We start from the raw sequence: 72,089 nt of genomic DNA, 5'->3' as shown, positions 1-72,089 counted from the left end.
CGGCGGTTCGACCAAACATAGCAGAGGCAAGCCTAAGGCCTCCAAATCGGTTTTAAAGTTTCAGAAGGCCGGTCTCCAGTTCCCCGACGGCTGTATTGCATGTTTCCTCAAGGAAGGCAAGTACGCTGAGCGCGTCGGTGCTGGTGCGCCTGTCTATCTCTCGGCCATTTTGGAGTATCTTGCCACATAGGTTTATTTCTGACTCTGATTTGGTTTTTGATTTCCCGATTGTGTTTGTGATTCATTGCTTGGGGGGAAATTGGGTGAAAAAGGAAAATCTAGGGTTTCATTTATTGGGCGTTTCTCTTTCTCTCTCTTTGCGTTTGTTTATTTTGTTATTCATCGTATGAATTTTGTATGATTGCTTCAATGTTTGATCAGTGAAAAAGTAATCAAGGTATTAGGACTTTTTGAAGATTTCTAGTCATGATCTACGGAAATATTGGAGAGAACTGCAATTGACTTGAATTTCTTATTTGTTACTACGATGTAAAAGGATGATATTGAAACTTTGGCACAAAAATACTAGGTCTTGAGTTTGAATAATTTTCAATAAAATGTACATTGGAATTTGATGAGAAATACAATGTCAATTGACCGGTTTTGGAGCTTGCTGGGAACGCTACCAGAGACATCAAGAAGAACCGTATTGTTCCAAGGCATATAGACCTCAATGTCCCCTTGAGTTCGCCCTTCTGATCCCTGAGATGGTGATTTGATGCGACGAGTTCTGTGACCGCCATGTGGCGCAGTCGCCGGCAGGGAGAGGGATGGAGTCGCTGTCAAGGGAGAGGCAGTCAACGGTAGGGGGCGACCTCTGCAAATCACAATCCTAGATCTGTCGAGGAAGAGAGAGAGGTTTTTAGTTTTCAATTAATTTTCTATATTTTATTATGTTTTTTAAAATATTTATTATGTTTGAAAAAAGAAAACTCGTGATTTACGAAAATAACCCTTGTAATTGGGTCACGTGAAGGGTCATATGGGTTTTAACGTGGATAATTTGACAGATCTGGACGGAAATGACTTAATTGCATCAATTTAATAACTTTGGGGATCATTTTGCTAAAAAAAATAATAAGAACCAAACTATCACCTACTAAAAAGGTTAGAGACCATCGGTGCCAATTTAAATTTATTATTTATACAACTAAAAAGATTATGGTATCAAAAGCACGCTCGGCGAAAAATTCCAACATTTCTATTTAAATGTAACACAAATCTTTTAATTTCTCAAGTTTTAATCTCTTAAATCTATTTAAAAAAATTGAGAAAGTTATATAAAATAGGGTACATTACAACAATTTTATAAGTTTGGAAGTTGATTGTCAGAATAAAAAATTTAAGGGATAATTTGTTAAAACCACGAAATATTTAGGAGGCAATTATGCTAAAACCATTTATTTTTGAACTTTTTACAATAGGATATTAGAAAGGAAACAAGGGATGTTATTGTACAGTGTCTTTTTTTTTTTCAACGTTAAAATTGTTAAAATTAGTATTTACATATTAATTAAGCATACGTATTGAAGATGTTTGCTGCCGAGTCGAGAAAGGAGAAAAAAATAAATAAATAAAAGGCAATGATGGGCCAGCCAAGGCTCATGCGTCGTCGAGACCCTATGGAAATGAAGAAACTGAAGTGCTCTGTAAAGCACGGATAATCACTAAAACCTAGAGTAGTACCATCGACCAATAAAAACTACACAATGTTAAGACACTGGTAATCAACCAATAAGCTAGAGTAGTATTTTACGCTTGCGCTCAAACCGCGTCCTGGTGTTTTGTGCACAGAATATAATTAAAGATTAAAGATACATCAAGGTAAAAAATTCCCGTTTGTGAGTCCTGCTGAAATTATTGCTTTGGTCAGTAGAAATAAAAGAGTGTATTCATGATGACACCATGTTTAGTTGGGCAAAGTACCAGACAACAAAAGAGGGGGATTTGAACTATATGTTGTATAGTGATTTTAAGTGTGTAATTACCGTTAAAGGATGTAAATGGGTAAGATAGATAAGTATTTTCTTCTTCTTCTTTTTTTTTTTTTTTTTTTTCTGACTGGAATTGCCCCACTAAGTTTATTAAACGGGATGAGACGGTTCAAAATCTAACAGGGTAGGAGGGTTCTGCCCCACCCTTGACCCGTTTAAAATAACTAAAATTAATATTAAGTGAATAAAATAAAATAACTAGAGGAAACTAATGAAATGAAATAAAATGAAATAAAAATGTCTAGTGTTTCAATTTCACCTAATTATGTGATTAATTATCCATTAATCATAGGAGGAAAGAAGAATTTAAAGTTAAGAGAAATCACAAAGTCAAAGGTAAAGGGAATAGGAAAGAAAGGTGATTATAAGTATACAAGGAGAAAGAAAAGGACAGATATTGTTAAGTATTACTTTACTTCTGGTTATGAAATGCAGGTTCTAATTTTGTAATGTACAAGGATAAACTATATTAATATGTGCTAATATGGATTCAACAAGTCTTTGCAATTAACCCAACCCAAGGCCTGAAACAGAATACACAGTGTACAACACTGAACTATTATTCTGATATGAAAAATTACAAGGATAAGTTAAAATAAAAAGAGATTCTCTAGTACGCCTGGCGGATTGATAATCCATGTTTTCTTAACCATTAGATTTATGTACTTTTTAACTTTTACGTAATTTTATGTGTATCTGATGGACAGAAAACTTGACCTACTGGTATGTTGATGTACCAGAGAAGGTCCCTAAAACAAATTAATTGCGTAGATATTTGTGGTACAGATTATGTCCTACCAATGCAAGAAAATTTTTCTTGGCAATATGAACTATAACTCTCTGATGAACAGATTTTGGATCACGGAAAAGTGAAGACTGTTTATAGGAACGAAATGAAAGATGCCCTTATTTTTTTTTTTTTATTATAATAATAATAATAATTATTATTATTATTATTTTTGCTTTTTTTTTTTTTTATTGATAAAGAGCTTCATTGAATACCAGAAATAGTACAGATAAAAAAAAAAAAAAAACAAGGTGTCCTCATGAATCAAACACCAGACAAGTAACAAACAAAACTAACACAACAAGGTGACCATGAAAAGACGCAAATGTAGTTATCTTAAAAAATGTGGTTGCGAAATTGCAACAATATTGTAGCTTTCTATCTGCAACTCAAGGCACAAAGTTGGACCTAGAAGTTCACTGATCACAAGTAACTTCAAACATATCATGAAGCCATACCCGTGTCTTCATTTACACACATTTCAAGAGATTATACTACAGTATATCAACATAATTTACATATAGTGGAAGCTATCAATTAGAAAGTTGTTTTAGATAGTAGAACCAGAAGAGATATTATAACCGACCATCGCAAGTACTTCTCAACTCATTGCAGTGTCATGGAAGCTTTGGTTTCCTATCCAAGTTCAGAAGAATCCAGGTTTTTCACATTGTCGGCTAGTAATAAAATAGATATGAGATGAAATGCTTCAACCAAATCTTGTACAGAATCCAGGTTCTTCACATTGTGTTCTTTAATGTTCTTGTCTTCTTTAATGTTCCGGTTACGATGTTCATGATCCTTGAATGAGAATGTCATGACCGGAAAATTTATCGGAGAAATTATTATATAAGATGAAATTTTGTGAAATTCTTTGTATTATAAATATGAACATTTTTATGATAAGTATTTGTTGATATTACTATTATAATATTCATTACACTTAAAAGTGGCCTATGGAAGCACATTAAAAGCCACATTTGTTCTTCTTGCCTAAGTGTGGCCGACCAAGAAGAAAGAGAGAGAGAGAAAAGAGAAAATCAAGGGAAAATCAAGAAAACAACTGTTTTCGTTGAAATTTCTTCTGTTCAGTCTGGTACAAACATAACCCGAGGCATTCTAGCAGAGAATCTCAACTTCTCAAGGTAAGAATTCAGATTTTTCATGAGAAATTTCATGTTTTCATTTTTTGATGAATAGTAACTCATCTCGGGAAAAATCCGTAAAACAGAAAAATGAAACCGAGGTTTTGTCAAGGACTGTGATAGGACTCTCACATGTAAGTATTGAAACGATTGAACAAAATTTTTTGGATTTGCACTAAAAATCCGAAAAAACCCTAGAAATGGAGGAAATGTGTTTTTGTTTAATTTTATGTTAGAATCTGTGTTCAGGAATGTGAATCATGACTCCATGTACCAAAATCAGAATTAAAATGAGTTATTGAAAACTCGGGAAATGAGAAAAACAAAGTGAAACTCTGCTGCAATTTAGTTTAAACTGAATTTCAAGAGGAATATGGGATTAAAGTGTGAAAAGAAAGATGTTTCGATATTCGGTGGTGGTTAGAAAATCAAACACAACGAGAATTCACAGTTTTAGACCGAAACTGAGAATTAGGCCCATGACTGAGTAACTTGCACGGTTTTAGTGCAAATCCTTGAGATAGGAAATGGTTTGAGATTGAATACCAAACATAAGGATTGTAGACCTTTCCGAAGTAAATTTCAATGTAATTATTGATCTTAGATTTTGAATCCAATGATCGAAAACTTATGCAATAGGATCTATTAACGGTTGAAGTTGGAAAGCATCAAGGGAGACAAAGGACGCGTTGTTAGCAGAACTTTAGTAAGTACAATGGTTTTTCTATGGCTATTTCATGAACAAGCTTACTTTATTATGTTGCACAAAAATTGTGCATATAGCAGAATTTTGAATGTTAGATACAATGTGAATGTTAGATACTATGTTAGTCATTTATCTACAAGACTTATGTAATCGTAGAACTTTATTCTGCAAAAAGTACGTATCGATGTTAAGTCGAGATCAAACTAAGAGAAATGAAAAGTTAAAGTTTAACGAAAAGTTAATCTCATGATAAAATGCTCAATAATGCACAAATTCATAAGATTTAACTAAAGTTACCGTTTCAATGAGAAAATTGATAAACGGTAAGAGACTAAACGTCCTGTTTGTACTAGCCTTCGAAGGAAAGGTTATTATGAGACTGTGAAAGATATGAAACCGTGACTGAGTTGGATTGGTTAGCTACCCCACTCCTCACTGGTTATGCGTACTATGGTACAACGGGATAGAGCCCATAAGAAGTAAAAGACATGAAAATGAAAAATAGAAACCATTCCATATAAAGGTACGGTATCTGTAAAGAAGAATGAAAAGAATGAGAAACAGAAAATGAAAGTCGTTCAGAACGTGGAAATACGATGTGAATGACTAAAATGGGAAAGCAGAACAAAGAATGTAATGAAAGAAGAAGAACATAAGCCATACACATTTTAGTAGCACAAAATGTATTATGATATATGACATGAATGCATAATTATTGCATCTGTTTATGACCTATTGATACTTGCTGAGCGAAAAGTCATTAAGTTTGTTCGTGTTGTAGGAAGCTCGGGTAAGGCATCGGCTCCTTGAAACTTGTTGCTAGGCATGCAGAGAGGATGCAACAGTGGAATGTGGGCAAGTGGGTTGTGCATGTATCATGTGTTTTGAAAACGTTGTTGTACTTTATGTGTAAAATAGAGTAGTGTTTTATGTATTTTGATGACAAATGTAACAGAATGCTGTCAGAATGCTACAACATTTTACAAATGGTAGGAAATAGAATGCTAGCTAAATGCTACAGCATTTTGCGAAAGGATGAAAGCAGAATGCTAGCTAAATGCTACAACATTTTAACGTACATGGTAAGAACCTACAAGAAAAAAAATGGCTTGAGTTTTTAAGAGGTTATAACTAGTAAGTGTTAGAGGTTAAGTAATGTTAAGTATGAGTATATGATGACGATCAAAAGTTAGGGTCGTCACAGATTAGGAGACCGAGGATGTGTGGAAACTTCAAACGATGAAAATTCTCAATTTCAGACCAAAACCGAAAGCTAGGTTAATGACTGAAAATGTGTACCTGAGTATGCTTAGGCCAAAGAACCAAGATAGAAGCTTAGTTTTAAAAAGTAATCAACAACTAGTTGAAGGAAATTTCATTCCAAACAACTTTTTTGAAAATAGCATTTTTTTCAAAAATGACCCTCGACGCCAGTTTCGGACTAAAAATAGGTCCAAGATGGTGATTATAGGTCAAATATGCATGGATTTGTCTATGACACGAATGAACTTAATCCTTAATATTGCAGAAAATTGTGCATATTGCAAGATCAATGTATGTTAGAATGTGAATGTTGCTTCTTGAATATTATATGATGTAATGAATGTTCATATAGACTCAACAAAAAAGTCAAGGTCAAGGTCAACAAAAAAGTCAATCGTTTAAAAAAAGTCAATTTCATAGGAAATTGATGAAATACGTAAAGGCGCAAGACAAGATTAAAATTACTGTCATATAAGAAAAGATAACAGTAAGACAAAAAGATTAAAATTACTGTCATAATATGATATGATGACAGTATGATGAATAAATTAAGATGAAAAACGATAAGAAGTTAATAATACTGTTTGTATCGACCTTCGCAAGGAAAGGTTATTATGATTATGAATGAAATGAAACCGTGAGTGAGTTGGTTTTGGTTAGCTGCCCCACTCCTTACATGTTATGGTTACAACGGTATAACAGGACCATAAAAAGTAAAAGCTATGAAAATGCAATACAAAATTTGTTCAAAATGTTAGAAAATAATACGAACGAATAAGAACAAAAGTTGAATGAAGTATGAAATGAAAGAAAAGAAAGTACAATACGATAAACATTCTAAATAGAAGAACGAAAGTCATAAAAAAGTACGAAATGAAAGAAATGAAAGGGCAATATGATAAATGTTCAGAAAGTTTAGAAAAACGAACGACACAAGAACGAAAATTGTAAGGAAATATGAAATGAAAGACAAGAAAGCATAATACGATAAACATTCTAAATGTTTAGAAAGTATGTTAGGATGTATAACATGAATGCATATATGGGTATGCATTCTTGTTTGCAATTTTTGTGAATTATTGTTACTTGTTGAGCGAAAGCTCATCCCGTTTGCTCGTGTCGTAGGAAGCTTGGATAAGGCACCGGCTCCCTGAAACTTGTACGCTGCGTGTGCAAAAAAAGATACAGCAGTGGGATGTTGGCTAGTGGGTAATGGAGGCATTACGGATTTTGAAACCGCTGCTAAACACTTAATGTCATTAATATGTGTGGACATGAATGGATTATCTGAAGTGAGCAAAGATCGCATGACTATGAGGCTATGCTTAGCAACCTTAAGTCACAAAGTCTATTTATGTACTCATGATGCTATTATGCAAACTACATATGAATGACAATGGTATGTAAATAATAATTTAAATTTACGTCCACGCAAGAAAAAAAAAAAACTTAGTCTAAAATTTAGGAGTTTATAGTTTAAAAGTAGTAGAAGTTAGAAAATGATTTAAGTATGAACGTAATAATGATGACCAAAAGTAAGGGTTGTCACAAAGAAAAATCATTTTCCACATTTTCCACATTTGTAGGGTTTGGAGGAGACAACGGCTTCTTCTCTTTTTCATGTCGGACAAATTGCCCAACTTCATAGGAGTTTAAACCTTTTGTTTTTCCAACTTCAAGAGGGTTTAAACTTTCTGATCAAGTAAAACTTTTAAAACGTACTCCAATGTTCTCTAATCTAAGTTAGGAATATTTCATGAGGAGGCAACCTAAACTAAACAAACCAATTTCAGTTGTTTTTTTTTATAAAAAAAATCAAGTCATTCCTTCGCTTTCCGGCCAGCCCGTAGTGCCACAACCTACATTTAGAAGCAATTAGAACAAGATTAAGCAAAAATGTTACTACAACAAATTTACATTTAGTAACATTCAAGATATGGAGTTGAGGCTTTGACATGACTAGATTTTGAGGTTGTATGTGTTATGGTTTGTGGAATGGAAGGTCTCGGCTTAGTGCACAAACACATATGGTATTTTGGAAGATATGACTGAATAGATCTCATTAGCGCCTGTGATCTCTGACCAACGTTTGATTGAAAAGCTTAAGTAGTTCCACAAATTTCTATGAGGTACTCATCATCATGCCATTGTTCATTTTTTATGTCTCACGTTTCATTGCGCTTCAATTATTAGGAACTAGCAATGAGTTGGTTGGGGTTGTGATAAGGGCAAAAAAATGTATTTTCATTACTGCTAATTGACGAATAATGTGCTAAATTATTTAAGCTTTAAATAGACATTTTCATAATTTTTATTCTAAAAATATTTTAATTGAAATTTGTGTAGTTTTTTTTTTTACTTAAATATTTACAGATGAAAAAGCAGTACAAGGGCCACACAAGAAGAAACCAAAGCAAGCCACTTGTCGTTGCTTGGGTCACCGCATACATCAGCATCAACCTCTGCTTGCTAATAAGATCACACCACATGACAAATGTGATACAAGTTGTTTCTAGCTCTTTCTCTCGCTCTGGATTTACTTCCCAATTAGAGCTCAATCAACTGATTCCTTTCTCAATTAAATATTTGATTTCTACATTTTGTGTGTGATTTTTTGTTTCCATTTCCTTGTAATTTTCCCATTTTGTAGATTTATTTCCTTAATTATTAAGACAACTTCTGAACACTATAAATAGAGGAAGCAACATAGACTCACGTTCACAACTGGAAGCCATGAATCTAAAGCTATATTGGAATATGTTCATGCAGATTTATGGGCCTAAAGAGGATCCCAACTCATGGAGATAATACTCATTTTTTATATATTGTCAATGACTACTCTAGGAAAGTTTGGACATATCTAATCAAAATAAAAATGATGCCTTGAGTAAGTTTAAACAATGGAAGGTATTACAAGAAAATCGAACTGATAGGAAGGTAAAATCTCTTAGAATTGATAATGGCCTAAAATTCTGTAATGAACTCTTTGACCAATATTGTGCTGAAATAGGTATCCAGAGACACAGGACAGTTAGAAAGACTCTACAACAGAATGGAGTCACTAAGAGGATGAATAGAACACTTTTAAACAAATCTAGGTGTTTGATGTTTCATTCTGGAGGACCTAAAAGTTTCTGGGGGAAGCTGTCATGACATCATCTCATCTAGTTAACAGGTGTCCTAGTGCTAACAATTTCAAAACCCCCAAGGAAATTTAGAGAAATAAAGCACCAAACCTTTCACACCTTAGGTTTTTTGGGTGTGCTGCCTATGCGCGCCAAAGTGAAGAAAAGTTGGAACCTAGGTCTGTAGAATGTGCTTTTCTAGGGTACCCGGAAAAATTAAAGGCTATAGATTGTGGGTTAGAAGTGATAAGGGATTCAAAATTATAAATAATAGAGATTTTTAATTTAATGAATCTGATTTTCCCTGTCTATCTAAAACTAATGCTTCTGCAGAGAAAGGTGTTCTGTTTCTAACCATGTAGCAAGTACTATAGAAAGCCAAGTTCAGGTGGAGCCACCAATAGGAAGCACAGGTCAGGTGGAGCATAGACAATATCAGACTTCAGAGATTGATCATGGAAATGACTAAGATGAGTCTGAACCACAACCTCTAGACATGATGAAGTCCACCTCTGAGCAAAATGATCATATATCTCAATCAGATTACTATGTACTAGTTAGGGATAGGTTAAAGAGAGTCATTAAGCCACCTCAGAGGTACGGGTTCACAACAATTTTAGATTTAATAGCATAAGCCTTTATGACAACAGTAAGCCTAGATAAGGAAGAACCAAAAACTTATCAGGAGGCTGTTAACAGCAAAGATTTCAAGATGTGGATGGCAGCCATGAAGGAAAAAAAATGAAGTCACTTTTCAACAATAATACCTGGGAATTGGTGAAGAGACCAAAAGATAAATCAGTAGTTGTGACGACCCTAGAATTGATGTTTTTCAATTCTTTTTCATTTCTTAATCTTAATATTCATGTGTTTGCCCACTTGTGGGTTTAATATAGCCTTTTGTGCCTTTTTCTTAAATACAGTCTGAAAATCAGTAATTGCATCATACCTCAGAGATTTCTGATTCTTAACTTATAATTTGGTATTCAATATTATTATCAACAAATACTTATCATTGAAGTATGCATACTTATAATACAGAGAATTTCAGGAAATTTTCCCCGTCATACATAAATCTTTTTTTAAACCCAACGTATTCTTGCTTAATCGTATGGTGTGTCACACCACTAACCCCGTAGTGGTACGATGTCCATCTTATTCTCTACGTCGTATCTATACCTAATATTGATGTCCTCGTTATTAGTTCTAACCGGAAGGCCTTTATGTTGAAGTGCCCGACCGTGTTTCGGATAAGCGCCCTGATATCATCACCTTTGGTGGAAATTCTTTGAAGAAGACTTTTTCTTTCGTTCGTCGTGTATATTACTTGTGACTTTCTTCGTTATCGTGGCAGAGTGAGGGGCGTTATTCATTCACCAATATAATCGGCTCTGGTGAAGATCTACTCATATGTCATACTTTGATCATGGGTTAGCAATCACGTAGAAAAAGACTTGCGGCTTCTTTTCTTCCCGTAGTAGAGTTGCCTTGATCGTAGCTCTCAAATATTTAGAAAAATAAGGACGAAGGGTAAAAGGATGAAAGTCCTTATGTTAGCTCTCTTCCGAACCATTGAATGAAGCTCCATATATCCTCGTTCCGACTTGTATTCTGAGCACCGTTCATCTCGAAGTGTTAGTTCACACGATTACGCAATTTCTGGTGTTGTCTTGCTCGTCCAGCAATTCAACACCTAATTTGGCTTCTCGTGTTTTGATGCGTCATGAGGACTAGGCTTGACATTCTACCGTGAGGCGATGTCATGAACCGTGTTGGCATGTCGATCATCCAACCGTGTCATTACATACAAGGCATTACCCATTAGTTGCCCTAATCTACTTAACATAAACTTAATTCAACTTACTTGGACTGTGGCGAAGCAGATGCGCGACGATGTGGAGTAGGATGACAGGATACTGGCCAAATCTAGGAACCTATGAATCTCTGTCACGTTTCTTGGTGTGGGCCAGTTACTAGCTGCTTCAATCTTTGCTGGATCCACTGAGATACCGTCTTTTGAGACTACATGCCCTAAGAAATGGACTTTATTGAACCAAAATTCACACACTAAATTCTAAATCCAAAAGAAATAATGACTTACTTGGGCAGTGTAGAATCAGATGCTCAGCAGAATGTGGGTGGGTGGCAGAATCTTTGCTCTGATACCAATTGTGACGACCTTAAAATTGATGTTTTTCAATTCTTTTTCATTTCTCAATCTTAATATTCATGTGTTTGCCCACTTGTGGGTTTAACACAGCATTCTGTGCCTCTTTCTTAAATACAGTCCAAAAATCGGTAAGTACATCATACCTCAGAAATTTTTTATTTTAACTTATAATTTGGTATTCAATATTATTATCAACAAATACTTATTATTGAAGCATTCATACTTATAATACATAGAATTTCAGAAAACTTTCCCTGTCCGTAGTGGCCTACAAATGGATATTCAAGATAAAGGAGGGAACCATAGAAGCAAAACCAGTCAATTATAAGGTTAGACTGGTTGCAAAGGGCTTCACATAGAAGTAAGGAGTCGACTTCACTAAAATCTTCTCATCAGTAGTAAAGTACAAGACAATCAGAATAATGCTCTCCTTGGTGACTCAATTTGATCTAGAATTGGATCAAATGGATGTGAAAACAAATTTCCCACTTGGAGAACTAGAAGAGAAGATCTTTGTGGAGTAGCCTACTAAAAAGGTCATTATATGGCCTAAAACAATAATCTAGGCAATGGTATAAAAGATTTGATACTTTTATGACCAAGCAAGAAGCTGGTATGACACTAGCCTCTATTATAGAAAAAGGGATACATGGAAAATGTTCCCTGTTGTTGGGTCAGTTATGTACTCAACTGTGTGTACTAGGCCAGATTAAGCCTATGCTATAAGTACCTTGAGTAAGTTCATGGCAAATCCTGGGAAAACTCACTGGAATGCCTTGAAATCGCTATTACGGTACATAGGAGGAACTGTTCATTATGGCCTCAAATATATCAAACATGGAACTCATGTGTCGTTGGAGGGATTATTTGTAGACTCTAATTATGCAGGAGCTAAATATAGTAGAAAGTCTACAACCTCATATGTCTTTAAGGTGTGTGGAAACTATGTAAGTTGGAAATCTCATCTTCAGCCTGTAGTAGCGCTCTTAACTATTGAAGCATAGTATATGGTAGCAACAGAAGCAATCAAGGAAGGCATTTGGATCAAGGATTGCTAAAGGAATTGAAGTTGTTGGAAGAAGAGGGAACAATCTATTTAGATAGCCAAAGTGCTATACATTTGTGCAGGAATCCTGTATTTCATGACATGACAAAGCATATTTGAGGTTAAATATCACTTCATCCATGAAAAGATTTCTCAAGGAGAAATAAATATTGAGAAAATATCCACCGAGGAAAATTCAGAAGATATAGGCACAAAAGTGGTAACTCTTAGCAAGTTCAAGCACTGTGTTGAACGGCTAGGGATAGATAATGGATGACAGTGATCAATTTCGAGCAGGGATCCAGAGGTCAAATATGATTTGCAGTAATTCATTAAATGGGACTGATGTAGAGATTGTTGAATCAATTCCCATATAATGAAATTTGGTTTATGTATCAGATAAAGTTATTCAGCTCAATTGTCTTTAAGAATTGGTAATCAGAACGACAAGTCGTTTATAGCTATTATTAGGTTTTGTCGTATGAAGATCAAAAAATGACAGCGTTTGGTTAATGAAGCTTTGAGATGCTAACGTGGATAACAGACCGAGAGAAATGCACTGTTTGGTTAGTCTCCAACAGTAATCTTCTTCAGCAATGAAGACCTATAAATTGTCAGAAGAAGAATAAAATTGGGTAATTATCAGGAGAAGAGAGAAATTGAGCGAATCTTGTAATAGAAATAGCCTAGGTGAGAGAAAGGGGTAGAGTGAGAAACAAGAGAGAAAAGGCAATTGTGAGGAATGTCTCTAAGTTTATCTTTGCGCGGATAGAGGGGTGTGCGCTTTGGCACTGGTTTGGCAGCGCTTTGGTGCTGCGAGCTGCACGGAGTAGCGCCGCGGCGCTGGATGAGTGGCGCTGCGGCGCTGGTGCGAAATCAGCAAAACTGAAACTGCGAGTTTTTTGGCAGAAATATCCAACTTTGATTGGGAAACATACCAATCGACTAGGGCACATCTTGGAGGCTACATAAAGGGCTTTGGGGGTTATTTAAGGGTTAGGAAACATAGAGAAAGTCACTTGGTGGCTGTAATCAAGAGATAACAAGTGAGAGAGTGAGAGAGAATTGAGAAGGGTTCTTTGGAGAATACTCTTGGTATCATTCTTGTAATAATTTGTGATTGATAATAGTAGACGAAAGCACCATATTGCAGGACGTATGATCTTACATTGAGGTCTGAACTTGGGTCGTTATTCTTCTTCCTTGCTTTACGTGTTTTTCTGATTTCTTGTTTGATTCTTATTTCTCGCAAACCGTTAATTCGTTTGCTTGAATCCGTCGGTATTCTTAACAAATTGGTATTAGAGCAAGGTTTAGGGCTTGGATTATTTATGTGTGACGAAAGGTACGTGTCTGAAAGTGCTTGAATTTATTATTTTCTTAGCTGATTCATTGGTTGAAGGGATTCTCTTAAAGACTTATTGAGATGGCTTCAACTTCCAAGTTTGATATTGAGAAGTTTGACAGGACGAATGATTTCAGGTTATGGAAAATGAAGATGTTGGCGCATCTAGGCAACATGGGTCTCATGAAGGCACTCGAGGGAGTGTCAAAACTCCCGACGACTATGGATGATGAGAAAAAGCAAGAGGTGCTCAAAAGGGCATACAACACTTTGATTCTCAGCCTTAGTGATAAAGTGTTGTGAGAGATTGTGAAGATGAAGTCAGCGGCCGAAGTTTGGTTGAAGCTTGAATCTTTCTACATGACGAAGAGTCTTTTGAACCGATTGTATCTCAAGGTGAAGTTTTTCACCTTCAAGATGACAGAGAGCAAGGAAATTTAGGAACATATTGACGAGTTCAATAAGTTGATCATGGACTTGGAGAACATTGGGGTTGAATATGATGACGAGGATAAGGCTTTGGTTTTGCTACACTCTTTGCCAAAGTCTTATGAGAATTTCGTGGACATTTTGTAACATGGCAGGGAGACGATCTCTTTGGAAGATGTTGTAGGTGCTTTAAGGTTTAGAGAACAGAAATGCAAGAGTGAACTGGATGAGCATAGCGGAGATGGTTTAATGGTTCGAGGAAGATCAGACAAGAGGGAGCCAAAGAGTAAAAAGAATGGCAGGTCTAAGTCTCGGGATGGCAAGAAGGTTATCAAATGCTTTCATTGTCATGAGGAGGGGCATATCAAGAAAAACTGTCCAATGAAGAAGAAATGAGTAAACACACAAGGAAAAGATGTTGAAGCTGCAGTCGTACAACAAAATGAAGAGGGCTATGAGAGTGCGGATGTCCTGGTTGTTACAACGAAGCACTCAAACAAGCAACGGATCATGGATTCAGGTTGTTTGTTCCATATGACGCCAAACCTTGAGTGGTTTGAGAGGTACAAGGAGATTGTTGGCGGAGAAGTCTTATTAGGGAACAACAAACCATGCAAGGTGATCAAAATTGGCTCGATTGGGATTAAGACTCATAACAGGATGGAGAGAATCTTATCAGATGTAAGACATGTTCCCGATCTTCGAAGGAATCTTATTTCACTAGGGATGCTTAACGAACGTGGTTTTAGCTGGAAAGGTGAAAAGAACATCTTGAAGGTTTCAAAAGGGTCGCTTGTTGTGATGAAGGGGGTTAGAGACAAGAGTCTATATGTACTTCAAGGAAGCACCGTGATTGGTGATGCGGCGCTAGTAACGGAATCGAAAGGAAGGTCTTTGGCAAGCCTGTGGCATAAGCGACTGGGTCATTTTAGTGAAATAGGATTGCAAGAATTGGAGAAGCAACGGCTATTTGGTGGAGCGAAGCTAGGAGAATTAGAGTTTTGCGAGAATTGCGTCTATGGCAAGGCTACCCATGTGAAGTTTAAGAGGTCATCGTATGTTACGAGGGAGACACTCAGTTAGGTTCACTCTAATTTGTGGGGCACATCGTGAACGGAGACTCTAGGGGGTGGACGGTACTTCATTACGTTTATAGATGATTGTTCTCGGAAGGTTGGGGTTTACATTTTGAAAAATAAAAATGATGCTTTTGGGAAGTTCAAAGAGTGGAAGAAAATGGTAGAGGTTCAAACCGGGAAGAAGATCAAGAAGTTGAGAACTGACAACGGGTTGGAATTTCTTGGTGACGATTTCAATCAGTTTCTAAAGGATGAAGGTGTGGTTAGACATTAAACTGTCAGGAAAACTCCGCAACAGAATGGCCTAGCAAAGAGGATGAATCGAACACTTTTAGAAAGAGTGAGGTGCATGTTAATAGAAGCCAGTTTACCTAAGAGGTTTTGGGGAGAAGCTGTTAACACGGCGGCCTACCTTGTGAATAGGTGTCCTTCAGCGGCAATTGATTTCAAAACACCGGAAGAACTGTGGACCGGTCATCCACCAAATTTTGAAAACTTGAAGGTATTTGGGTGCACTGCTTATACACACCAAAAGGAAGGAAAACTTGATCCTAGAGCCAAGAAGTGTATGTTCGTGGGATACCCAGAAGGTGTTAAAGGTTATAAACTCTAGTGTAAAGACGGGAATATGTCAAAGAGTATTATTAGTCGGGATGTACTCTTTAGAGAAACTGAATACTACATGGCAACAGTGACTCAATGAGGGTCCAACGAGGTGGCATGGATAATTATGCTAAAGAATGGGCTGAGATTGAGTTGGAGCAGTTAGGAAGCAATAGTACGGAACGGGATGATAAAGCTGTGACTAATGAGGAGGATCACTTGCAGGTGGAGGAGGATCACTTGCAGGTGGAGGAGGAAGGCAGTAATCCGGATGATAGTCTTGACTCTTACCAATTGGCAAGGGATCGGACGAGGAGATCTTATAAAGCACCTGTTCGTTATGGGTATGCGGATTTGGTATACTATGCCTTGGTTACTGCAGATGACATAGATGATTCGGAACCAAAGAGCTATCGAGAAGCAGTTGCAAGCAAGGATAACGAATGTTGGAAGCAAGCCACGCAAGAAGAGATAGAGTCACTTGACAAGAACAAGACATGGGAACTTGTGAAGAAACCAAATAATCAAAGGATTGTTGGTTGCAAATGGGTTTTTAAGAGAAAATAAGGCATTAAGGGATTGGAAAAGCCTAGATATAAAGCGAGATTGGTAGCTAAGGGGTTTACACAATGGGAAGGAGTGGACTATAATGAGATCTACTTGCCAGTGGTGAAGCACATTTCCATTAGACTATTGCTTGCTCTCACCAATCAGTTTGACTTAAAACTGGAGCAACTGGATGTGAAGACGGCATTTCCTTCATGGCAATCTTGAGGAAAGAATCCTTATGGCTCAACCGGAAGGGTTCGTCAAGAATGGAGATGAGGAAAAGGTATGCTTACTTAGAAAATCTCTCTATGGTTTAAAGCAATCTCCTAGACAATGGTATCTCAGGTTTGATGAATTCATGTTGAAGAACAAGTTCGTGTGGAGCAACTATGATAGTTATGTTTATGTCAAATGGGTTAGAGAAGGCATGGGGGTGTTCTTACTTTTGTATGTGGATGATACGTTGATAGCATCAAAAGATAAAGGAGAAATCCAAAAGCTCAAGTGGCAATTAAGGAGTGAATTTGGAATGAAGGACTTGGGGCCGGCTAAAAAGATACTGGGGATGGAGATCATTCAGGATTGGAAGCAAGGTACGTTGTTTGTGTCTCAATGTGATTATCTCCGAAGTATTAAAAAGGTTCGGCATGTCAGAGTCGAAGGTTGTTCAAACACCTTTGGCGGGTCATTTCAAGTTATCCACACAAATGTCTCCAATGACGATGAGGAGAAGGTAAGTGTGGAGAAAATCCCTTATGCAAGTGCCGCTGGTAGTCTTATGTATCGATGGTTTGCACAAGACTGGACTTAGCTTATTCGGCTAGTCTTGTGAGTCGTTTTATGTCCAATCCAGGTAAGGAGCATTGGGAAGCGGTGAAGTGGGTAATTCAGTATGTGAAGGGAGCTTCGAACGTTGGTTTGCTCTACAAGTGGATGAGGAATGATGGTCAGAAGCTTAGAGGATATGTGGATGCGAATTTTGCAGGAGACTTGGACAAACGGAGGTCTTTGTCTGGATATATTTTCACATTATTTGGGTGCACAGTGAGTTGGAAAGCACAACTACAACCGGTGGTTGCATTGTCTACAACAGAGGCCGAGTATATAGCCGCCACGAAAGGTATCAAAGAAGCTATGTGGTTGAAAGATTTGATTGGTGAGTTGGGAATTGTGCAAGATGAGGTGGAGGTTTTTTGCGACAATCAGAGTTCCATACATTTGACTAAAAATCAAGTGTTTCATGAGAGGACAAAACACATAGATATCAAGCTTCATTTCATTCGGGATATTATCTCACGAGGGACTGTGACGTTGGAGAAGATTCATACGGATGAGAATCCAGCAGATATGGTGACGAAGCCCGTGACAGGGATTAAGTTCAAACATTGTTTGGATTTGATCAATGTTGCGGCACATGACAACTAGAGCAGATAGTTGATGGAAGTCTACTATGTGATGTTTCTTGGTTTCCGATTCAACTTCGATCCAAGGTGGAGATTTGTGAGGAATGTCTCTAAGTTTATCTTTGCGTGGATAGAGGGGTGAGCGTTTTGGCGCTAGTTTGGCAGCGCTTTGGCGCTGCGGGCTGCATGGAGTAGCGCGACGGCGTTGGATGAGTGTCGCCGCAACGCTGGTGCGAAATCATAAAAACATAAACTGCGAGTTTTTTGGCCGAAATTTCTAACTTTGGTTGAGAAACATACCAATCGACTAGGGCACGTCTCGGAGGCTACACAAAGGGCTTTGGGGGTTATTTAAGGGTTAGGAAACATAGAGAATGGCTTGGTGGCTGTAATCAAGAGATAACAAGTGAGAGAGTGAGAGAGAATTGAGAAGGGTTCTTTGGAGAATACTCTTGGTATCATTCTTGTAATCATTTGTGATTGATCATAGTAGACGAAAACACCATATTGCAGGACGTAGGATCTTACATTGAGGTCCGAACCTGGGTAAATCTTGTGTGTCGTTATTCTTCTTCCTTGCTTTACGTATTTTTCCGCATTGATTTTGTTTTTCTGATTTCTTGTTTGATTCTTATTTCTCGCAAACCGTTGATTCGTGTGCTTGAATCCGTCGGTATTCTTAACAGCAATATTTTCTCGGTAGTTATTCTTGCTTAGTTTTCTCAGGAAAATTGGGTTCAGATTCTGTTGTAATTTCTCTTTGGATAATCTGGTTGTAATCATCTGATTGTTATTAGTGCAAATCGAATTCCTCTGTAGAGTTCGCGGAGATATAGGTATCAATTGGTTGAACTCCGAAATCAATTCTGGTGTTCTTGTTTTCATTCTTGTTCTTCATTAATCTCTGTTTGAAATCTGAGGTTGGTGTTGGGGTCATTTCCAACAATAACCTTTTACTGATTTTAGTTTAGAACAGTTTTTTTGTTTGGCTTTTTTTCACATGAATAGTAATATCTACAAGACCAATAACTATTTAGAATTAGGAAGAAAAAGCACTTTATAATCAAGAATGACTGGAAGAACTACCTGCAGCAGCAGTAAGCAAATTATAATCAAGAGGCAATGACCGAGGGAGCTAGGAGGACTGTCCACCCTCGTGCGTGGGTGGGTCACTGCCCTTGCTCACGAATGGCTAAACACTCGGCTACAAGAGCATCGAAAACACCTGGTATAGTTTCAGAAAAGGCTAGGCTCATTAAACAAAACCAAGTAAATTTATAAGTTAAAATAACAAAATATATATATATATATATATATTTTTGCTGAATAATTTTACATATTGCAAATATCATATACAGCACTCCAAAATAAAATATAAATATAGGCATACAAAGGAAAAAATTGATTTAGAGAGCATATAATATAAATGAAAAAAAAAAGAAAATATAACATCTAAAAAGTCTGTTTGTAGTGTTTTCAAAATGGTATAAAATATAACCTTTATGCTGGTAATTAGTTATAATAGTTGCAAAGAGAGAGAAGCAAAAGTTCTATAGTTATTTTCAACATTTAGGTCTTCAGTTAAAAAAACAAAAACAAAAACAAAAAAAAACAAAAAAAAAAAGACATTCATATATGCTCGCACTCGAAATGTAGTTTCCATCAACACCTCAATTACCTACTGATCCTCCTCGAAATATGCCTTGAAGAACTCATCTTCTTTGCAGTATTTGCGCACAACTTTGTACACTTCAAAAAAGAGCTTTGGGAATTGACATGTGAAAAAGTCATTGAATCCTTCATATAGCGATCCAAAATGTTTCTGAAAAAATCCATCACAAAACTAAGTGAATATTATCATTGAAAAACCTCAATGAATGTGAAAATGTATCACATCCTATACTAGTATTGCAATCACCTTAATATCTTCTGAATCTTGTCTGTAGTGACTTAATCTGTTTCGAATGAATCGTAACAAGTCTTCAACCTTGTCAAACTTGTAAGTCCCTTTTATTTTCGGGTGGTTGAGATTGATTTCATTGTTAAAAATCTTTGTGTTCCATGGTGTAACATTTCCTTTCGAGTCTGTTCCTAAAACTGTCTTTGCAGTAGATTGAAGCCCACTCAAAAGATTAGGGTTCTCACTTACACTATCACTAGTGTCGCGGAAGAAATAAAGTCTCGTCTTTGCATTCCAGAACAGTGGATGGTGCATCACCTCACTTGCTTCTGGCCTACCAAGAATTAACGAACGTAATTTTCATCAAGAATTGAGGATTCAAGCTAGGTGCTGAGTTTCGTTCTTCTCAAGTTAGACTTTGAAACTTTTTCCATTGTTTTCCTATTAATCCACTAATACAAAGGCAAGGCCTTCTTACAACGCTATATACTTTAAATATGCTGAACAAATATAAAAGTGCTTCTAATAGATTAATATTATTAATTAGGTTCAAATATTATCATGTACCATTTAAAAAAAGAATCAAATCTGCCTTTTCTTTAAGCTTTTTAATAAAATAAGAGTAACATATGTGAAGAAGTTGAAGAAACTATATAATCTCACCTCTTCTCAAGATCAAATTGTAATAGAGAAGAAATAAGATCAAAAGCTTCAGGGAAATCTTCAATTGAAGACAAGTCTGGCTGTTTCTTCCTAATATTTCCATCACGTTCATCACTGTGCCCAAATGGATGCTTACCACCAGTGATGCAATAAAAAAGGATGCAACCTAAACTGAACAAATCCATCTTTTTCGTTTGTCGTCCAACAAGCTGAAGCTGTTCAGGTGCTTTCCAGCCAGTACTAGCGGCGCAACCTATAGTTAATTCCGTAAAACATGCATGAGACTAACATTGAAGGTAGTTAGGAGTTGAAATTAGGCTAAACAAAATTGTTTATGAGTGTATATTGTGAACAAATCTTTAAAATGAGACTAACATGTTTATGGCTCAAACGGATATCAAAGTACATATTACGATGAAAGTAGTAAAGTAACAGTACACCTGATCACTTATTCCTCAACTTATAACATTGGGAACCCTTATTTTCTTACCAGTTTACACATAAGATTACTCTAGAATTGGTTAGAATAGTCAAAAGCTTAAGGATAGAATTAGCTTGATCGACCAATGTGGTGAATGTACATATATAAGTAGGACGCTCAAAATAGGAAAATGAGAGTACTTACTAGAAGGATGGTTACTTAAGGAAAACCTATTATCAGAAAGCTTTCTGCTGATGCCCATATCAGAAAGCTTTGCACATAACGTTGAGCTTTGCTTAATTATTAAAACATTTTGTGGTTTTAAGTCCCGGTGAACTATACATGAGTTGTGCAGAACAACAAGCCCAGAAACCATGTCCCTGTGAGATCATAAATTGAAAATATATATAAAGTGAGGTAATCAATATGCATAACACGATTTTAAGTTCTTTACTGATGATTAAAAACACTTTTAACTAACCTCATCAATTTTAATAATAAAGACGATGGACGATCTATATTTGCTTTCCAAAGCTTTGCATTTCCTAAAATATTCTCCTCATTTTGAGAGGAATTCGTAGAATGCATTTCGATGAGGTCCATCAAATTGCAAGCACAACGCTCCAGAGCAAGGTACAAAAAATTTGTGTCACTTTCTACACCATGATACCTTACAATATTATGGCCATGATCAGATGCTATGAGATTCGCGATTTCTTGGTCAACAAGTTTAATATGACTTTGTTGAAGGCGTTTCACAGCGACTTCTCTACCTTCATAACGCCCCTCATAGACAACGGTCCCGTCGGTTCCTCGACCAATTTCCTTTGATAATAAAACCACTAATTTTTTGCCTATCATCCGTTGATTTTCTTCGGATGAAACTTCTGAGCTAGAACTATAGCTTCCTTCTTCATACTGATTTAATAGAATTTCTCACATAAAAGTATATGGAAGTTGAAATTGATAGTCCAATAGAATGAAGAAATAAATCATTTAAAACATATCAGTATTTAAAATATTTTTTTCATCGGGATATATATAATCAATTAAAACATGAAGTTTCTTTAGTACTGTACTATTAGTATATATTTTGAACAACGGATCATATTAATATTACAAAAAACTTAAAAAGTGCGCAAACTAGCCTCTAATATAAATTTGAATTAGAGCTATACTATTATTTTTTTTAATAACCTACTATAGAACTCTAACTTTTCTAAATTAAAAGTTTTATTTTTTCTTTTATGAGAATAAAAAAATTATTATTTTACTCTTTAACATGCCTAATTTTCTTCTTCATCGATCTATTGTTTGGCTAGAAAAGAGTGTTACTGGAAAACGTGACATGACTTATTAACAAATTAATAAAGGGAAAAGAGCCGATCGGAACTTCAGTGAAAAGAAATGATATTTTAGCAATTTAAAGAAAAATGTGTCTTTCCTTTTTTGATTTGTGACTTTGTTTAAATCAGCGAATTTTGAAGCCATTCTGTAACACCCTAAAGAATTAAATGAAATTAATTAAGATAATTGAGATTATTAGTGTGCATAATCTAGATTTACTAATTGAGTATTAATTAATAAGTGTTTCTGACACGTGTAAATTTAAATAATTCCAAAGTATTTAAATATTCTCAGTATTTATATTTTTCTCAGGAGTGTGTATGGGCACATTCCTAGACTGTTATTTTAAAATATTGTACACATGTCATTTCTTTTTCTTTTTCCTTTTCTTTCCTTTTCCTTTTCTCTTTCTTTCCTTTTCTCTTTCCTTTCCCGTGCTCTCTCTCTCTCTCTCTTCACTCCTGTGCTCCCTCTCTCTTTCTCTCTCTCTCTCTCGTTTTTGCCCCAAATCAAACTGATCTTGAACCAAGGAAAGATTTAAAGAAGTTTCCAACGTCAAGAGAATGATTCAAGGTAAGATTTCTGAAAAACTCTCTCTTGAATCTTAGATTTTCAGATTTGAAATCCTATTCTTGGTTCAAAACGGATTTGCATGGTTTTTTAGTAAAATTGTGGTAGAAATTGGAGATTTTGGGTTCTTTGGACTTGATTTAGTACATAGAACCCGGATCTAGTGGTTTTCCTTTGAAATATTTCAATTTGGGATTGGATTTGCAGGTTTTCGGACAGTTTTCGTGAGCTTCTCTCGCGCAGCTGATTCCACCGGTCGACCTGTCTGGTCGACTGGATCACGTGGTAACCAGTCGACTGGTGCGGTCGACCGGATTGCATTGGCCTGACCGGTCGACCTGTCCGGTTTGACCGAAGTGCACACTACCGGTCAACTGGTAGTGTTACACTACTCTGTCACCGGTCGACCGGTTGACACGGGGTTGGACCCTATTTGGCCTGAAATTGCTGTTTTGACCCCTCTTTTCGGGGAGAACTCAAATTAGCTTTATTTGGGGACTTGAGATGAATGAATTAACATCTTTAATCCTTGATTTGAGATTGAAAACCCTTGGAATGATAATTTGAAACATGAAATTGGATTAGGGCACACTAATTAGAAATCTTGGTACATAATTGAGATTGGATTGCTTTAGGAATGAGAATTGATCCTAAAGTGTTGTCTTGTATCAGTGATCATTGATGATTCAAATTGAAAGGGCTTGAGGAAGCGGAAGCCGGAAAAAGGCAACAGTAGAGGAAGCAGAAGCCGGAAAAAGGCAACGCTAGTCCCAGGTTTGATAGTGTAAGGTAGGATTTTTATCCCTTTTCCTTGTGAGCCTGATTTTCGAAAAGAATTTTGGCCTTGAAAATGTTTTAAAGAAAGGGGTTGGTTTGCGAAAGAAAAACTCTTTGAAAACCATGGCTTGTCTAGTTCATGGAATCCATGGCTTTTCCTGTCCATGGAATCCATAGCTTATTTAGTCATGGAACCTCATGGCTTGCCCAGTCATGGGGCCCGCGTCTTGAGTAGTTCGTGGGGTCATATTAACGATTTCATAATGTTAAATGAATGATTTCTTAAGATAAGAGATCTTGTGAACCAGTAAGAATATATTGCTGTAAGCCTAGATAGGATGCAGAGAGTGCATCCTCGGGGGCAGAACCCGAAACGCGGTCCGAATATGCGAGGCACTTGGTAGGTTAGTAATTTGTGCTAATTATTTGCTGATGTCTGTAATACGGTTATTTTCAGTTATATTTCCTTTGAGAAAAAGGATGTGAGGTTACGGCTGTCTATCGGAACTGAATGTCTTATTTTATTTACTTATTCATTTATTTATTCCTTGCTCATTTATTATTCATTTATTTATACAGTCATTTCAAACTATATCCTACTGGGCCTTTCACTCACGTTTTACTGTTTTTATGCCCCCCTCCAAGGAGATTCTAGGAGCGGTGCAGGGTAGCTAGATACTTGCTACTGTTGGACCAAGTGAGAATTGTGTTCATCCTCTTGAATAAATGTCAGGAATTTGTAAATTCTGTAAACCATGATATTTGGATTACTAGACTGTGGTTGATGTCTGTGAATTGTAATGATTATTTACATGTGCATGTATGTATGATACTGTATGTCTTGGGGGGGACGTGACACATTCTTATGGAATTCTGTGTGAATGAACAAATTAATAGTTTATCATTTTTATTTAATTGTTTTGATTTATCTAATTAAGTTTCCGCTACATAAAAAATTCTCAAATATGCATTTGTACTTTTATGTGCACATTAATTATTGTTTTTTTGCGCTGAGATAATTATAATTTAGTTAATCTAATGGTGTTTAAGTGTATTTTTGCGGTGGGGAGTCCGTACAAGAGAAATTTATGTGCTAATGATATCTAAGATAACTATATGTGTTCTTCTTTTTATTTCAGAAATTTATATCATCGATTTTGTTAAGAGCATGCTTATTTTTTTATTTTTTTTCTTTAACTATGTTGGTAGCCCACTAGCAAACTTATCCTTTAGCAAATTCCCAACTCAATATTATTAATAGGAAAAGCAAATACGTAAAGTTAAGGAAAAGGGGATAGCAAAAACAGCGACATGGAAAATCTCTATGGGAATTCATAACTAAACGCTAAACCCTTTGCAAAACAACCTTTGCAAAAACCCTTATAGCATCAATTAGAGCATGCTTACTTGAATGACATGTATTTTTAATTTTATCATGAAATGTATAAAATGTAATTATAAATTTTATTATAAAATTAATTAGCTTGTGTTACCATAAAATATATAAACTTGGGTATAATTAATTAGATTAAGTTATTTATCTATCTAATTGTGTGTCTTTATTTTTGTTCTCCGTTAGCCTTACGTGTATATATAACCGAGAATGAAACCCAAGTAGCCCAATTGAATAGCCATTTCCCACAACCCGGTTACTTATATGAAGCTTCTTTAGGGTGCTTTCCCAGTTAATTAACTCCATTGTGCGAAAAAGAGAAAAAAAAAAGAAAAAAAAAAGACCCTTTCTTTCACAACATGCACTTAAAAAAAAAGGAGTTTTCTTCCCAGCAGCTCCGTGAATGGCTTCACTTCTCTCAATCTAATATTTCTTTTTCAATAAAAAAACTCAACTTGAAAGTTGCTTAACAAGACGAATTAGTGTGCAAACCAGAAGCCTATAGATAATTTGGTTCGAAGATTGACGTTTCAGCTTCAAAATTTGCTTTTAAGTAATTTTATATTTATATGAGAAATCCCTTTCTATTTTCTTGCTGCAAATATAACTTGAAAAATTGTGTACAATGCTACTTACGTTTTAGTTGGGTATGGTTTTGTGATTTGTTTGAACAGGTTTGAGATTGTCTTGAACTATCTTGAATTGAATTGGGATAAAATCATTTTAGTACATGGGTTATAACAAAATATGCACCTAGTACCCAGTGTATTTTAAATATTTTTTATAATATTAAAACGGTACCTTAATATTTTCAAAACATCTTCTTGAGATAGGTAATGTCCGATCTATCCTCTTATTAATTAAATGAAAATCAATATTTAAAAAAAAACTAAATATACTTTATAACATTAAAATATTTAAAAGAAAACAACAACAAAAAAAAGTTTCATTCATCTTTTTTCTAGATTTATTAGTTTTTTAATTAAATAGAAGGGTACTAAGTTCATCATTTTTTTCATCTGTTTTGATTAAGACTCTCTTTGAATGTTACATATCGTATACAGAGTTTGAACTGTAGAAACCTTACAGTTTTGGAAATCTACAAATTAAGGATTTGTGGATGAGAATGCAACTATTAACTTCTTCTTTTTCTAAAGAAGAAGTCAACTGTTTTGACTAAGTTTGTTTTTGGGAAGGGAGTCTTAGTTTATGTAGGTGTGTTACACATATTTTCTGATGTTTAGGAGTACATATATATAATATACACTAAAATTACACATTTAACATAAGTTTACTTCAGTAAATCATACATACATACATATGTGTGTGTGTGTGTGTATATTCATACTTAAAGCTGTTTATATATAAATGACAACTTACGTGTCTGCGGACGTCTCTGATAAAATTTTTCCAAAGCTCAGTTACCCGTGAAGAGGGATGGAGATTTTCTTTCTGTGAAGTTGCAAGAAATAGGTATCAAACATCAGTTGCTAATTAGAGAGAATAATATACATATCAGAAAAGCCCAAAGAGTTATTTATGTACCAGACTCTTGATAGCTTCTTCAGCAGCTATGACGATATCCTTTTGGATCGAACAGAGGAAAAAGAGAAAGAGAGACAGAAAGGGGAAAAAAAAAAAAAAGCATAAATGGTTAAAAGACAAGCAAGAATGGATAGTACTGTTGGAATACAAAGCACATGAGGAAGTATATAGTACCGAGTCCATTAAAAAATCTTCAATGTTCGACGTTACCAGGTAAGTACTCTTATAAGTTATGGATGAACTTAAAAAGGAAACAAATGAAAGAGGAGACTAGAGAGTGGAAAAATGGCAATGGTGGTTTCTAAAGTTGAATAGCTTTGTTGACCTATTAATTTTCAGAACTTCAATGAGAAAAATTTGCATTTTTTTTTCCAACAACTATTTGATGGAGAGACAAACCCATTCAGATCTAAGCTATATAATATCATTTTTTTACTCTTGAATATGGTCACGCCGAGAAAGCTTGTACCATCAGAGAGAGAGTGTCAAGTGAGTGGTGGACATTTCACATTTGCATATAGAAAGAGAAAAGGAAAAGGAGAAAGCAAGTGAAGAGAAATAGAGATACAAAACAAAAAAAGGACATGAAAAGGAGAGTTGGTGGGCACAGGGGTTTGAACTTTGCAGTAAAATAGTAAAAGATCGTGGCCGACATGATAAATCCGAGGAAGGGATTTAAATATAAACTCGTAAATGACAAGTGGAATCTTGATTTACAGTGTGACAAGAGCATCAACGGTGAGGAATTCACTCAGAATACAATAAAATAATAGAGTTATGATAAAGTAAAAACATTAAATAAGCGAAAAATGTTAACAAAAATCCCTTGTTTTATATATATATATATATATATATATATATATAATATAATTTATATAAATATAAATACTGTAAGATAACTATAAGATTATTATTATAATGGTGAATTAGTAGGTATAAGTACACTAGTTACAATATTATTATTATTTTATTTATAATGTGACATAACAAAATAATAATCTTGCAATTATTAGTATTATTATAATTTTATTTATTACAATATTACCGCTGTAATTATATTATGAATATATAATTGAATATACTATTATATAGTACATTATTAGTATATATGCATTATATAATATATCATATATAACATACTATAATAATATGATAGTTATTAATATAATTATTATATTATGAATTACGATATTACAACTATATCATATCATATCATATAAAATTATATTACATCATATCATTAAAAATATAAGATTGAACTCATCTCCAATTTGCCCACTCCAAAGACTGTCAAAGAAGTTTTGTCATTTCTAGGGCATGCTGGTTTTTATAGGAGGTTCATACATAATTTTTCTATGATTTCTCGTCCATTATGTAACCTCCTAGCCAAAGATGCCATTTTTGAGTGGACACCTGAGTGTGAAAATGCTTTTCAAATGCTCGTGGTGAAACTGACTTTTTCCCCCATCATTCAGCCACCGGATTGGAGCTTACCATTCGAGATCTTGTGTGACGCAAGCAACCATGCTGTTGGGCCTGTCCTAGGTCAGAGAAGGGAGGGGAAGCCCTTTTTTGTGGACTATACTAGCCGAACTCTTAACAGCGCTCAATTGAATTATTCAACCACTAAAAAAGAGTTGCTCGCTGTAGTGTTCGCACTTGACAAGTTTCGTGCATACTTGATCGGTTCACCCATTACCGTCTTCACAGATCATTCTGCCCTCAAGTATCTCCTTTCCAAAAAAGATGCTAAGGTGCGGTTAATTCGGTGGATCCTTCTGTTGCAGGAATTTGACTTGACCATTAAGGACAAGAAAGGTGTTGAGAATGTTCTGGCAAATCACTTGTCCTGATTGGACTTTAAAGACTCTACTGATGCCCCTGCCATTCGAGATGACTCCCCTGATGAACATCTTTTCGCGGTCACTAAGCTACCTTGGTATGATTACATCATCAATTACTTGGTGACCGGTGAACTTCCTTATGATTGGAGTGCACAAGATAAACGCAAGTTTCTGGTCGAGGTGCGTAATTTCTTTTGGGATGATCCGTACCTGTTCAAGTACTACCCCCACCAAATCATGAGGCGTTGCATTCCTGATGATGAGATTCTTAGTGTTTTGAACTTTTGTCATAACGATGCATGTGGTGGTCACTTCTCTGTGAAGAAGACTGCTGCAAAAATTTTGCAGTGTGATCTTTATCGGCCCACTTTGTTCAAGGACAATAATGAGTTTTGTCGTTCTTGTGTGAGGTGCCAAAAGTTAGGTGCCCTGTCCCGACGCCATATGATGCCCTTGAACCCAATTCTTGTGATAGAGATATTCGATTGTTGGGGGATAGATTTTATGGGACCTTTTCCACCTTCTTCTGGTTACCTCTACATTCTCCTTGTTGTGGGTTACGTTTCTAAATAGGTAGAAGCCGTGCCGTGTCGGACTAATGATAATGCGATAGTTGTGAAGTTCTTGAAAGAGAATGTGTTATCTAGGTTTGGTACTCCGCGTGCTATCATCAGTGATCAAGGCACTCATTTCTACAACCGATCTTTTGAAGCTCTCATACGAAAACATGGTGTCATTCATAAGGTTGCAACTGCCTACCATCCACAGACTAATGGCCAAGCTGAGTTGGGGAATAGGGAGATTAAACAGATTCTGGAAAAGACGGTAAATCCCGACCGTAAAGATTGGTCCTCACGTCTTCTTGATGCTCTCTGGGCATACCGTACTGCTTACAAGTCCCCTCTTGGGATGTCTCCCTACAGGCTTGTCTTTGGGAAAGCCTATCATTTATGTGTAGAGCTCGAGCACAAAGCTTATTGGGCTATTAAAGCCCTTAACTTTGATCTTAGTGCTGTAGGTGTTCATCGCAAGCTCCAGCTATCAGAAATTGACGAGCTGAGAAATGATGCTTACGATAATTCCAGGATCTACAAGGCAAAAATGAAAGTGGCACATCATAAACAGATCCTATGAAAGAACTTTGAGCTGAATCAAAAGGTGCATCTCTATGACTCTCGTATGCATCTCTACCCAGGTAAGTTGAGGTCGCGGTGGACTGGTCCATTTGAAGTGAAACAAGTTTTCCTCAACGGTGCTGTCGAGGTTGAGGACCTAAGCGATGGGAGAGTATTTAGAGTCAATGGCCAGAGACTGAAGCACTACATTGAGCGTGTGAGCCAAGCTGAAGAGATCATTCTCGAGGCTCCGGTTTACCAACCTTGAGGCGTTTGTTTCCAACACTTTTGTATCATATTTTTATTTCTTTGTTTTGTTTAGTGTGTTTTGTGTGCTTCCATTTTCAGTTTGTTTTTTTGTGATTTTATATTTGTTTATGTGTTTTGGAGAATCAGTTCAGGAGGCTCAGCTTAGTTCCAATGTTCATCATCCAGGTGTTCTCTTTGCATATATTTTTAGACATTGAGGACACTGTCTGATTTTGGGTTGGGGGTGGTGAGCATATTCATGTGTGAGATTAAAGTTTGTCTTGTTGTTATTTTGGGTCAAAATTTTTGCGAGATTATTTGAGTATGATTTCAAAATGTTCAGTTTGAGTAAGTTTTTGCTATCTTAATTACCAAGAAATAATTTCCAGAGTTATTTTTGAGCACATGCCAAACCTTTGTGGTAAGATGGTTGTTAACACATTTAGTTGAGAAAAATTTCCGAGTTTAAGGTTTTCATTTTTGGTGAGTTGTGAGAGTTGAGAAAACAACTTTTTGAACTTTCACTGATCTTTTGAGTTGGTTGATTCATTAACGGAGCACCATTGCTTGACTTGTGACATTTGCTTTAGGTATGATTTTTTGTTAGGAATAATTTTTAGAATTGAGCCATGTGCTGTAAATATTTATCATTTTTCTTTTAATTTTCTTCAAAAAAAAAAGGAAAAAAAAAAGAAAAGAGCAAGAGCATCATTTTATCATCAATGTTTACGTAGTTTGGTTGCACTCACATCTTGTGTTGCATAGCAGTCAGTCAAAAGAATGCCTTACTACATCAGCTTTGTCAAATATATGTCGTCTCTTGCCTAAAAAAAAGAAAACAAAAAACAAAACACAAAAAAAAAAAAAGAAGACAAAGAAAGAAAAGAAAAAAAAAGTTTGTGTATATTTGTTTGTATTTTTCGGCTCTCTGTTCCTTTGTTTATGAGATTTTCTTTTTGACCAGAATGAAATCCCGAAAGCTTGTTTATGGTTTGAGTGATGGATTATTTCAGTGATTTGATTTGCCTATCATTTGATCAATGTTTGTTTATTAGCTTGTCCTTAAATTGCCTTCTCTCACTTGAGCGTTGACAGATTGACTTCCAACTCCATGAGTGAAAACTGTTTGCATTAAAATATTTTCGACACCCGTGAGGTAAATGGAGTTAAGACTTTTTCTTGGTGAATTTTTCGATGCTATTTGTGTTATGGACTGTGGTAAAAGGGATACGGTTTGGTGCACACACACACGACTCCAGAGTTATGACTGATATAGTTTTGATAGCATTTTCTGATGACTTACTAATGTTTTGTTTGATTGCTTAGGTGATTTTGCTAGTTTTGATTTGAATTTTTAGCTTGACATAATTTTTCTTTTGTGTTTCTATGGCTCCTAGCTATGTCCTCTCCGTGAATCTTCATGCGCCACGTGTCTCTAGCCTTTTGCTCTTCCTTTTTGTTGCCGTTTGTGTTTGTTGTTTTGCCGTTTTTCTTGACTGAGTGCAACTGAGATTCTTCTTCAGCCCCAGACCATTTTTGATGGTTTTTCTTCTCATTAAATTCTAGTTTTTATCATCCCAATTAATCATTTGTAAATTCCAATTAATTTTGGAACGTTTGTTTCTTTTTGTTGTTGCTGGAAGTGCTTTTTGGTACACCTAAAAGAACTCTATAAATAGGGTCATTGTCAAAGTGATTAGGTTGTTGATTTTGAGCTTACGTTTAGACACATTTTCTCTTATTTTCTTGTTCTTATTCTCATACTTTCTTTTTAGAATTTTATGGGAATTATGTGCAAGTTAGCCTAAAGTTCTTTGGTGAGGTTAGAGAGAAACCTATATGTGAAGTGATCTTGAGTGGATTTTGATTCTCTATTTGTTCTCCAAAGTTTATATATTTGAGTGATTAATTTTCTTCTATCTTTTTCTAATTTCTCATACTGATATATTTTGTTGTCAACTTTTATATGAATTTAATCATGCTCTTTTTATGTAATTGTTGTTTAATATAATTATATCGATAATATTATTTTATGAGTAGTCTTTTACTGCAATATTGCCAACGGTATATTGTCGCTTTAAGATTTCTTGTAAGAATAATTTTTATTTGTTTTCAACGTAAGAATTTTACTCACTCGAATACATTTTAATTCACACGTTCTTCAAATATTTATTTTCCGATTGTTAGTTTGGGATGTGAAACTTTCAATTGAGTAATCTCAAATATCAAAATCCATTCGGGTGAACGAAGCATCTAGGGGAATCTCAACGCCTTACCGGTTTTAACTATATAATTTTCTCATACATTTTTCTTATGCTTAAACTTCTCAACAAAAATTTCATTCTCTTTTATTTTTACTTTATTATTTATCTCCTAAAGCTTTTTATTTGCTAATCGTTTCTTGTTCAATTTGTCACTTCCTCGTGGGATCGACCGTCCTAATTGTGCTACAATTGACCGCTTATTTTGTACACGTTTGGGAGTAATCAATTACCAATGTGCACCAAACCCGTGCGTATTTGGCCTAAAATCACCATTTTGGATCTGTTTCGGAAATCAACTCGAAACTGATGTATAGGGTCATTTTTTAGGAAATACCCATTTCACAAAAGTTGTTCGGAATAAAATTTCCTTCCATTTGATATCAGTCACTTTTGAAATTATGCTTCTATCTTGGTCCTCTAGCTTAAGCAAATTTGGGTACAAGTTTCGGGTCAATAATCTAGTTTTCGATTTTGGTTTGAAACCTAGAATTTTTATCGTTTTAGGTTTCTACGCATCTTTGGTCACCTAATCAACTTTTTTACGGGTTTAGTTTAAATTTTCAAACTAAATTTCACCGGAGTTCAGCCTAAGTTTTGGGTTTCCCGAGCTAACCATAGCTCATTTTATCCGTTATTTCAACCTTTCAACATATATCACAACCATTATCATTCCTTCTTATCATCGTAAATATTGGCCTCGGTCATTTCACCGTTTCGAGTTTCTAGTTCTAGATTTATACAGTTAAAAGCTCTTAGTAAACGTCACATCTAACTTTTTCGGCAACAGTTAAAAGCTCTATGAAAATGTCACATTTAAGCTCGAATTGAAAACTCAAATTCGCAGAGCGAACGAGGCCATTATAATTTCTAGGGTTTCTTTACTATTCTCACAAGAATTCTCCCTAAATAAAGATGCTAAAAACATAATCCAATAACCGAAAATATAACCTTTAGACATTAAGTTTTTCAGTACCATTCATAACCGTAAGAAAATCATCATTCTTAGCAAAAAAAATTTCATAGTTTCTATTGTTCATGAACGTGTAGCCATGGTAAAAAAAATGAGATGAAAAATAGAAATTTTACCTTAGAAGAATGAAGAACAAGTTCATATGACGCTAATCAATGGTAGTTTTCCGCCGATTTCGATTTGGACTCGATTTTCTCACTTTGGGAATTTTTTTTCCTCTCTTTCTTTGGCTGAGTCCTCTCAGTTTTTTAGCATGAAAATTGACATTTTTCTTGTATTTTTCCCTTTTAAAAACCGTTCACCAAAAGAGAGGAGGGACCTTGGTGTAATTTTGACACTTTTTAGGGTCTTTTTTACAAAAATATCAAAATATCAGTTTGGCTTCTCCCCTATGTCTTGGCCAGCCATATCCTCTCTTTCCATGTGTCCTAATCTCAGCCCTCCATCTATTAATCATCTTAAATCTCAACAATTCATTCTTCATAACTATCTCGTTTCGGTTCACTTTAATTCCTGTCTAGTGCGCATTTTACCTGTGTTTTTCAGACAATTGGTCAACTTGGTTAACTTTAATCAACCTTGACTAACTTTTCAAGAGTGACCTATTGGTCGACTCTTGATTAATAAATTTTGACTCGGTCAACCCTAATCGATCAAAACCCTAACTTTCTCGGTTCGGCTTTCTAAACCCATTTTCCATCCGTTCTTCGTTCTGATTGTTTCTAAAATCCTAGAATTGATGTTTTTCAATTCTTTTTCATTTCCTAAACTTAGGGTCCGTTTAGTTCACTGATTCGAGTTTTTAATTCGAGTTGAGATGTGATGTTATGTGAGAACTTTTTACTGTAGTAAAAAAGTGAAATGTGATTGTTTCTGAGAGCTTTTTGTTGTAGCAAAACTCGAATTTTAAACTCGAATCGGTGAAATGAACAGGGCCTTAATATTCATGTGTTTGTCCTCTTCTGGGTATAACACAACATTTCATGCCACTTTCTTGATTACAATCTGAAATTTGACAAGTGTATCATAGTTCAAAATTTTTTACTTTTTAGCTTATACCTTGCTATTCAATATTAATATCAACAAATACTTATCATAAAAGTATTCATATTTATAATGTAAAAAATTCTAAAAGATTTCATCTTATAAAATAATTTATTCGATAAATTTCCCGGTCATAACAAATGATATATGCAGTTCCGATGTAAACGGGTTTATCTCCGTCATACATGGTGGGAAAAGAAATGTAATTCTTGTTCAAGCATATATAAGCAACTTTAGGTACCACCATTGCCATTTTTCTATTCTCTAGTCTCTTATATTTTTCTTCCCTTTTAAGTTCATCCACAACTTATACAAATACTTACCCGACGTTTCAGTAGGGGAAAATTACAAGTACGTCCGTCACTTTAATTACATGAGAAAAGTAATATATTAGGCCAGGACAATGTCAATTGCTGAAGATAATACCTTGAAGTCACTCCATCCAACGGTATTCATTTCCTCATATGTTATTTTTTTTTATCACTTCTTATATATATATTGTTCTCCTTTCTTAACCAGTATTGATGCCCTTAATTTGTTGTTTTCTTCTTTTTCTTTCTTCTTCTTCTTCTCTTTCTTTATTATTATTCTTCTTCTTCTTCTACTTTTATCTAAAAGGAGTTCAAAGCAGCTGAAGACGTAATCAATGTTTATTTTTTTTTCTTTTAATTGGGTTTTTTTTTTTTTTTTTTTTTTTTTTTTTTTTTTTTTTTTTTTTGTGCTAAAACTGTAATTAGCGATTTTCTTACAACCTGACGGAAAGTAAATCCCACTCGCCGGATAATTGAACTTTCGGAAAATTTTCTAAGAGACGTAATACCCATATTAATTAGGAATTTAAATGGGGCTCCTATACTCTCCTTTTGTCTCCCATAGTCCCATACGCTGCCCATATATTCCTTCACAGTTAAAAACCAATTGTTGCAGCGTCATCATATCTCAAACCGAAGACATTAGAACTTTTAGAAACATTTTCCTTGTTTTAAAGTGTTTCCCTTTTTTAACCACCACATTAAACTTAAAATATTTTACAACGCATATAGTTCATATTGGTAATGTAATTTGGCCGGAAAAGGGAGTAGGGTAGCTTCCCCAACATCTGTCCCGCCCTAACTTGGGGGTTTAGTTTTAACCATACCTGCACCACTCCTTTAGAGATGCCTATACCTGCGGGTAAAACTGTTATCAGTTGAGATCACGGTTAGTTGTTGACGATTGCAATGATAGTAGTCTCAGAGTAATCTCTGATGGACAAGACTTCTTCTCCAAACAAGAATTCTACACAAGGAATTTTCTAGATTTTAAGAACAACTTGGATCAACGCCTTTTCTTTTGACATGACGCTTCTTCTAGGTCACGTCATTTTATGAAGGGTTGTAATAACCATTTTTACCACGTCCTTGACCACGGCCTCAGCCACCATCACGTCCATGACCATGATTTTTTCCCGTCTCGAATTTTTAGAGAATGCAGCTTTTGATTTTGGAAAATGTTTCTGAACTAGTGGGATGAGAATGTTAATTTTTAATCAACAATTCATTATTTTTCTCTACCACAAGAAGAGCTGAGATTAGCTCCGAAAATTTCTTATAGCCGCACAAACGGTATTGTTGTTGCAAGGTAATGTGAGATGCATGGAAAGTGGAGTAGATTTTTTCTAGCATTTCAAACTTAAATTTTACAAACGAACATAAACTTGAATAAAATTCAAACTTAAATTCAAACTTTTTTTGAGTTTTACTCCAAAAAGAACAAGCCCTACAACTTTAAGAAACATATTCCTTGTTTTAAGGTTATCCCTTTTTTAACCTCCACATTAAACTTAAAATATTTTACAATGTATATAGCTCATATTGGTAAATGTAATTTGGCCGGAAAAGGGAGTGGGGTAACTTCCCCCACCACTGCTCCCTAACTCGGGGGTTAGTTTTAACCATACCTGCACCACTCCTATAAAATATCTGCATACCCACCTTTAGAAATGGGTACCTGCGGGTACTTAATTATACCACGGGTAAAACTGTTATCTCCAGTTTTCATTGATGTATAAATAGATTTAATTATATGATTTAGTGAATGATTAGCATATAGGATTTAGCTGAAATAGCATATCTCTGATTTATTCCAAAAGGCACAAAACATTCAAAATAGAAAGTAGTCATTACTTCCTGTAGGCTTTTGATTTCTAGTGGCGGAGAGGGAGAAAAAGAAGTTTGCATTCCCTTATTTTTAGGTATCAGATCCTCTGACAATAAAATCTCTTCAAAATTCAGATGTAAGGGAAAACAATTATAGCGACTCTAATTTACATTTTATAGAGAAAATATAATTTTCATATTTTTAAAACTGACTAAGCTCAAACTGTAACGCATAAAATGAAAAACAAAATCTTACACACACCCACAACAATAAAACATAAAAAGGCAGATTGGAAAAAACAAATGAAAAGAAAGAAGCATTTTATAGTTTTGTTTGGTGTTCGTTATCTTAAAATAAGAAGCATACAGAGGCATATAATAGAAAATGTATAAACAACAAAAATATACAATAATATCTGAGATTATCATTTAGGTCAAATTACATGGTTATCGTATCTTTCCATCTGACCTTAATGGAACTTTAATTGAGGATTAAATTTGAGACGCTTAAAGAGTTCAAAAAGTTTGAGTTAGAACAATTTTCAGTCTGAGGACAAATTCTAGAGGGAGAAGAAATTAGTTAAGAGCACGCTTAGATCTCTTTATATATATATATATATATATATATATTAGTTTAGAAGCACGTATTATACACATGCATAGTCGACTCGTTATATATTTTATACATGAATGTAAAATATCCTCTAAAGTTTACATTTTTTTGCTGAATTATTATTTATATTATTTTATTTTAATAAAATAAATTCTTTTTAAGTAGACCACATTTCAGGGATAAAAAAAAGATTAAGACGAAACATAATTTATGTGAGGTGATATGAAAAAAGAATAATAGATGCGGCAAAAAGATGTTTAAATAAGGACACATTTGAGAAAAAAGTAATTTTATCATAAATAGAAAAAAATGAAAGTATATATAAAGGACACATTTTAAAAAAATCTATATATAAGTAAACAACACTCTTTTTTTACTCTTTCCTGACCAAACGACATACCGATGAAGACAAAAATTGTGTGTTGAGGAGGAAAATAAAAAAGTTATTTATTCTCATAAAAGAAGAAAAAATACAAACTTTTTGTATAAAAAAAGGTCAAGATATATATTTCATCTACGTTTTAATGAAAATTCTATGGTAGCATATGAGGAAATGGGAGAAATACAAAAATATCACTTAAAAGATGTCATCTTTACATTTATAACACTCAATCACAAAAATTTAACATCTATGCCTCTCTAAAAACCATAAAATATCTTTCAAACAAGAAAAAAAAAAACAGAAAATGTCCTGGATATACTACTAGATTATTTTTCTCCTTAATAAGGATGACCGAATATTTTTGGCTATTGTATTTGTAGAGTATTCTTGTAAAATATCAAAATCAACAAAAATAGAGAGTACAGAATAGATGGCATAAACATAAAGCTCTTGAATTTTGGTGCCATGCTATGTAATTATGTTAGGGTTCTTCTAACTGTTAAATCTGTATTAGAGGCTAGTTTTGCGTATTTTTTCAGTCTGTCATGATTTTGATCTAATTTAATTAACGTTCAAAAAACATAGACTAGAGTACTAAAGACTATACGTGATCCCCCCTAAGGTTCTCATATAACGACATTTTAATTGATCTATATCTTCATTCAACTGGAGGATATCACTTTTCTACTTTTATATTTAAATGTGAGAATTCTTTTATGTCAGCATAAAGAAGAAAGCACTCCTTCTAGCTCAGAAGTTACATCCTCTAAGAATCAACGGAAGATAGGCGAAAAATTAGTGGTTTTATTTTCAAAGGAAATTGGTCAAGGTATTGACGGGACTGTTGTCTATGAGGGGACTTATGATGGTAGACCAGTCGCTGTGAAACGCATTCTCCAAAGTCATGCTACGTTGATTGCCCCAGAAATCAAGAATCTTGTAGCATCTGATCATGGCCCGAATATTGTAAGATATCATGGAAACGAAAATGACAGAAATTTTATTTATCTAGCTCTGGAGCGCTGTGATTGCAATTTATATGACCTCATCCGACTGTATTCTACGTATTCCAATCAAAATGAGTCCATTTCAATATACTTGGAGAAACTGAAGAATGTTTTAAGAGATGTTAAGCTTTGGGAAGGAAATATAGACCGTCCATCACCTTTATTACTGAAATTGATGAGGTTAGTTAAAAAGTTCCTTTACTCATCACCAAGAACTTCAAATCGTATTATGAATAATTGAAGACAATTATGGGTACTCAATTGGAATTTTGAATGAAACATCTTTTAGGTCCTTTGTTTTTGGATCTGATTTATCATACTAATTGATCGCCTGATCTTATGTAAATGTTCAATTTTATGATCTTACAGTGACATTGTTTCTGGGCTTTTTGCTCTGCACAAATTGAATATAGTTCACCGAGACTTAAAGCCACAAAACATTTTAATAATTAAGGAAAGCTCAACTTTATGTGCAAAGCTTTCTGATATGGGCATCAGCAAACACCTTTCTGGTAAGTTCTCCTTTAAGTAACCATTATCTTGGCAAGAAATCTCATTTCCCTATTAATTTAAAAATTCTACTTATGCATATATGTTTGTCACACTAGTTGATCAAGCTAATTCTATCATTTAGGTCTTGACTAAGCAAACCTTATGTCTAAATCAACAAGAAAATAAGGGTTCCCACGTTAGTTGAGGTATATAAGTAATCGAGTTTTTTTTTTTTTTTTTAATATTAACTAGTACTTTATTACTCCCATCAGAATGTACTTTAATACCGTTTAAACCATGAATATGTTAGTCTAGTTTAAAACATTTGTTCACAACCTACACCCAAAAATAAATTTTCTTAAACTAATTACAACTGCTTTTCACTCCCTCCAATTTTAGTCTCATGCATGTTTTTTGGAATTAACTATAGGTTTTGAAAATCACTATATGGCTGGCTGCTTACCTTTGTTACCTGCACACGACTAAACTGATGCGCTAACGCTCAGCAAGTATAGACATGCACACATCATAAACTAGAAAAATTACATTAAGAGTTATGATGCAAATATGCTCATGTGAAACATGCTTTCTGTATTTCTGTCTTCATGTTCTTACTAGTGTAGGCCTGGCCCCTACTTACTATCTTGTTACTATGGGCTTGGGCCCATGCTTACTGTCTGGTCTAGTTAGAATCTCTACTCTTTGAGATTTCCTCCCTTGGGAGGCCGACGACCCGTCAGTCTCTTTACATTACTGAACTTTGAGTTTTCATTTCAAAGTGTTAAAAACTTTACTGAATGATATGCAACATTTACTCTACGTGCATATGCTAACATGAAAATGCAATATACTTCATGCATACCGTAAACTGAGCATTAGGGGAACCATAAGTCACCCTTCTGCAATCTAGGGCACTAAGCCCTCCAAACACTTAAAATCACATCGACTTAGGAATTCAGATAAATTCATAATTCTAAGTCTAACTACAGTTTACTCGAGTACGGACAAACATATATGTCTATACTTACAAATAATCCGCTAGGATTCCCGCTTGCTAGAAGTTCTTTCTCGTTGTTTCGGCTCTCGTGCCAAAACCTGTTTCATAGAAATAGGTATAAATTTCCTATTCCAAATCACAATTCTTCATACTTAGATTCTCAAATCTAATTTCAAACTCGTTTCTGAACCTTTTTCCCCTCTAGGCCGAATCCTAGCTCCAGAGGCAAATTACACATATTTGTGTATCTCGGTTTCTGAATCTTAATCTGTTAATTTCCAAGCTTTAAAACTATTTATTCCTTCTCTATCGAATTACTAACTCATAGCTTACTAACAAATTTTTAGGAAATTTCGGCAGAGTTTCACCTTATTTTTCTCATTTCTCGAGTTTGTAATAACTCGTTCTACTTCCGATTTCGGTACTTGGAGTCAAGATTCACATTCCTAAACACAGATTCTAACATAAAATTGAACAAAACACATGTTCTTTCTTAATCTAGGCTCATGGATTTTCAATGAAAATCCACCAAAACTTCGTTCAATCGTTTTAATACTTACATCGTTAAACTCTTATTACGATGCTCTACAAAACCTCAGTTTCAATTTTTACTTTAACGGAAGTTTTCTAAGATGGGTTACTATTTATCCAAATCAAGAAATCATAGAATTGTCATGAAAAACCCAAAATCTTACCTCCAGAAGTTGAGGTTCTTCGCTAGAACGCCTCAGGTTACGTTTCTACCGGACTGAACGGAAGAAATCTCAATGAAAATGCTTGATTTTCCTTTCTCCGTCTCTCTCTAAAATATTTTTTCCTTTACTTCCCTCTCTCACGTTTGTTTCTTTACAAACCTTTCTCTGCTTTGCCTTACATATGAAGTATGTAACCAACGTGAGTATTCATTAAACTACAAAGGCTCACCACGTGAGTCACCAAGCTAATAAGTTTAAGCATATAACTATGCCAAGTGGTACATCTGGATGTGAGGTATATATCCACCTCACGATAACAATCCTTTTATATATATATATATATACTATAACTTGGTTTAACCTGCTTTTGTTCTTTGTCATATCAAAGATACGTGCTAGCAAATGAGTGGGTTCTATACTCTTCAAATTTTTCTTGTCGAGACCTAACCTTCCGTTTCTCAAAACGAGTCTCTTTCCGGTTCTGATAATTTCACAACCAGTACAGGTTCTATACAGCTTTTCTGGACTGTCAAGTACCCTGTGTCAAACTTCTCATGTTCAACCCAATTCACTTGGGTATCTCATTAGTCAATTTCTCTTTTCTGAAATTTTCATTTTAATTTGTTCAGAATTGCCAAAAACCTTACCCTCGCGGCATTGGTTGTTTTTTAGCAATTTCTCACTTTAACTGACTCAGAAAAATTTTGTTTTAGGAACTTTTGCTATTTTCCTTACTTCTAATATTTATACTCTTTTTCTAGCTGATCATTTGGTCACAAACCAAATATTTCAGTTTTTCATAACTAAAATGTACCCGCTAAAATTTCTAACTTTTACTTATATTTTACTATTCATAATTGATATTTACAAATTTCCTTTGTCAGAATATTCGTATTATAACTTTACATATTCCGGAAAATTTTATCCCGTACATAAAGTTTCTACATAACAATTTCTTGATTACATCAAAATTCTACTACTTACTATTTCGGAAAGGATTTCGGTCAAATACCGGACTATCCGGATTAGACCTAAATTTTTCTCGGTCATTACAATTAATTAGGTGATTTTACATATATTTAACTCGGCACTCGAGAGAGGGAGTTGGATTATTTTAGGAAATTTATGATTAATGTTTGGCTTGAGGGAAATCAATAACATTAAAAAGGATTAGAATAACTAGGCAAGGTAAAATCAAGGACCCTAGCTACCTTATCATTAGAGCCCCCTTCGATCCCAAAAATGTCTTCCATTGTGTAATTTGCTCATTTAAGGAGTTTAGCATTTTATTTTTGTTTTGATTGATCTCCTTCTTATGTTGGACTTGTCTGGATGAAATTAGGTTATTCTAGTTGTAGTACTTAGCTAGATTTTAGGAACATAATCCTCGTGGGACACGACACTCACTCACTACGTTATTACTTGTCAACCTCGTGCACTTACGAGTAGAAAATATGTGATATTTTCACACCGATCACCAAGAGTCGACCAAAATGTCACCCTCAAAAAGTTAGTCAAGAATGGTCAAGGTTGACAAAGTTGACCATCTATCTGAAAAACGTGTATAAAATGCATAATGGATAGGAATTAAACTGAACCAAAATAGGATAATTATTAAATGATCAATGGTTGAGATTAAAAGTAAAAAATTGGATGAAGGGCTAAGATTGAGCCATGTGGCATCCATAGGTGGCCGGCCAAGCTTAGAGGAGAAGAAAATGAAAGATATTTTTGGAAAAATCAAAATTGCATTTTTGGACTTTCGCTGTAGGTATGGTCGGTTCATTAATGGTATATCACGTGAGAAATGTTCATTTCTCATGCATAAGAATAAAGAGCATCAGCCAAGAGAGAAAGAGAGGAAAAAAATTCAAAAGTGAGGAAAAATGAGATTTAAGCAGAAATCAACGGAATTACTGAGGAATAGCATCACTGAAGCTTGTTCTTCACTCTCTAAGGTGAGATTTCAAATTTTCCCCTTCATTTCTTCACTATGGCTGCACGTGGGTGGTGATAGAAAGCATGAGGAAAATTTCACTTAAGTATGGTAGTTAGCTTGTAGTGGTTAAGGAACTTAAAAATTGATGAATTAAGGATAGATTCTAGGTTAATTGATCTTTGTGTCTATCAACTTTTGGTATGGAGAATTTTTATGGAAATATAAGAAAACCCTAGAATTGTGATGTAATTGAAAGAGAAAGTATATGAATGGTGTTTGATGGTGGAAACAATGGATAAAACGAGCTACGGTTAGCTCGGGAAACATGGAGAAATAGGCGGAACTCTGCCGAAATTTAGTTTGAGACTTTGAGTTAAAACCGGTTTTTCATGAGGAATAAAGAATTAAGATATGAAAAGTAAGTCGATTCGATAATCGGTGATGTATAGAAACCGAACACAATGAGAATTCACAGTTCTGGACCGAAACTAAAAAATTAGGCCCAGACTGAGGACGGTGCATGGTTTTAGTGCAAATTCTTGAGAAGGGGGTGGAGCTGTAACACCTCGAAGAATTTAATAAGGTTAATTAAGATAATCAAGATTTATTAGTGTGCCTAATTTGGATTACTTAATTAATTATTGACTGATAAATATTTTTGGCGTGTAAATTAAATATTTCTTAGGAATTTAAATGTTCTCAGTATTTACATTTTTACCCCAGAAGTGTGTGTAGACACATTTTCTGGACGGTTATTTTTAAATGTTTGGACATCTATTTTTCTTTTCTTTTTTCTTTTCTTTTCTTTTCTTTTCTTTTCTTTTTCTTTTCATCCTTTCCTTTCTTTCCTTCCCGTGTGTTCCTCATACTCTCTCTCTCTCTCTCTCTCTCTCTCTCTCTCTCTTGTTTGCTTCTCACTTTCTCTCTCCCGTTTTGTCACAAAATCAACCAGATTTCGAACCAAAGAAGAATTTCAAGAAGTTTTCAACGTGAAGAGAAGGATTTGAGGTAAGATTTTTAAAAAACCTCTCTTGATTCTTGGATTTTTGGATTTAGAAACCCTATTTTGGTTCGGAATGGATTTTTGATGGATTTTGACAAAAATCAGGGTAGAAATTGGAGATCATGGGTTCTTTGGACTTGATTTAGTACTTAGAACCTGGATTCAGGTGTTTTCCCTTGAAATATTTTGATTTGGGGCATATGTTTATAGGTTTTTGGGAGGATTTGGTGTGTTTTCTCACCCTGCTATTCTCCACCGGTCGACTGGATTGCATTGATCCCACCAGTCGACCGGATTGGACACCATCGGTCGACCGGTGGTTTTGCATTGCTCTGTCACCAGTTTATCGGTGTACACGGGGTTTGACCCTGTTTTGCTTGAAAAACCTTATTTTGACCTCGATTCTCGAAGAGAACACAAATTAGCTTCATTTGGGGTATTGAGATAAATGGATTAGCATTTTTAATCCATATTTTGAAATCAAAAACCTTGGAAATGATGATTTATGAAATTTGACATTTGACTAAGGCACACTAAAAGGAAATCATGGTGCATGTTGTCATTTATTTTGCTTTAGGAATGAGAGTTTGATCCAAAAGTGATGTTTTGTATGAATGCTAGCTGAGGACTCGGATTGAAGGCTTCGAGAAAGTGGAAGCCAGAATAGAGCAACGCTAGCCGCAGGTTTGCTATTCGTGAGGTAGGATTCCTATCCCTTCCTATGTGAGCCTGATTTTAAAAGAGTTTTGGCCTTGTAAATATTTTAAAGAAATGGCATGTTTGTGAAAGAAAAATATTTTAACACGATAGCTTGTTGTTAGCTATTGCGATTTTAATGAACGATTTTAAAAAGTTTAATGAATGATTTCTTAAGATAAGATATCTTACAAATCGGTAAACCGGCTGATGGCCTAGACAAGATATGGAGAGTGTATCCTTGGGGCAGAACCCGAAACCCGGCCCGAGGATAATAAGGCTTGTGCTTGTGGTTGTGTAAGTAATTTATCATAGTATAAACTACTTGTTGATGCCTGCAATACGGAAACAAATGAAAGAGGAGACTAGAGAGTGAAAATATGGCAATGGTGGTTTCTAAAGTTGAATAGCTTTGTTGACCTACTAATTTTCAATGAGAAAAATTTGCAATTTTTTTTTCAACTACTATTTGATGGACACAAACCAATTTAGATCTAAGCTATATAATATCATTTTTTAACTCTTGAATATGGTCACGCCGAGAAAGCTTATACAATGAGAGAGAGAGTGTCAAGTGGGTGGTGGAAATTTCACATTTGCATATACAAAGAGAAAAGGAAAAGGAGAAAGCAAGTGAAGAGAAATAGAGATACAAAACAAAAAAAAAAACAAAAAAAAGGACATGAAAAGGGCAGTTGGTGGGCACAGGGGTTTGAACTTTGCAGTAAAATAGTAAAAGATCGTGGCCGACATGATAAATCCGAGGAAGGGATTTAAATATAAACTCGTAAATGACAAGTGGAATCATGATTTACAATGTGACAAGCGCATCAACGGTGAGGAATTCAGTCAAAATACAACAAAATAATAGAGTTATGACAAAATAAAAACATTAAATAAGCGAAAACGTTGACAAAAATACCTTGTTATATATATATAATATATAACTTACATCAATATAAATACTGTAATATAACTATAATATTATTATTATAATGGTTAGTACGTATAAGTATAGTAGTAACTGTATTATTATTATTGTATTTATAATGTAACATAACAAAATAATAATCTTGCAATTATTAGTATTATTGTAATTTTATTTATTGCAATATTACCGCCGTAAAATATCTAATATAATTATATTTTGTATTGTCTATTACACATTAATTGATATTTGTAATTATATTATGAATATATAATAGAATACACTATTATATAATACATTATTGGTATATATGTATTATATAGTATATCATGTAATATCGTATAAAATACGATACTAATATGATAGTTATTAATATAATTATTTGTCACGCCCCGGAGCAAGGGTCGGTGACATGGAGTTTGATTAGGGGTTAAACGCGTGAAAATAAAAGAAATTCCCAACGAGCCCCACACTCAATTAAAATAAATTACAGGGTCTTTCCACAGGATTTCATTACCGTACATACATGACATGTAAATAAAATATTACAGACACCATCCACAGTCTAGTTATTCAATATATCAGAGTTTACAAATCCTTACATTTATTCAAGAGGATGAACACAATCCTCACTTGATCGAACGGTAGCAACAATCCAGCTACTCTGCACCGCTCCTAGATTCGCCTGGGAGGGGTTTACATTTATAAAACAGTAAAACGTGAGCGAAAGACCCAGTAGGATATAATTTGAAATAAACTTGTAAATAAATAAGAAAGCGGTAAATAACTAAATGAATAAGTAAATAAATGAGACATTCAGTTCCAACACAACAGCCGGAACCTCACATCATGTTTCTCAAAGGAAATATAATTGAAAATTACCGTATTACAGGCATCAGCAAGTAATTTATACAAATTACTTACACAACCACGTGCACAAGCCTTCCCGGGCCGGGTTTTGGGTTCTGCCTCCGAGGGTGCACTCTCCACATCCTATCTAGGCCATCAGCCAATTTACCGGTTCGCAAGATCTCTTACCTTAAGAAATCGTTCATTAAATTTTATGAAATTGTTATTATAATCCTACGAACTATAACAAGCCGTGGGTCCCCATGAACTACAACAAGCCATGGGTTCTGTGAACTACAACAAGCCACAGTTTTCAAAGATTTTTCTTTCACAAATAAGCCCCTTTCCTTAAAACATTTGTAAGGCCAAAACTCTTTTTGAAAATCAGGCTCACAAGGAAAAGGGGATAGAAATCCTACCTCGTAATTATCAAACCTGTGGCTAGCGGTGCACTATTCCGGCTTCTGCTTCCTCAAGCCACTCAATCTGAGTCCTCAACTAGTACTATTAAAAGACAATACTTTAGGATTCCAATCTCATTCCTAAAGTAATTCAAACTCAATCATATCCTTTGATTTCCTATTAGTGTGCCCTAATCAATTCATGTATCAAATCATCATTTCAAGGGTTTTCAATCTCAAAACATGGATTAAAGATGCTAATTTATCTACTCTAGGTCCCCAAATGAAGCTAATTTGGGTCCTCCTTGAGAACAAAGGTCAAAACAACATTTTTAGGCCAAACAGGGTCAAACACCGTGTACACCGGTCGACCGATGACAGAGTAGTGCGTCACCACCGATCGACCGGTGGTGTGCAATTTGGTCGACCGCACAGGTCGACCGGTCAAGCCAATGCAATCCGGTCAACCGCACAGGTCGACCGATGAAGAACACCAATGCGAGAAAACTCACAGAAATCAGTTCAAAAACCTGCAAATCCAGTCCCAAATTAAAATATCTCAAGGGACAACCACTAGATCCGGGTTCTAGGTCCTAAAATAAGTCCAAAGAACTCAAGATCTCCAATTTCTACCATAGTTTTACTCAAAATCCATTTCAAACCAAAAATAAGTTTTGAAATTTGAAAACTTGAGATTCAAGATAGGTTCTTTCAGTAATCTTACCTCGAATCCTTCTCTTAACGTTGAAAACTTCTTTAAATCTTTCCTTGGTTCGAATCCGGTTTGATTTGAGACAAAAACGAGGGAAAAAGAGAGTGAGTGTAAGAGAACGAGAGAGTGAGGGTGAGAGAGAGAGAGTGAACGGGAAGGAAAAGGAAAGGAAGAAAAGAAAAGAAAAGAAAAGAAAAGGAAAAAGAAAAAGAAATGGACAGGTGTTACAAAATTTAAAAATGTAGTACAGAAATGTGTTAATACACACTTTTGGGTTAAAATATAAATACTGAGAATATTTAAATACCTTAGAATTACTCAACTTTACACGTCAGAAACATTTATTAATTAATAACCAATTAATTAATTCAGATCAGACATACTAATAAATCTTAATTATCTTAATTAATCACATTTAATTCTCCGGGGTGTTACATTATTATATTATTAATTATGATATTACAATTATATCATATAAAACTATATTACATCATATCATATAATTAATTATAATAAAAATATAATATATACTAATATTATAATTCAAACTATATTACATCATATCATATTATTAATTATAATAAAAATATACTAATATTATAATTCATTTATATAATATATAGTTATTGAATGACCATTCTTTTTCTAAAACCAACCAAACATAAGAAAGAAATTTCATTCTTTTCCATTATGTTTCATTCTCTCAACCAAACACAACCTAAGTAGATTAAAAACAAAATTTTCAGTACCCAAAATATATCCTAACACATTCAAAATGAATTAAGAAAGAAAGATAAATGTGTAATTATGATGTGTTGATCAAATGAGCAGCAAGGCAGCGTCCCTATAGAACAAAAAGGGGCGTGGGCAGCAGTTTTGGGGCAGCTCCCATTTGCTTGGAACTCCTACCAAGTTTTGGGCACAAAGTTTGCTCCAGTGGGAAGCTTGCATAGCTGAAATTGAGCTACACCCGGCTTCAACATCACGCATTATAGCACTTTGCTCGTGGAAACACAACAAATTTACATTTATCGCATCAAGAAATCTTGATTTTTTTTCTTTCTATCTTTCTATCTCCTGAAAAAAAAAATAAAAAAATTAAGACAAGGCTACAACAAGAAACGGGTTCTCTCCTCATCTGTAGGGCATGCATTATAGACCTGGAGATTACATATCTAATGGTGCAAATCAGTGTCCTTAAAAAACGATTAAAGCCCATGCATAAAAGTAAAACATAAACATTCAAATTATTATGCCGTTTTGTTTCCAGTGGTTTGAATCACAATCATTTTAGCTTTTTTTTTAATGGGGAAATTTCATTTAATGATTAAGTCAATATAGACTTTAAAATAGCCGCAAATGACCAGCAAATATAAGGGTATTCGATCACAGACAAAAATTGGATCCATCAGTAATGACGAATGAGACATAAAGGCTAGTGACCCGCTCGAAATATTAATAATCAAGGGCGACAAAAGCTTGTTTAACAAAAGTACTACAGTCGTTGGACAAAATCATTCAACCAAGATGAAAATACTCAGAGCACTAGGGTACTTATAGCACCGCATAGGATCAAACCTAGCGAGATAGACCTAGCACCACCACAAATAGGGCGGGACGATTTCTTCATTACTTGATGAAAACATAAATATTAAAACGATAGAATCAACATCGCCTTTATTATATCAAAATAAAAACTAAAAACGGGAAAAAATTCCTCAATCACACAGACAAGATCATCGACAATAAGATGGCTACCAAGACCATAAAGGATAGATCAGCAATGACCGACATGCACAACTCCACCACTGATGTTGAGTGCTCATCCACGCACAACTCCCACCTCCATAACCACCATGATAATAAAATCAAGATTGTGAGGTTATAGGTAAGCCAAAAATCGGGCGTGTCCAATATGATTAGCCAAAAAGCCAGCACCTCCCATATCCCTCCCCTCTGCTCATGAAGTTGCCATCACCACCGTAATCATTGCCATGAAACCCAAAACCCCTTCTCTAGGGTCGTGGTCTGATGGCCACCCGAGGAGTAGCGCCGGACTCTAGCCCTAAAATAGAAAAGCAAACAGCGCACAAACACCTAGAGAGAGAAAGAGGGAGAGAAAGAGCGGCGCACAATTCATTTAAACCCTTTTTGCTATGATGTGTAATCCCATGGCCTAAAATACACGCCTAAAAAAAGAAAAAACAGATGATGCCTATTTCCCGTACGTGCATGGATCATTTAGTGGTGCATATGGGCTGTGTAAACAACCAAGCTAATGAAAGCTCTAGGGACTTGCTCGGCAGTCACTAACAATATCGAACAATAAGAATCTTGCGAACCAACCTGCCAAAGTGTTATGAAAAAGCTTTTCATTTTGAAACTAACGGTGAGAAAGAATCTCTACCAATTTGACCACGCAAATATTCGAAATACCACATAATTTGCAACAGCACACAAACTGAATTACAAATACATACGGTTGGCCCGTAATACACAAAATAGTTCAATTACAAATACTTATGGGCACTTGCAATCAGAATCTAGTTTCATCAATCCCTCAGCCAGCTACAAATTTAACTTAATTATTAAATCTCCTTGAAATATTTATTGAAGTACTCTTCTTCTTTACAGTGTGTATACACAACTTTGTACACTTCAATCAAGAGCATTGGGAATCGCCTTGTAAAATAGTCATTGAGTCCTTCATATTGCGGTCCAACAAGTATCTAAAATAACCGCCACCAAATTAAGTGAATATTAACCATGAAAAACTTCAATCTATGTGATGATATATGAGATTCCTATACTAATGGGACAATCACCTGAATAGTGTCTGGGAGTTGTTGATAATTCTTCAAAATTTCTCCAATCAATCGCAACAAGTCTCCAACGCTGCTAAAGTTGTAAGTACTTTTTGCATTCGTGCTAACATGTTTGATTATCTCGGCATGCACCTTTTTGTTCCATCTCAGAACCACATTTAAAAAACAACACATCGTTTCAGTTTCAAAAATTGTGTTTGCAGTAGATTCAAGCACATTGGAAATATTAGAGTTCTTGCTTAATCTGTCACTAATGTCGCTGAGGAAAGAAAGTCTCTTCTTCGCATCCCAGAACAGTGGATGGCGCAACACCTCATTTGCTTTTGGCCTGCCGAGAATAACAAGTGTTTTTTTCATTAAGAAATCAAGGATTCAAGACAGATGCTGAGTTTCATTCTACTCAAGTAAAACTTTCAAACCTACTCCAATGTTCTCAAATTACTAAAACAACAGCACAACCTAGTCAGAACATGACATAACTTAATAGATTAATAATTAGTAATTAGTTCCAAAACATACATATAATGTACAATCCATGTTGAAGGAAATTATATATTCTCACCTATTATTATAATCAGCTTCTAGTAGAGGAGAAATAAGATGAAAAGCTTCAGGAAATTTCTGTATCATAGCCATGTTCTTCACATTTTCCGTTCTAATATTCATATTACGTTCATCATGGTCTCCAAATGGATGGATACCACCAGTGATGCAATAAAAGAGGAGGCAACCTAAACTAAACATATCCATTGAACGTGTTAGGCGTTGAACTTCAGTGTTTGAGAGTTGATCAGCAAGAGTTGCAGTTGGGCGCCACCGTTCTTCTGCAAGAAGGCATTCTCTCGCTTTCCAGCCCATAGTGCCACTACCTATAGTTAATTTGGAAAAACATGCATGAAACTAGCATAAAAGGCAGTTAGAAGCAGTTAAAAATTGGTTAAGTAAAAATGTCATTAAACATCAATTCGTAGTAGCTTCTAGCTACAATATGCGCACTTGGGTTTCCAAATGGAAAACACAGATTTGTAGGGACAAGATATGATTAATCAGGTTCAAATAAGGTCCACCATGTTTAATGTGATTACTTGAAAAGTTATGTTAATGTGTCTTTGTTAGGATCTTGGTTGAGTCCCACATTGATAAAGTATGGACTTAACATGTGGGTTTATAACCACTTGGGCACCCTCTCCCTACAAGCTAGCTTTTGGGGATGAGTTCTACCCAAGGGTTATAACAATTGGTATCAGAGCATGCTCCTCTTCAGGCCCATGTTGCGGAAGGGGCGACTTAGGGGGGGGCAACCTGGAGAGGCCAGAGTGGGTCATCCAGAGTGGGCCGCCCAGAGTGGGCCGCCGTGGACGTCGATATCAGAAGCGTGGTGGTATGTTTGGACCTTGGTTGAGTCTCACATTGCTAAAGTATGGGCTTAGCATGTGGGTTTATAAACATTTGGGCACCCTCTCCCTACAAACTAGCTTTTGGGGATGAGTTCTACCCAAGCGTTCTAACAATTGGTATCAGAGCATGCTCCTCCTCAGGCCCACGTTGCGGAAGGGGCGACCTGAAAAGACCAGAGTGGGCCATCCAGAGTGGGCCGCTGTGAACGTCGGTGTCGGAAGTGTGTGTTAGGATCCTAGTTGAGTCCCACATTGCTAAATTGGACTTAGCATGTGAGTTTATAACCACTTGGGCAGCTAGCTTTTGGGGATGAGTTCTATCCAAGGATTATAATAGTCTTCACATGGTCACATGCTCAACTCAATAGTATTTGAAGTTGCATGATTAATTAGAGGCGCTGTTCTTCTTATCACATTAACTATATCATGTTCTTTAGACATATATTATGTTAATCAATGAGAGAATTAATTTGATCGACCATGGTTGCGATTGTTATGTTATATGTAGAATATTTAAAATAGTGAAATGGGAGTACTTACGTGAAATGTTAGTAAAGGAAGACTTATCATCACGAAGTTGTCTGCTGTTACCCATATCAGCAAGCTTTGCACATAAAGTTGGGTTTTCCTCAACTATTAAAATGTTTTGTGGCTTTACTATTAAAATGTTTTGTGGCTTTAAGTCTCGGTGAACTATGCCAGACTCATGCAGAACAACAAGCCCGGAAACCATGTCCCTGTGAGATCATAAGTCAAAATTATGTATAAGGTGAGATTACAATTTAGTATGATAAATCTACTCCGAAATGGAAAGGACCTTAAAGATAATTCATTCAAAGTCCAATTGAGTTTGATAACCTTAATTGTCTTTAGCTACACTTAACACAACACAAGTTCTTTAGTGATGATTAAAGGAACTTTTAACTAACCTCATCAATTTCAGTAATAAATGTGATGGACGAACATTATTTTCTTCCCACAGCTTCACACCTCCTAAAATATTCTGCAGTTCCACCAAGTACTCTTTTGATTCAGGCTTATTTTGAGAGGAATCCGTAGAATATATTTGGATGAGGTCATCCAAATTGCAATCACAACGCTCCAAAACAAGATAAATAAAGTCTTTGTCACGTTCCGCCCCATAGTATCTTATAACATTTTTGCTTTCTTTAGAAACTGCTATGAAAATCTTGATTTCTCGGTCAGCCTGATCATCATGACTTTGTAGAATGCGTTTCACAGCGACTGCTATATTATCATAAATCCCCTCGTACACAACGGTACCAGTGCCACTTTTACCGATTTCCTTTGATGAAACAAATAACTTTTGGCCTATTTGCTGCTGTTTATCATCAAGAGAAACTTTTGAGCTAGAAGTAGTGATTTCTGCCCTTCGCTGTTACATTCAAACAATGTTTTTTTTTAGTTGTTTGAAAGATAGCATTTTTTTTTTTTTTTTTTAAAAAAAACCTCAATTTACTGAACAAAAATCATTCGTACAAAGCATAATACTAGTGGTACCGAGTCTGATTTCAATTACAACATTTTAAGTTGTCATTCTTTTATTGATTGACGCAATCTATTAATATGGTAATTTTTAGACACTTATCACTAAAATAATAACAACTTATCACTTAATACATACGTTGAAATTTAAATGGGCATTATTTTTAGTTCAAGTTTGCAATTTAGAGTCTCAAAGAGACGAATTTTCCAACACTCAAAAACTGGGCAAGTACATATTTGATATGGTCATGGTCACCTCCGGGCTTCTCATTGAACTAACCACGGCCACTAACTCGGAATAACTCTTTTATATAACACCTTTTTTTTTCCTTTAAAAGAAACACATTTTATTCTTCTCTTTATTTTTGAGCGTATATTACAATAGTTTAATATTTTTACAGAATAGAAATAAAACTTTTTCGGATTGTTTTGCTCATAAAAATCTGAATTTAAAAAGTTAAATTACGTTTTCTCTTATAAAAATTTAAAAAATTTGAATTATGAATATGAACTAAACAAAACTTTAACGGTGCAAATTACAAAAAACTCTCTTTTAAAAGTACAAAAAAGCCCTTCCTCACAGAAGTGGGGAGCACGACCGGACAAGTACGGATCTGACGTGTGTGTGTGTGTTTTGTGCAATACGAAATCAACGATAATACAACAAAATCATCAATATTCTATTTTTTTTTTTTTTAAAACACAAAATCATTAATCTTAAAGCTGTTATTCATAAATGAGAAGTTGAGATATTCTTACATATATCTCGAAATGTCCTGGAGATTCGAGCCGGCTCTCAGTTTCTCCAGTAATCGGACTTCCATTCTGAGAACAAGTAAATATATGAATACCAAATACCAATTGTTAAAAGCGAAACATGGAGAAAGTGAAAAAAATAAAAAATAAAAAATAAAAAAAATGTGTGGTACCGGTGGCTGGAATGCCCGACGGTTTACTTGGAACATCGTCGAGGTTTCAGATCCATTCGCTTTTTCCATGTAACATGGAGTTTCGTACAAATTTAGCTGAAAGGGTTACACTCAGCCGTACGTGCTACTTCCAAATGAGAAGAGAGAGAGGGCGACGTCTCTGAAAGAGGAGACGGTATAGGGTTTTGTACGTGAAAGGCACATAAAAGGGCCAATCCCTTTTCTTTGTTTAGTTTTTTTTTTTTATTGAGAATAAACTTAAAAAAATAAATTATGAGTAATTTTTTATTTTTAACTATAAAATTTATATTAAAAATTGTTTATTTTATATACATTTTTAATGCTTTGATCAACTCAAATGGTCAAAAAATGATCCTACTTTTTTAGAGATCGGCCATACCAACGAATGAATGGATAGGATAAAAGGAAAGAAAGAGTGAACTGCTCTAAATTTCTTTAAAACTATTCGGTACGATGCAAAGTAAGATAATTGTCCATTCTTTTGTTTAGTAGTGATGAAAAGGAGAAAGGAATGGTTGATATTTCTACCATACCACCCACATGCTAAGTAAATAAACTTTTTTTGCTTAGTTTTAATTATTAGTTAAAATATAGATAATCATATATTCAATGTTACCCGGTTTTAGTGATTAGTTAAATTATAAATAATAATATATTTCAATATTACACGGTTTTAATTTATATTGTTAATTGAAATGCCTCATAGAATAAAATTCTTTACATTTATAAATTCTTTTATTTTTATTCACTAGGGGCAAGTTTGTTGTACTGTATAAGCACTCTGTATTGTATTGTTTAATAATAATATAATGTCTAGTGACATTTATATATTATATAATTTAATACGAGATTTAAAATTAATACAATACAAAGTATGATATCTAATACGGAAAAAAACTATGTATTAGACCGTATTATGCAATTTAACTTAAAATAACATATTAAAAGCATATAAAATATTTCACAAAACTCAAGGCTCGGGGTTGGGTTTTGGGACCGACCTTGGGTTTCAGTTTCGGGACTAGAGTAATGTTGGGTTTAAACTTTTCAAAATTATATTTGACCCCTAAACTTTTTAAAACTTAAATTCCCCCCTAAACTTTTCAAACTTATATTTTGACCCTTCAACTTTTTAAAAATTAAATTTTTGCCCCTTATTTTTTGAAAATTACAATTTGACCTTATTTTTATTTTTTTTTTGCAAAAAGACCCCTATGTAGCAAGTCTACTTTCTCCCTTGCTTACTCTAAATGTTAGGTTTGGGTCGAGATTAGAGTCGAATTAGTTATGATTTGGCCTAAACTTTATCTTATTACATACTAATACGCAAATAGATTATAATGGTAAAAATAGTATAATGTTTAATAATACCACTAACCAAAAACCCTATTGTATAAAAATTATATAATACAATACAATATTTATGGTACAATACAATACAATACAATATGGTGCACCAAACATACTCAAAATAATAAAAAGATTGCATTCCTTTTAAAAGAATCCTAGACATACATATATAGAAGAGACATCATGGCATGTACTGCTCCTTTTTTTGTCGTCCAAAACTAGCCGCTTTGGCTCTAGCTTTTTTTCTTCATATTTTTTCTTTTTCAAACACTTGAAATAAAAAGAATGAGTTTTAGTGAATAACATAGATAGATTATGAAATGTCTTATGCTACAATTTTTTCCTTTTTTATCGTACTCCTAATCCTAGATCCTACATCCTCATAATCTAAATGTTGAATATATAAACAAGTGGATGAAAATTATAACATTCACTTTTTTGTAGTCCTTACCGTTAATTTTGGTGCTTTTTTTTGCTCTTTCATTTCTTTGTTTTTCGTACGTGTTAAATCCTAAATTCTAATTCTGCCCTAATTCTAAATTTTAAATATATAAAGAGTTAATATGAGGCTATTTTCCATCTCAAGATAGGCAAAACAATGAGTTTTAGGTGCTTTATTTCTTGAGTTAATGAGACATGTGATTTAATTATGTTTGCGGATTAAAAATATGGCTGCAATTTGTGAATATTCTACATATGGCTTAATGCATAAGTGTGATGACAATATAACCATGATAATGATATTGTTGATTTGAATTTATTGTATAAGTCAATTTTAAGATAATATGTAAGAAAGACGATAGATATTTTACTCCACAATAAGTGGGATCATTAACCTTCTTTCAATGAATCAAATCCCTCAAATTATGTCATTTCTTGTTCAATATCAAATACATAATTATCGAAATGGCACGATTTAAAATTTTTCCTTCTTAGAGTTATTAATATACTCGCAACATAATTTTTTATATATACTAGCGACATAATTAAAATACTAGCAAGATTATAATTAAATCTATATATAAGAGCCATCATGGCTTCTACGGCTTTTTTTTAGTCGTCCAAAACGAGCCGCTTTGGCTCTTTGCTGTTTTTTCTTTTTCTTTTTTTTTTTCAAACACTTGCAATAAAAAACTTGTTTTAGTGAATAACATAAATAAAATCCTACATTATTGTAATCTAAATGTTAAATATAGAAACAAGTGGCTGAAAATTATACAACTTCAATAAATGGACGTAGACCTTTAAAAATAAATATCTTTGATACAACTTCATATCCTTAATAACCATTGGTTAAAATAACCCTAAACGTCAAGCAACACAACAGCACTACTTCAATAGTCATATATTTAAACACATATAGATATTTTTAAATTTTTGATAGATTTTTTTAATCTAAGTTTCATCCCCGTTTATTTTTTTCTTTTTTTTTCATTGTCTTACTTTTGTTCCATGTGCCCTTAATTATTTTCCAGTTAAAATATATTTTATTAATATACCTTTACTCAAGTGGTTTTCTTACAATCCTGTATATATTTTTAGTTACATGTGTTTAACTAAATTTTTTGTTTTTTAACATGCGTTTAACTAATTTTTTGTGTTTTGCTCCACTGCAATATTTTTTCTCGAATAGACTCTTAAGCAAATATTTTTCTCCTTATCAAATGTATACTAAAATTAGTTTGCTATTTGATTTATTTTTAAATATATTTGAAAGAACCACTACAGAAATAATTATGCTTAAATAAGCACTTACGTAAATATCCTTTTCTTTTATTCCATAGGTACACCCTAATTAGTACTCTATTTGATTTATTCTACTCAAAATATTTCTTTTGGCATGTTCGATTATATTTATAAGTATAAAACGTTTTACAAAACCGTACCTTGTGATGGAAACACGCCAGATACATCTATTTTTAAATGCACTTTATTAAAAATTATGCATCTATTTAATTGTTTTTTTAATCTCTTTTACTAATGTGAATTCGAAAATCAAAATAAATTTCTCTAATGGACTATTCAAGTAGCTCACACAGGCAGTGTGTGTCCAGAATACATCCCTAAAACTAGTATGTTTAAAAAGTTTGGATAACCATTACAATATAATTTATTCAGAAAGACTTTTACTTACAAAATTAAATTAGAGATTCAAATATCGTGCATTTAAAAGTCCAAGGGACCGTAGTATTATCCAATCTAATATACGTAAAAAGAACCAAAGTTCTTTGTGACAGCACCTCCTCGTCTCTCTGTTTTTTTTTTTTTTTTTCCATTTTTAATCTTGATTTGGCGTTCTTTTTTCTTAAAAAATAACATTTACTCCTTTTTTTCCTTTTTAATTCTTTTTTTTAACCTATTTGCCTTTTGATTTCTTCTTAACTGGACTCCACTTCTAAGCACTTTAACGATCTTATATTATGCTTTTTGAAGTACTATTTTATATTCATTTATTTATATTAAACAATTTCTTTTAAATGTTCTTATTTAATATTTTATTATTTTTTTCCCAAATGCTCCTTTACGGCTTAATTCCTTTTTGTGTCTATTATTTAATATTAACATATATAAAAAGAGATAAATCCCCTTTTAGTCTTGCCTCATCTAATCTAATCTAACATATATCTAATCTATTCTAACAATACAGAAAAGTGTCGAATGCCTCATTCACTTTACGAATTCGAATTGTGTGGATTAAAACCTTTAGGCTCAAACTTATATGTGAGTTTTCTGTAATTTAAACTGGCATTTGCTTGTGTAACGTCTAAATACAAAATAAAGTTTGAACCACTATTTGGTTACAATATTACAACTTTTAATTTTTAAAAAATGTGAGTGGAAATAGTTGTTGGGATCACTTTTGCATTGAGTTTTTAATAATAAAATGGGTTAGAACCTTAAGAACTTAAAGAGATAAAGTTAAGTTCAACTTAGTTCAACTTTTAATTTTGAGTTTAAATGGAGCCTAGATCCTCCTAAACCCTCCAACCAAATAGGGAAAAATGCTCTTGCTACATTACTACTTCCTAAGATTCCCATGTGGCAACCTCTTCCTCCATTTTTTTTTCTTTTTTTTTCCCTCACTGTTCATCTTCATTTTCTAATCTTTTACTTTTTTATTTTTTTTATTTTGTGAATATTTTTACAATTTTATTCTTTTCGTATATTTTTTAAAAATATATTTTTTCACTTTACTCTTATAAAATTAATTTCTTTTAGTTTAATTTATTACATGTTTTTTAAAATATATATTTTTTACTTTATTTTTATGAAAGTAATTTCTTTTGCATATGTTTCTATTTAATTATTTTTCAACTGTTGAAATAATTTCTTCAAATATATCCCTTCTTAATTATTTTCTGTGTAATCATATCAAAATTTATCTTTATCTCATCTATATCTATCTATATTTTTTTATTTTAAGAATACTTGTACTTGCAACTACAATTTCATATACTTTTACATGTGTTTTGCTCTTTTCTAATTTATTTTTTTAATTTTTTTATTTTGCCAATGACTCTTTTATACTTTAATCTTTAACAAAAATCTATACGTCAAATCTAACATCTAACTTCTATAAAAAGCAATCAAGTGGACTTAGCTCCTAAAAAGGCCACGTGTCTTTTAAAAACTTCATTCTTTTTTTTTTTAATCTTTCTGCTTTTTCTCTTTTAATTTTTTTAATTTTTCTTATTTCTTGTTACCTATTGTCTTTTTTATTTTTTTCCCTCATATTCTTTGACAGTTTATTTTTTTACCATATCGTATTTTTGAAATACTTACTTTTAATAAAAAGTATTCTTTTCAATTATGTAACTATTTAATTCTTTTGTCAAAATTCTTATATAACTTTAATTTTTGTATTTTTCTTTCTTTCTTGTTTTTCCCCTAAAACATTCTTTGGTCTTTAATTTTTTCTTTCAATATTCTTTCTCTGAAATATTTTCTTTTCCTCTCTTTCTTTTAATTAAAATAATTCTTTCGAAATGTATCCTTATTTACGTTTTGGTTTTTTTTAAAAAAAATCTCTTATATAACTTTATTTTTTTATATGATTTTGTAAATTACTTTGCTTTTCTCTTACTCCAATTAATAGATTAATTTTTAAGAATGCTACGTATTTTAACGGAGAATTAAACTAAGAAACGTATTACACGTGCTCAATTAATTAACACAAAATGTTACAATGGGTCTCTTGTTTCACAACAAACTTGAGCTATTGACAACGGATTGTCCCAAAGTCGCGGTTTTCATTAGTTAGAGAAAAAGATAAAAGCATGAAATTATATTATATTTACTTTTCTGAGTGAAGTGCATTCTAAAGTATTTATTTTCTTCTTAATTAATTTTGAACTTTCAATTCAAGTAAATTACATCTTCAATTTTAAATAAGTAACAATTAAAGTCTAATAACTAATAAAATAATCAATTTGACATGACAGTTTGTGACATGGTTTAAAAATTCGCTAAAAGTTTAATTGAATTGCCCTTTTCAGTCTTGGGAAAAATAATAATAAAACAGTAAACGCCGTGTAAATTGCATAATATGTCAAATTTTAATTAGTGGATCAAGAAATGAAGGGACAGATGATCCAAGTCCACAACGAAGACTACTGCGTCCGTGGGCTTGACCTTTAGAAAGAAACAACAGCAGGCCGTAAGGTGCGGAGAAACACTGTATTATTCACTTCATAACTCAAATTCCTTTTTACAGTATTTTTTTTAATAAAAATTTAAATTCAACTTATTTATTAGAGTATTCTTCTCTTACATAAATAAGTTAAGTTCTCAACTTAAATTACGAGAAAAACATGCCATAAAAACTGAATTGGTAAAATTGATTATTTTATTAGATGGTGATCATACCAATAACTGTACTTCATGGGAGCCCAGATCCTTCTGGGAATTTACTGTCCAACGAATTGTATCTGCCATGACTAATGGACAACCCACGTGACTGACGGTAATGATAAGAAGGTTTGCAGTATGGGTGGGTTCTTTCGTTTGTATCGATTGTTTTTAATTTCTAATAGCAATGGACAGGAGATCTGGATTTTGTGCTCAATGGTTAGTGCAATATTATCATACACACATACATATATATATATATATATATATATACACACACACATACACATATATATAGCTTGAGGCTTGAAAAGTTTAACCAAATGTGAATTACAAAATGATCATTTGCAACTACAATTTCAATTAAAAATAAATTTTAAACTAAATTAATTGTACAATAAATTTTAAAAAACTCATATAAATCTTCTTAAACAAATAAAGGATATGTTCTGGTGATTCGTGCTGAGAGTAAAGACAAGGACAAAATTAGTATACACCCAAGCTGGAAAAAAGGCCCACTGTTTAGTGCTTGTCTCGAGGAGTCGTGGCAGGTTCCCATTTGTTTCTTCCTTTTCGGAGAAAACTACGGTACATCCAAAAATTTTTGGCGGGTACGATAGGAAATACGAAAACCGAAAGACCTTTTTTTTTTTTTTTTTTTTTCAGATCATGTCCATCCTGGAAGGCCTAATGATCAATGATTAGTTTAAACTTTGAAGCAATCCTGTAAAAAAAAAAAAAAGAATAATAATTGATCAAAGCAAATAAAAATCAATTTTTAATTTAGTAATTAAATTGTAAGGTCATACCATCAAACAATATAATCTAGACTTGTACAGGAGTTGCACTAGAATTACGAGGAGGCGAGGGAGTCAAGAAGTACTAGTGATCTCGATGATCGAAAAAAAAAAAAAAAAAAAAAAAAAAAAAAAAAAAACTTAATGGTTTGTAGTATTTATAAAAAAGTAATAAAGTATCATCCAAAGTTGAAAAGGTAGACAAAAAGATATTAAGGCCCCGTTTATTTTATAGATTCGAGTTTTATTACAGTAAAAAGCTCTCAGAAACAGTCATATCTGAATTTTTTGCTATAGTAAAAAACTCTCACATAAAATCACATCTCAACTCAAATTAAAAACTCAAATCAATGAACTAAACGGGCCCTAAATATTTACTTCACCTATCTCAATCTTCTCATATAACTCTTATGGCCTCCACTTTTACCTAACTCAAATCATAACTCAAATTTTTTATTACAATATTTTTTCTAATAAAATTTAAATTTAACTTTTTTGTTACAGTATTTTTTCTCACATACTAAACTCAAGTTCATAACTCAAGTTTGAGAAAAGAACATACCCTTAAAATTTCAGCCTCATCCGTATGCTCTTTTATTATAATTGGTTGATTACTTGAACTCAACCAATTCCGACATATAAGTGCCTCGGCCGTCTTAGGACTAAGTGAACTACGAAATGGATCAAGTAAGGACTAAGAGTGGGCGGGACAGGGCGGGGTGGGCGGTCACTGCAGTTTTCAGGTTTATTTGTGCACCCCTAACAGTGATTCATAAAATAAATTCATAAATCGAAACTACTATTAGTCCAATTACTGAATTAACCCCCAAGAGAATTATTTATCTACTTCTTTCTCAAGAAATAATAGATTTTATCTCGTATATTAACATTCTCAACTATCTACTTCATCATGTCTCCAAGATACAAGGAATTGATAACAATCTCAGAATTCGTACTGAGTAAGTTAAAAAATACAAATCCGTAAATAGGATTCGGATAATAACTCAGGATTAAGATTATTCTATATATGACTATCGGTAAACTCAATTAGAATTTCTATACTTAACAAAAATTATCAGAAATTCATATTGTGCATGTGTCCTGATGCCACATAATCTCATTAAATATAATACATTCATTCAATATCTAATCACATTAACAATGTGAATCACACTTTTCCATTTTGAATGAGAATGACATGTATTAGTAATATTTTAATTAAAAATTCTAAACTTTAATTTAACTCATTACGAGCATCGATTTGATTATTATTGTGATGACCCTTACTTCAGATAGTCAAACTTACGTACGTACCTAACTTTTGCCTTAACATCAACTACTTATAGCTATGAATATTTAGCTACATTTTTTTTCCTTCGTGTGGACATAACCTTAAATTATCTTATGTATCATAGCATCATGAGTACATAAAAGTACTTTGTGACTTGAGGTTCCTAAGCATAGCCTCATAGTCCTGTGATCTTTACTTATATTATATAACTTAACCATATCGATAAATATGGTCTACTTAAAACACTTTGCAGCGTTTACCAATTGCGTGTAGATCCCATTACCCACTTGCCCACATCCCACTGCTTCATCTTTTTCTGCACGCCCAGCCTACAAGTTTCAGGGAGCCGGTGCCTTACCCGAGCTTCTTACAACACGAACAAACGTAATGAGCTTTCACTCAGCAAGTAAAAGTAAGTAATAATAAAAGCATACAATAATGCACACCCATATGTGCATTCACATGACACATCCTAGCGTGTTTCTAAACATCTAAAACAGAACACCTTTCGTATTATGTTTCATCTTTTCTTATTTTGTACTTCATTTAATTTTCATTCTTATGTCGTTCGTATTTCATACTTCAATTAACTTTCATTCTTGTGTCGTTCGTATTCTTTTCTAACATTCTGAACGACCTTTGTATTACGTTTTCTTTTCTTTCATTTGATAATTCTTCACGAGTTCCGTTTCCTCTTGTGGAACGTTGGTCATATCATATTTTCTTTTCATTTCGTACTTTTTTACGACTTTCGCTCTCTCATGTGGAACGGTTGCCGTATTACAATTTCATGTCTTTTACTTCTTATGGGCCCCATCCTGTTCGTTCGTGTCATAAACATAAATAAATTACTGGTACTTACAATATGCATAATTTTTGTGCACATAGGAAAGTGACTTTATTCGTGTCATAGACAAGAAAAACTACTCTCTCAGTTTGATTAATGAACCCAAGAACTCGATACAATGTTACTATTTTAGACTCTTTTCAATTCGGCTAGTCGTTCGATACAATAACTGAGTTTGATGAACAAAAGTGAGTAGACTTGATCAGTCGGTCGATGATCACATAATCACATAAGTGCCGTCAGATATCCTAGGCAATCTTACTACAAATTTCATTATGATTTGATCCATTTCCACTTTGGAATATCGATCTTCTGCAATTCTCTTGCTGGCGCTGATGCTCTGCCTTAACTTTATGAAAAGTAAGGACTTTGATACAACTCAGCATCATCTTCTTCTGTATCTTAAGTTTTGTATCTACCTTATCGATAATAATCTGGTTCGTGGAGACTAGCTAGCAAGTTCATAATCGTAATCTTATCACTTTCTCCATGAAACTTTATTAGTTTGTTATCAGGACTAGCGATTATTGTAGTCCATAACATGCATACATTCTTGTTCTGAAACTTCTAATAATTCACATTATTTGAGCTTATCCTTTCACATTTCTTTTGCTAGCAACCACTTCATATTATACTTCTAAGTTATATTATATTTATAATACATACAATAGACATAATTCATAGCATTCATATACATATTCATCATAGTTTATATCATGGAATTCAGCTTTCACATCATAGAACGGCTAAATATTTTTAAAATTAGCAATTCTTGCATATCATAGACCGTTACTGAGTTCGAGACCTTTCTCGACTACAACAAGTCACATAACATAAAGTTCTTCCAAACTATTCATACATAAGTCATATTTTTATACATATCACATTCTTATTCAATCGTATGGTGTGTCACACCTCTAACCCCATAGTGATACGACGTCTATATAATCTTTTATGTCGTATCTAGACCTGATATCATTGTCCTCATTATCGGTTCAAACCAGAAGGCCTTTATGTCGGGGTGCTCGTCTGTATTTCGGATAAGCGCCTTGATATCATCATCTTCGGTCGTAATCATTTAGAGAAGACTTGTTCTTTCGGTCTTCGTGTATCCTACCTGGGGTGTTATTCATTCACCAATAGAATCAGCTTTTGGTGAAGATATTAGTTCTCTTCCAAACTATTGAATGAAGCTCTATATATCATCGTCTAGACTCGTAATCCGAGCGTCATTCATCTCGAAGTGTTGGTTCACACGATCACGCAATTTCTGATGTTGTCTTGCTCATCTAAAAATTTGACATCTAATTTGGCATCCTATAATTTGATGCGTCATGAGGACTAGGCTCGACATTCGACCATGAGAAGACATTCAAGCCATATTGACATGTCAATCGCCCGACTATGTTGTTACGTAAAAGACATTACTTATTATATACCGTAATCCACTTAACATAAATTTAATTCAACGTACTTAGACTGTGGCGAAGAAGATGTGTAACGATGTGGAGTAGGATGATAGGATATTGGCCAAACCAAGGAAACTACGAATCTCCGTCACATTTCTTAGTGTGGGCCAGTTACTTATTGCTTCAATCTTCATTGGATCCATCAATATATCATCTTTTGAGACTACATGACCTAAGAAATGGTCTTTATTGAACAAAAATTCACACACTAAATTCTACATCCAAAAGAAATAATGACTTACTTAGGCAGTGTAAAATCAGATGCTGGGTGGGTAGCAAAATATTACTCTGATACCAACTATGATGACCCTTACTTTTGATCGTCAAACCTACGCACGTACCTACCTTATGCCTTAATATCAACTTCTTATAGCTATGAATATTTAGCTACATTTTTTTCCTTCGTGCGGACATAACCTTAAATTATCTTTTGCATCATAGCATCATGAGTACATAAAAGTACTTTGCGACTTGAGGTTGCTAAGCATAGCCTGATCATAGTCCTGTGATCTTTACTTACATTACATAACTTAACCATATCCATAAATATGGTCTACTTAAAACACTTTGCAGTGTCTACCAATTGCCTGTAGATCCCATTACCCACATGCCCACATCCCACTGCTTCATCCTTTTCTGTATGCCTAACATACAGGTTTCAGGGAGCCGATGCCTTACCTGAGCTTTCTACAACACGAACAAACGTAATGAGCTTTCGCTCAGTAAGTAGCAGTAGGTCATAATAAAAGCATACAATAATGCACACCCATATGTGCATTCACATCACACATCTTTGCGTGTTTTGAAAGATGTTAAATAGAACACCTTTCGTATTATGTTTCATCTTTTCTTATTTTGTACTTCAATTAATTTTCATTCTTATGTCGTTCGTATTTCATGCTTCAATTAACGTTCATTCTTGTGTCGTTCGTATTCTTTTCTAACATTCTAAATGACCTTCGTATTACGTTTTCTTTTCTTTCATTGCATACTTCTTTACAACTTCCATTCTCTCTTGTGGAACGTTGGTCATATCATATTTTCTTTTCATTTCGTACTTCTTTACGATGTTCACTCTCTCACGTGGAACAGTTGCCATATTACAATTTCATGTCTTTTACTACTTATGGGCCCCGTCCTGTTGTATCGTTGCGCGCATAACTAGTGAGGAGTAGGGTAGCTAACCAAAACTAACTCACTCACGGTTTCATTTCATTCATAATCATAATAACCCTTCCTTGTGAAGGCTGGTACAAACAATATTATTAATTTCTTATCGTTTGTGATCTTTATTTATTCATCATTTGTTTATACGTCATTTTACTGTCATCTTTTCTTCGTATGACAATAATTTTAATCTTGTTATGCATCTTTATGCATTTCTATCCATTTCCTATGAAATTTGACTTTTTGTGAATGTTTGAATTTTCGTAAAACTTTGAGTCTTACTTTGACCCGGACTTTTCACACATTGAAATTCTACTACTAATTAAAGTCCATAAGTACATTCATAGCATCATACATCTTGAAACATTCATAGCATCATACATCATTCAAGAAACACCATTCTTATTCGAACATTCATTCATGATGAAATATGCACAATTCTGTGCAACACGGAAGAATAAGTTTGTTTGTGTCATAGATATAAATAAACTATTGACGGTGATTTTCTGACAACTCGTGATTAACTCTCCAAAGATACTCACGATAATCACTCACGGGTTAATTAGAGATAAAGTCCATGAAATAATGTAAAGAAGACAAGGAATTATAATGGTTCGGCAAGATTTCTTGGCCTAGTCCACTTGTGAATGCACTAATATTTTCTGGGATTACAAGCTTTCTTGAAGCAATGAAATAGTGTCTAACCCTTCAATGGGTTTTCTTGGCTATATTTATAGGCCTTTACATGTGATCATCTCTTCTGCATTTTCCGAGGAGGAAGCCATCTTCTATCCCTGGATTTTGGGATTGCGTAGGTGCATTTTCATCATGACAATCTCAGAAAGTCAGGCTAATCTATCTTACTGACTACCTTATTTCCTGACTTCGACAGTAGCAGTTGGAATAGTACCTCCTTCCCTGAGTTGACAAGACCGTTGATGGATTTGACTGGACCTGCTGCCTCGACATAGTGGCCACCATAAGTCGAGCGTGGTGCTCGACGTCTGTTATCCTGTGTGGCCTCTCGACGTCCAAGGGCACTCTAGCTACAGCGGCTTCCTTGATGCCAGCAACCCATTATCAACTGGGAATGCTCGGCGCTCATCGTCTGAGAGAATGGTCGATTCCTCGACCGTGATGTAACATAAACTACTAGTACTTACAATATGCATAATTTTTGTGCACATAGAAAAGTGAGTTTATTTGTGTTATAGATAAGAAGTGCTACAGATACTTACTTGATATCTAATTATAGCATAATTCTCTATTTGTCCAGATCTTCTATCCTTTACTGCTAAGTTCTGTAAATAAACACCCATTCAGACAGTGAGATTAACCTTTCGTATGCTATTTTTTCAGCATAGTCATAAAAGAATTAAATGCTTTCTTAGAACACGTTTATCCTTTTTATTAAGGATCGTAAACATTTACAATTTCTATTAGAAGGACTAATTTCTGTTCGATTCACCTCGATCCGTGTGCAATCGGTATCGGACTAATTTTATCAAAATTGTATTTGGTTGAACGGAGGCCACCATTTCGTTCAGCACGTTAAAATGAGTCAGGATATGGTATTCTTTCTTGTTTTTGAGCTTTAGCAACTCCATTTTATTTTATCTCAAACCGTGTGCGCTCGTACTGGTTAACTTTTAACCAGAGTGGAATTAGCACGAATGGAGGTCACCATTGCATTCAATATGTCGAAACAAGCCGGGATATGGTCCCGGATCGTCAAACGGAGGTCGGTAATCTGAGAAACGACACTTCGCCAGAATCTGGCTGTGGCGGTGGTAGTGTACGGCGGCGTACAGTGGCGGTGTTCGGTGGTGTATGGCGGCGGAGGCTCCTGGAGGGTTTTTCCGCAGCGGACTTCGGTCCTACCCAACTAAATTGACCCTTCTGAGTCATTGGTGCGGTCAATTTCACAAAATTTGACCTCCAACAGTATAGATTAGAACCAGCAACGTCAGTAAAATTTGGCAACTCAAATCTCACATTTCTAGTCGTGAAATCTTAAAATTGGTTAACGAGTTTTCTTACCCATTATCTTATGAGTGTTTTGACACCATAAACACATCAATCCAATGGTTGGATCATTGAAACCAACCCTTACCTCCTCGATGGCGGCATTAGCTTTGTTTTCTGACCAAATGGAGACGATGGAGGTGACTACTAGTCGGGATCGACTTATCTATAAACTTTGAGTCTAATGGTGAGGGAGGTGACACCCACGGCTGCCCGGAGGGAAAAAAATGGTAACTGCGGTGGCAGGATTCAGACCACCACGGACGGTAGTGCTCTGGCCAAAATTGAGCTGTGAAAAAGGATGAGTTTTCTTTGTCTCACTGCTCTGAGTCCATAGGGACCAGAATCACCTCGATCAAAGGTCGGACGGAGGAGATATCGCGATCAAAAGTTTCGGTTGTTTCCAAAACTTCGGCCGGCAAGTGCAGCCTATTTCAGCGGAGTTGGAGGTCGTGTGACCTGTCAAAATGCTCAACTCGTTAAGAGCTTTATGATAGTGAGGGAGGTGTCAAGAAACAATGCCGAAATCTCTATTGGAGATTGTGGTTGGCGTGGAGAAGAAAACGAGAGTGATGTGGGAGAGGAGAGGGAGAGTGAATGAGAAGAAGAGAGAGAAAGTGAGAGGAGAGAAAAAGTGAAGCATCTTATAATTTTAATAACTATCTTATCCTTTGATCTTATCTTCAAAGATTTTCTCTACACAGATAAAATTTGTACTGATTAGAGATAATTAGCTTAGCTAACGTAAATTATAGAAAATCATTAATTAATTAACGTAATTGTGAAAAATCCTTAATTAATTCTACTTATTAACTATTGGATTTTTCCCAGACATTACAATTATATATAAATATTATTCTCCCTCATATAACACTTATATATAATATTTAAGGTCACATAAACAATCATGAAATTTTCATTGATATTCATAAAATATTCATTAATATATGCACATGAAATATTGAATAAATTCTTTTATTAAATAAATAATAAATATCCTATTACATCTCATGCTTTTAGGACACCATTTCTAACAACGATGACTTTAGCGGTCTTTGAATATGTGATTTAGTCACGGTGTCGAATTTTCTGATCCTTAGCCGGGCAAGAATAGATAAAATCCTGTGAATACCTACGTTACTGCTTATGTGAATGCCAATGGATTGCGGCTCTGGTGTGATAGGCAAGCTACATATAACTAGTGGTAAACTCCTGCAAGCTGACTCCAATTTGTTAAATGATACGTGAGGTTCGTGTGTACGATTTCTTAGACTCATTGGCCTGGAGTCTAGGACAGCCACATGAATGAGCATCAGCCGAAATAGGGCAGTCCCACGAGCTCATTAGTACGTGCATGTTAGGATACTAGTGCATTGAGTATGTGATAAGTTATGCACCTTCTTATGACATAATAATATTATGCTACAATTTATTGTAGACGATTAGTTCATAATAGTGTATGATATGAGGTTATGTGATAAATACAAGAGTATGATACGACATGGTAAGATTATAGTATGATAAGATTATATTGATTTCCTAGAGTTTCATTCTCTTGTTCCATTCGCACGCTTCGTGTTGGGAGAATGAGATGGTGGATGCTCGGTTGTTGTTCGAATAGTATGGTCTCATACTGCTATTCATTCTCTATAGTCCTTCCTACGTAGATCAATGTTTGTTTCTGATCTTTTTTTCTTCCTTTTCTTATATTTTTTCCCTATTTATTTTTAATTTTATGATTTTTCTTTTCATTCGTCCCTATTAAAATGATTTTGCGCAAATACATCCCATTTAAATAAGAATAGTCAATGTATCTTCTATTATTTTATAGTTTCGACCAAAGCAATACTTCTTTTGATCAAAGTCCTTTTTTTGCTTCTCTTTTCATGGCTCTTTTAAAATTTTACATTTTTAATTATGACATATTAAAGTAATTGTTCTCAAATACCTCTTTATTTACATATGTTTTTTCCTTAGTGGTACTTTCAACTACTCTAATTTATTTTGTTTAAATAGTTTCTCCACATATGAGCCAATCCAATATTCCCTATGGCAAAAACTACTTTCGGATACAAAAAATTTCGGATATCTTTCTTTAAAAGGTGATCTTTGAAAGTATAATTTTATGTCTCTCAACGTCCCTTATTTGTCTCTAATAACTTTTGGATACAAAAAATTTGTTTCATCATAATGTCTTTAAAAGGTGATCTTTGAAAGTATTATAAACTAATTTTAAATTGGCATCTAAATGTCTATTTTTTAAGGCTAAAATATTTCTCTATAAATGAGTTATTTACTACGTAAATAGTTCATTTAGGACTAATAAAAATATCTTTTCACGTAAATTTTTTTTTCGCCAAGTAAAAATTTTTTCTCCATATAAATAAAGAATTTTTATCACGTAAATTATTTTTTACCAATTATAAAAATGAATTATTTACCATTTACTATGTAAATGATTAATTTACTCTATAAATTACTATTTATTTCAAATAATTTTAAAATTTATTATTTACTCAATTTAGTTTTAAAAAATATATTATTTACCACTGTTTCCCTTTTTCCTATACAGATTGTAATATGTTTCGTGGGGGATGTTGATGTTCTAGAAAGTAGGAAAATAGTAGAAAATAAGCCAATATGAAAAGCTTAAGGAAGTATATAGGTTAATTTTTAGTTATAGAAATTAATAGGCCATAACTTATCAAGTTATGGTTCATAACCAAATAAGTTATGGACAAACTTGTCAAGTTATGGTTTATAGCTAGATAAGTTATGGACAAAAACCGTGAATTATGGACAATAACTTGTCAAGTTATGGTTTATAACCAGACAAGTTATGGACGAAAACCGTAATTTTACCTATTTATTAACTTATGTAAACTATTGACCTATTAATTTTAATTCATCTCAAGTCTTAACATATTTCTCTCTTTCTCTCCAAAAAGTTTTGGTCGTTTTGGTTTATCAATCTTTGGGCTTCTACTTTTAGAGTTGGGCTAGTAAGTTATGGGCTTTCTTTGAACACTAATTTCACTAGGTTTTAGGTTTTTTTTTTTCTTTCTTTTTTTGAAGTGTAATTGTAATAAATAACATATTTTGGAAAAAGTAAATATTTACAAAACATCCTTGGGAGAAACATTGTACGGTATAATGTAATTTCTTTCAAAATGGTTTTAAATAGAGTACATTTTCTCTTTCCTGATCCATTAGATCTTACTACCAGTAATCCCTGCAGGCACAAGAACCATCCTTGAAACAATGGAACCTATTTCTATCACGCACAACTATCTCTCTACCAACAATTGCTGATAGTAGCTTGAAAGCTGCATGACAATCCTCACAAACTCGAAGATTCTTCATTATCCGAATCGGGGTTTCAGATTCCGTGTTCATCAATCCAAAAACCAGTGCTAATTTCTCGCTGTGACGGTACAAAAACTTCTCCTTCTCGCCTTCCTCCATGTCTAAAAGAACAACTGATGTCTTGGGCACATACCCTTTTTCCTTCATTTTCTCAAGTAGCTTTCCCCACATCCGAAATATCTCCACAGCTTGAGGATGGCTCTCATCCCCGGCGACAAACTCGTGAACCGTCCCATCTACTGTGATCGTGCTCCACCCCGGCGTCTTCTTTACACCTCGCTCTCTCATCAACTTCCTAACTCTTGCGACGTCTTCCCACCGCTCTGCTTCGGCGTAGATGTTTGATAAAACCACATAGTATCCATCGTTAAGCGGATCCAGTACTGCAAGGTGTCTAATTGCTTCTTCAGCCAATACAATGTTCTTGTGAACTTTGCATCCACCAAGAAGTGCCCCCCACACAACACCATTCGGGTCAATTGGCATGTTCTTTATGAACTCATGAGCCTCTTGGAGCAGCCCTGCGCGGCTGAGAAGATCAACCATACAACCATAATGCTCGATTCTAGGGACTATGCTATAATCCTGAGTCATGCTCGCGAAAAATTTCCGACCTTGGTCTACCAACCCCATGTGGCTGCAAGCGTGCAAGAGGCCTATGAAGGTGACCCCATTAGGCTTCACGCCAACTTGAGTCATTGAAGTGAAAAGCTTCAATGCTTCCTCGGCTTTACCGTGCATGGCAAGCCCTGCGATCATCGCGGACCATGAAACAACCGTCCGTTCTTCCATCTTATCGAAAACTCCTCGAGCATCCTCCAAGCATCCGCATTTAACGTACAGGTCAATCAAAGTATTGGAAACACGCACATTGCTTCCAAAACTGCTTTGGTTCGAGTACTCATGAATCCTCCTGCCTAAAAACAAGTCCCCTAGATCAGCGCAAGCCGCAAGAACTGCCACCACAGTCGCCTCATTTGGCTTAATACCAGCCTTCTCCATCTCCAAGAACAGATTAGCGGCCTCCTTTGGCTTCCCACACCGAACAAAACCGGCAATCATCAACGTCCACGACCTGACATTTCTTTCAGGCATTTCAGCAAACAAGCCATAGGCTTGTTCAACGTCATCCCTTTTTATCAACTGGGTCATCATAATATTCCACGCAACAATATCTCTCTGCGGCATTTTTTCAAACATCAACCGGGCATCCCCCATTTCTCCACATTCAGCGTACAAATGAACAATCGAGTTCTGCAAAAACAAATTCCAACCAAACCCAAGTTTCTCCACATACCCATGAACGATTCTCCCATTCCTAACATCCGACAAGCGCAAGCACGCCTTCAGAACGAACGAGAGTGTGAAACTGTCGGGAAAAACATCAAACTCCCGCAGCCGTTTAAAAAGAGAAATTACATCTTTTGGGCAATCACCTTCGGCGAAGGTTTTGAGACACGAGTTCCAGAGGACAATCTCCGAGTCTCCGCAGTCGATGCGTCGGAAGATTTGCCGAGCGTAGGTGAAAGTGGCGGGAGGAGAGAGAGAGCAGACGGCGGCGACGTGGGGGAGAGGGAGGAGAGAGAGAGGTGAAGAGGTTTTGAGGAGGTGGGTATGGAGTTGTTTGAGCTCAAATGGAGAGTTGAAGGTGTGG

The 72,089-nt window shown here is 34.5% G+C and overlaps 5 protein-coding genes across 5 annotated transcripts in view; 2 read left to right on the top strand and 3 right to left on the bottom strand.

Annotated features, from left to right (window-relative positions):
* The window catches only part of LOC21398010 (probable histone H2AXa), a 315-nt gene extending 125 nt beyond the window's left edge, over positions 1-190 (top strand). The window contains exon 1 of the mRNA XM_010110995.1: positions 1-190. This exon is cut by the window's left edge and continues 125 nt beyond it. Coding sequence (XP_010109297.1) covers positions 1-190 — 190 coding nt within the window.
* An 18,577-nt stretch (positions 191-18,767) lies between these two features.
* On the bottom strand, positions 18,768-26,637 carry LOC21398009 (serine/threonine-protein kinase/endoribonuclease IRE1b). The gene is made up of 9 exons (XM_010110994.2): positions 26,434-26,637; positions 26,260-26,298; positions 26,095-26,166; positions 21,109-21,545; positions 20,832-21,007; positions 20,207-20,459; positions 19,562-19,877; positions 19,322-19,465; positions 18,768-18,868 (listed from the first exon to the last, which is right to left on the bottom strand). Exons 1-8 carry the CDS (start codon positions 26,440-26,442, stop codon positions 19,322-19,324), a joined length of 1,446 nt encoding a protein of 481 aa, XP_010109296.2. The 5' UTR covers positions 26,443-26,637; the 3' UTR covers positions 18,768-18,868.
* A 9,089-nt stretch (positions 26,638-35,726) lies between these two features.
* On the top strand, positions 35,727-38,863 carry LOC112094060 (serine/threonine-protein kinase/endoribonuclease IRE1a-like). Its single transcript, XM_024174039.1, has 4 exons — positions 35,727-35,759; positions 37,602-38,065; positions 38,255-38,397; positions 38,808-38,863. The coding sequence occupies exons 1-4, from the start codon at positions 35,727-35,729 to the stop codon at positions 38,861-38,863; spliced, it is 696 nt and encodes a 231-aa protein (XP_024029807.1).
* A 10,322-nt stretch (positions 38,864-49,185) lies between these two features.
* LOC21398008 (serine/threonine-protein kinase/endoribonuclease IRE1b) lies at positions 49,186-53,394 on the bottom strand. Its single transcript, XM_010110993.2, has 7 exons — positions 53,255-53,394; positions 53,085-53,150; positions 51,749-52,215; positions 51,360-51,556; positions 49,985-50,291; positions 49,423-49,750; positions 49,186-49,326 (listed from the first exon to the last, which is right to left on the bottom strand). The coding sequence occupies exons 1-7, from the start codon at positions 53,321-53,323 to the stop codon at positions 49,186-49,188; spliced, it is 1,575 nt and encodes a 524-aa protein (XP_010109295.1). The 5' UTR covers positions 53,324-53,394.
* A 16,809-nt stretch (positions 53,395-70,203) lies between these two features.
* Positions 70,204-72,089, bottom strand: part of LOC21398007 (pentatricopeptide repeat-containing protein At4g21065) — a 2,011-nt gene continuing 125 nt past the window's right edge. The window contains exon 1 of the mRNA XM_010110992.2: positions 70,204-72,089. This exon is cut by the window's right edge and continues 125 nt beyond it. Within this exon, the coding sequence (XP_010109294.1) occupies positions 70,289-72,089 (1,801 nt within the window). The 3' untranslated portion in view covers positions 70,204-70,288.

Source organism: Morus notabilis, unplaced genomic scaffold (assembly GCF_000414095.1).
Source record: "Morus notabilis unplaced genomic scaffold, ASM41409v2 Scaffold1199, whole genome shotgun sequence".
Taxonomy (NCBI): domain Eukaryota; kingdom Viridiplantae; phylum Streptophyta; class Magnoliopsida; order Rosales; family Moraceae; genus Morus; species Morus notabilis.
This window is presented reverse-complemented; position numbering and strand designations above follow the sequence as displayed.

Bases quoted from the DNA above. Each gene is read 5' to 3' on its own strand.
- LOC21398008 (XM_010110993.2), bottom strand. From the start codon at position 53,323: ATGGAAAAAGCGAATGGATCTGAAACCTCGACGATGTTCCAAGTAAAC. The intron at 52,216-53,084 runs GTAAGAATATCT...TGAATGTAACAG, and splicing joins CAGGACATTTCGAGATATAT to CGAAGGGCAGAAATCACTAC. The intron at 49,751-49,984 runs GTGAGAATATAT...TATTCTCGGCAG, and splicing joins GAAGCTGATTATAATAATAG to GCCAAAAGCAAATGAGGTGT.
- LOC112094060 (XM_024174039.1), top strand. From the start codon at position 35,727: ATGGGTACCTGCGGGTACTTAATTATACCACGG. The intron at 38,066-38,254 runs GTTAGTTAAAAA...ATGATCTTACAG, and splicing joins TTATTACTGAAATTGATGAG to TGACATTGTTTCTGGGCTTT. The intron at 38,398-38,807 runs GTAAGTTCTCCT...AATTAACTATAG, and splicing joins CATCAGCAAACACCTTTCTG to GTTTTGAAAATCACTATATG.
- LOC21398009 (XM_010110994.2), bottom strand. The intron at 21,546-26,094 runs GTAAGTTGTCAT...CTATTAAATCAG, and splicing joins TCAGAGACGTCCGCAGACAC to TATGAAGAAGGAAGCTATAG. The intron at 20,460-20,831 runs GTAAGTACTCTC...AATTAACTATAG, and splicing joins CTTAAGTAACCATCCTTCTA to GTTGCGCCGCTAGTACTGGC.